Below are 72,089 nucleotides of genomic sequence, written 5' to 3' on the forward strand. Positions count from 1 at the left end.
ACCTCGATCTTGTTTGCTTTACTATTATACTTAGTCAAAAATGCCATATTAAAAACTTTGTCCGGACTTTTATTTTTTATTTTTAGGTTTTAACTTTAAAATGTATTTTCTATCACAACATTCTACCTCACGTTGTGTTTTATAAATCAGGACTCTAGGATCGATCCTACCTAGGAACTTTTTGTTTAAAATTTGGAATTGACTTTTAAAATCCTCTTTGTTTGAACAGTTGCGATATAGTCTCATCTGTTGGATGTTTTTGAGCCAATTTGGATTGTGACAGCTTGAAAAATTCAATTAGGTTGTTGCAATCTGTGGGTTTCAAAAAAAGTTTTATTACAAATTACTTTTTCTTTTATAAAAAATGTCAGATCTAAAAAGTTGATAAAGTCTTGGGTAAATTGGACTCCATAATTATTTGAATTGACATAGGTAATAAACTCGTCAAACATAGATTTTTCACCTTCCCAGTTAACGAGCACGTCGTCTATATACCTTTTCCATAGTACCAGTATATTGGCGTAACTATGGGCAAACCAGGTGCCCATGGCACTCCAACAAATCTGGAGGTAATGAGTTTCTTCAAACCAGAACGTATTTTTGTATAAAATAAATTCTATACATTTTAAAATAAAACCTGTTTTTCTGACAAGTTTTCATCTTTCCTTAGAACTTCACTTATTGCACTTAGCTCTTTTTAGTGATCAATTACCGTATATAGTGCGGTAACATCTATTGTTCACCACTTTTTTTTTTTTTTTTTTAGGGTTCCGTCCTCCTCTAGTTCCTGTCTTTCTCTTCTTGATTGGAAAAGCCTCCTTTTCTTTGGGGGGGGGAGGACATTTCTAATGGTGCATACTTGTTATTGTGGATCCATGGGTTGACTCGTTTTAATTTGTTTTTTCGTTTTTTCGGTGAGCTTGTCCTTGCAGGTCTCTTGCCTAAAAAATGACTAGAATTTATTCTCTGTGGCTTTCTATACTCTACTCTTTTCCGAGGGGTGGTATCCTTATTTTCAATGTTCTTATTTGAGTTTTCTACTTTCTTGTATCTGTCCTCAATGTATCTTCTGTTTTGTAGATTTCTGTTGTGGTATTTTTGTGTACCATCAAGAACATTTCAATCATGAAGTAAATATACAACATGTAATGATGTTTTACTATCAGAATAAACTATATCATTGAGTTTTTGTGACTTTGTGCAAAGTACTGAATGGCTAATTAGTTTGGCCATTCAGTCCTATTCCCTCTCCAAGATACTTGGACTTTTTTTCCCTATCCAAAGTCTTTTCTTCCGTATTCCTTTCACTCTCTGTCTTTCACACAGCTCACTCTCCATTCTCTCTCTTTCACACAGCTCACTCTCTATTTTCTCCCTTTCACACAGCCCACTCTCCATTCTCTCTTTTTCACACAGCCTTCTCTCCATTTCACGCAGCCCACTTTCCATTCTCTCCCTTTCACAAAGCTCACTCTCTATTATCTCTCTTTCACACAGCTCACTCTCCATTCTCTCCCTTTCACACAGCACACTCTCCATTCTCTCCCTTTCACACAGCACACTCTCCATTCTCTCCCTTTCACGCAGCCCACTCTCCATTCTCTCTTTCACACAGCCCACTTTCCATTCTCTCCCTTTCACACAGTTCACTCTCCATTCTCTCTCTTTCACACAGCCCACTCTCCATTCTCTCTCTTTCACACAGCTCACTCTCCATTCTCTCTCTTTCACACAGCTCACTCTCCATTCTCTCCCTTTCATGCAGCCCACTTTCCATTCTCTCCCTTTCACACAGCCCACTCTCCATTCTCTCTCTTTCACACAGCCCACTCTCCATTCTCTCTCTTTCACACAGCTCACTCTCCATTCTCTCTTTTTCACACAGCCTTCTCTCCATTTCACGCAGCCCACTTTCCATTCTCTCCCTTTCACAAAGCTCACTCTCTATTATCTCTCTTTCACACAGCTCACTCTCCATTCTCTCCCTTTCACACAGCACACTCTCCATTCTCTCCCTTTCACGCAGCCCACTCTCCATTCTCTCTCTTTCACGCAGCCCACTTTCCATTCTCTCCCTTTCACACAGTTCACTCTCCATTCTCTCTCTTTCACACAGCCCACTCTCCATTCTCTCTCTTTCACACAGCACACTCTCCATTCTCTCCCTTTCACACAGCACACTCTCCATTCTCTCCCTTTCACGCAGCCCACTCTCCATTCTCTCTCTTTCACGCAGCCCACTTTCCATTCTCTCCCTTTCACACAGTTCACTCTCCATTCTCTCTCTTTCACACAGCCCACTCTCCATTCTCTCTCTTTCACACAGCTCACTCTCCATTCTCTCTCTTTCACACAGCTCACTCTCCATTCTCTCCCTTTCATGCAGCCCACTTTCCATTCTCTCCCTTTCACAAAGCTCACTCTCCATTCTCTCCCTTTCACACAGCCCACTCTCCATTCTCTCTCTTTCACACAGCCCACTCTCCATTCTCTCTCTTTCACACAGCTCACTCTCCATTCTCTCTCTTTCACACAGCTCACTCTCCATTCTCTCTCTTTCACACAGCTCACTCTCCATTCTCTCTCTTTCACACAGCTCACTCTCCATTCTCTCCCTTTCATACAGTTCACTCTCCATTCTCTCTCTTTCACACAGCCCACTCTCCATTCTCTCTCTTTCACACAGCCCACTCTCCATTCTCTCTCTTTCACACAGCCCACTCTCCATTCTCTCTCTTTCACACAGCTCACTCTCCATTCTCTCTCTTTCACACAGCCCACTCTCCATTCTCTCTCTTTCACACAGCCCACTCTCCATTCTCTTTCTTTCACACAGCTCACTCTCCATTCTCTCTCTTTCACACAGCTCACTCTCCATTCTCTCTCTTTCACACAGCTCACTCTCCATTCTCTCCCTTTCACGCAGCCCACTTTCCATTCTCTCCCTTTCACACAGCTCACTCTCCATTCTCTCCCTTTCATGCAGCCCACTTTCCATTGTCTCTCTTTCACACAGCCCACTCTCCATTCTCTCTCTTTCACACAGCTCACTCTCCATTCTCTCCCTTTCACGCAGCCCACTTTCCATTCTCTCCCTTTCACACAGCTCACTCTCCATTCTCTCCCTTTCATGCAGCCCACTCTCCATTCTCTCTCTTTCACACAGCCCACTCTCCATTCTCTCTCTTTCACACAGCTCACTCTCCATTCTCTCCCTTTCATGCAGCCCACTTTCCATTCTCTCTCTTTCACACAGCCCACTCTCCATTCTCTCTCTTTCACACAGCTCACTCTCCATTCTCTCCCTTTCATGCAGCCCACTTTCCATTCTCTCTCTTTCACACAGCTCACTCTCCATTCTCTCTCTTTCACACAGCTCACTCTCCATTCTCTCCCTTTCACACAGCCCACTCTCCATTCTCTCTCTTTCACACAGCCCACTCTCCATTCTCTCTCTTTCACACAGCCCACTCTCCATTCTCTCTCTTTCACACAGCCCACTCTCCATTCTCTCTTTCACACAGCCCACTCTCCATTCTCTCCCTTTCACACAGCCCACTCTCCATTCTCTCTCTTTCACACAGCCCACTCTCCATTCTCTCTCTTTCACACAGCCCACTCTCCATTCTCTCTTTCACAAAGCTCACTCTCCATTCTCTCTCTTTCACACAGCCCACTCTCCATTCTCTCTCTTTCACACAGCTCACTTTCCATTCTCTCCCTTTCACACAGCTCACTTTCCATTCTCTCCCTTTCACACAGCTCACTTTCCATTCTCTCCCTTTCACACAGCTCACTCTCCATTCTCTCTCTTTCACACAGCCCACTCTCCATTCTCTCTCTTTCACACAGCTCACTTTCCATTCTCTCCCTTTCACACAGCTCACTTTCCATTCTCTCCCTTTCACACAGCTCACTCTCCATTCTCTCTCTTTCACACAGCCCACTCTCCATTCTCTCCTTTTCACACAGCCCACTCTCCATTCTCTCCCTTTCACACAGCTCACTCTCCATTCTCTCCCTTTCATGCAGCCCACTTTCCAAGACCTTTCCAGGGCTGCACCTCTTCTGTGGAACTCCCTTCCCTTCTCCGTAAGAATTTCACCCATTCTCCACTCATTCGAAAAATAATTGTAAACTCACTTCTTCAAGAAAGCATATCAATTAAACTGTTAGCAGGTTTTCATCCCCCACCCTCCATGACTCCTCTCCTGCAACTGTCAAAAATTACCTAATAAGCCCTCAATTAATACTTTTCTAACCTACTTCGTACCCCTACTTTTACCTTTTGTGTCACTATACCTCACTCCCTCTAGATTGTAAGCTCATAGAGAAGGGCCCTCCACCCCTCTGTTCCTGTACGTCCAGTTGTCTGGTTACAATTACATGTCCGTTAGTCCACCCATTGTACAGCGCTACAGAATCTGATGGCACTATATAAATAATAAAATAATAATATAGCACCCACCATGGCTCCCAAGATTCACTTTATGCTATCTTCTCAGATTGGATGTCAACAACCTTCAACTTGGGGAGGATTTTGGGAAGGGGGGGGGGGCGTTATCTTGCAGTATACACTTATCAGGTTTGACAACACATTATTGATGAGTTCATCCAGTTTTAGCTCAGCAATGTCTTATGATTTTGGTGACATTAACAGAAGTAAATAGTCCACTAATTACAGATCGTGATCACTTTGAGAATTGTCTTATGCTTCCAAATGAAAATGTTTTTGATCTGGTACCGACACCAGGTTAAAGCAACTCTGTCACATCAAACTTAACATTTCTCCAGTTGTTTCCTCTTTTCTACCTCTTTTAGAATCTGTTCTTCTTTAATTCTTGTCTGATCATTTTTTCATTAAAAACATAAGACAAAGCATTTTGTATTATGCATTTTTCCTACACTTGACAAATCTTGACAAAAGGTGGAGCTTAAGAAAGTCAAGTGTAATATTTCCACAATACTATCCTTTTTGTCACAGAGATCCTCTTTAGTCTTACAAGCTCCTTTCTCTTCATTCCCCAGAGATGGACATGCCCAGCGCAATTGCTTTTGCTTGTGGCTTAGTGGGCATGTTTCAGTAGACGGGGACATGTATGTACGTAGTGGGGAATCGCGATGCAGCCTAGAACAAAAACTAACCCCATTCAACCCCCCCAGTAACGACAGACCACTTAGTATGGATGAACAGGCCACAGCATTTATTATCACAAACTAAATTACTGCATAACACATCCATAACTTTATTTATTAAATCTCCTCTTTTTCTGTAACCAAAAACGTTAGACATAAATAAGCATAAATTAACATATATACATATATAACTCCACACATAGTGTTATACAGTGACCCAACCGTCCTTGCCAATAAACCTACAGTGGTTCCTAATCACCACTTCCTCTCACCTCCCCCCTCGTCATAAAAATCATATCTTTCCAATGCCCGCCATCAGCCGACCTTATCCACGCTCGATGGGCACGAGACCTCAGGCAACCTAAAGTTTAACCTTTGAAGCAGGGGAGGTTGAGACCTTAAAAAACGTGTTCATCTCATTCCATATGCTTAAACGTAACCCCTCAAACTCAATTGGCAAGGACATACCCCCGGCTAGCTGTGACTAAATATACTAATAGGGCGGGTGGGAGGGAAGCTGTTTGCTGGCCCGAATCCCAAGTGGCACTGAGGTAAGACCTCCCCCACACTAACTTACACAGAACATAATCCCACCCACAGACTCTTTCCCTACCAATCCCATGCATCTATCCCCACACTCCTACATGTGCCCTTGTCTGCGCTATCTCCCCAGGGCCTGACAAGGGCCATGCATCACTGCCAGTAACAGGGACAGACAAGGGCCATGACATGCCTCACTGCCAGTATCATACATTTTCCAAACTTTTTACTGTGCTCTTCTGATAGAAAATGCATTTATAGTGGAGCCTGATTTGCCACTTAACTAGAAATTGTAAATCAATGAATATTAGTACATAACAGTGTTGTGCACCTTAAATATGTGATTTTTGTGTTTACATATATATCATTTTAAAGGTCTTGTTGAAGACCTTTTAGAATTGACATTTTATATACCGGGTGTGTCCATTTTACGATGTCATCATCTTTGCTTGGGTGTATTGTTTTGTTTTCTTTGCTGCATTAGTGAGGAAGTGGTATTTCTTATGTTTGTTTACCAATAAACATCCATGTACTGTGCTTTATACTTCTATACAAATGTAAAACCCTCATCCTACTATACTTCTGTAAGTGCTTGGATTTCAGTGAGCTGTATAGTGTATGTATATCCCCCGGGCATTATGCCTTCAATATTGAATATACCTGGCCAGCATACCCTCCATATTCAGATTACCTTCTCTTGTTTTGACTACAGATAGCAGCAGGGGCGGGCTGGGAAGGGGGGCAGGGAGGCAATTGCCCCCCAGGCCGCCCTAAACCCAGGGCCACCCGCATCCAGCAAAAAAAGGAAAAATCCGAATCCCCTGCCTCTGGCCGAGGGCTTTTTCAACTTACCTCACTCTTCCTGCAGCCAGTGGAGTCGTCCGGCCTCTCCTGATGATGTCAGTAGGAGGGGGCGTGACTTTCACTGCTCTTCTCACAGGACCGCTGGGGAGTCTGTAGAAGAGCAGAGGAAGCCACGCCCCCTCCTCCTGACATCAGGAGAGGCTGACTCCACTGACTGCTGCTCCTGCTGGCTGCTGCCCACCCCTCCCTGGCCTAAGGTAAGACTCAGGGAGGGGGAAATACACTTTAGTTCTTTTTTTTTATTCCCCTCCTCAGCCCCTATCCCCCTCCTCAGCCCTATTCCCTTAGTCAGCCCCTGTCCCCCCTCCGTCAGCCCCTGCCCCCCCCTCCGTCAGCCCCTGTCCCCCCCCTCCGTCCCCTCCATGAGCCCCTGTCCCCCTCCTCAGCCCCTGTCACTTTCCTTTTTTTCAGCCCTTTCCCTTTCTTCAGCCCACTGTCACCCTCCTCAGCCCCTGTCCCTTTCCTCAGCTCCTGTCCCTTTCCTCAGCCCCTGTCCCACCCTTTCCCTGCTCCTTTCCCCCCTCTCAGCTCCTGCCCCCTTCTTCAGCCCCATAACATCCCTATTACAGCTCCTCTCCCCCAACTGCAACCCATATCACCCACACCACAGCCCCTTTCCCAAATTGTAGCCATCAACCTACTTTAGCCCCTGTCCCGTCCCCCCCTACATTTCCTAAACCCCAATTACAGCTTGTAACACCCACCTACAGCCCTGTCCCTTTACTCAGCCCCTGTCTACTGGTTTTAAAAGTGTAAAGTTTGGGTGTATGTGTGTGTATGAGTATGTCTGTGTGGGTCAGTATGTCTGTGTGTGTGTGTGTGTGTGTGTCAGTATGTCTGTGTGTGTGGGTCAGTATGTCTGTCTGTCTGAGTCAGTATGCCTGTAACAATGTGTCTTTCTGTGTGTGTCTGTGTGCCTGTCAGTGAGTGTGTGTTTTTTAGTCTGTGCCAAATCAGCAAGTGTGTGTGCCTGTCATTGAGTGTCTCTTTAGGTGACTGCTCCCCTCCTCCCCCTCTCCCAATCACATGGGAAAGGTGTTTTACTCTCCTCTTGGTGCAATGGGCCACTTGACTGGATTAGCTTAAGGCTGCCAGCCCTCCCCTGGATAGCAGTACACAGCATTGATGGTTCTGGACTCTGTGACTTGAAGTCTCCTCTCTTTCTAGACAGGTATAGTCTCTATTTTGGGCCCGAAACCCTCTGTCAGTCTTTTCTCTCCTCCTGTCCCAATTTTCTAGGTAGGAGCTCCATATTGTTGGTGTGTCTGAGTGTATAACAGAGCCCCACAGCAATAATACTCCCAGTAATGTGTCTGAATGTATAACAGAGCCCCACAGCAATAATACTCCCAGTAATGTGTCTTTAAACTTTATATTCCCTGCATGTTCTACCCTCAGTACACTAAATGTGCTTTAGAAATTAGACTGTGTAAATAGGATATTCTTGTTGTTCTAAAATAAATTTTAGTGCCATCAAATATTGTCCATACCCCACACCCCACTCACACCACAAAAAATAAAGTGTCCTTCTTTGTCCATTTGAAATGTTGGTAGGTATAATATTGGTACAGATAACCCAAGCACAATGCCCCTCAATCTCCTTTATTTCAGGAATAATTTGGATTACACATAGCTATACATAGGATGGATATTCGCTGGACACCGTACTACCTTAATTTACCCTATTTCAGGACTGATTTGGATTTCAAATAGCTGCACAGAGTACTGATACCATCTGGACATTGTGCCCATCATTATCCCTTATTCTGATTTGGATTATACATATCTGTACATAGTATGGACAATTTCACCAACACTTGGGCACAGAGCCCCTCTATACCCACGTCCACAGACAGTTTTGAGCTACTGTTAGTTCTATGGTGTATGAACACAGTCTGCACATCATATCCCACATTTTCCAAATTCTTGATTAGTTTAAAGGACCACTATAGGCACCCAGACCACTTCAGCTTAATGAAGTGGTCTGGGTGCCAGGTCCAGCTAGGTTTAACCCTTTTTTCTGTAAACATAGCAGTTTCAGAGAAACTGCTATGTTTGCAATAGGGTTAATCCAGCCTCTAGTGGCTGTCTCATTGACAGCCGCTAGAGGCGCTTCCGCGCTTCTCACTGTGATTTTCACAGTGAGAAGACGCCAGCGTCCATAGGAAGGCATTGAGAATGCTTTCCTATGGACAGGCTGAATGCGCGCGCGGCTCTTGCTGCGCATGCGCATTCAGCTGATGACGGAAGAAGAGGGAGGAGAGTCTCCAGCGCCGAGGAAGCCCGGCGCTGGAAAAGAGGTAAGCGATTAACCCCTTCCTCCCCCTTCAGCGCCACGGGAGTAGGACCCTGAGGGTGGGGGCACCCTCAGGGCACTATAGTGCCAGGAAAACAAGTTTGTTTTCCTTGCACTATAGTGGTCCTTTAAGATTTAGACTGTCTTTAATTTCTACTACAAATAGCTGTATATTCTCATTGTGAAAAAAAAAAGTGTTGTATAGATTGTACAGCGCAATAGAATAGGTTGGTGATTCATGGATCCTGCGTGGATTCAGAGACACTCAGCCAGTCACTTGGCACAAAGCACGATCTAGTGGGAGGTGGGGAGAAGAGATTTACAATTTGTGAAACATGGATACAATTATAATAACCCCACAGCATAGGGTTAATTTTATATGTATGTCATAAAACAGGTGATTATATCGTGTTTTACTACAGTTGCTTATGAAAAAAAAACATGCATTCCTAATTAAAGGGTTAGTATAAGCTTATCCAGTAGCAATGTGCTACGTTTACATACAGGACACAAATAACAGGTGACCACACGCAATACTAGGAAAATTTAGCAGTTTCCACCGTTGTCACACCCAGTGATTTACATAGAGCACAACAACGTGTCCACCACTCTGTACGTCAATAAGGACAAGCAAAGAGAAGTTGTTACTATGATAACAAAGCTCTCACCACCTGGTGAACGGTATAAGACACTGCACGCAAATGTAACAGGAAGCAGGGCTGTGTATGAGAACAGAATTCTGCTCATTCTTGTTGGTGGATAGAATAGAAAGTGGCAAAGGGGCATTGCAGTTAGCTAGCACTTGTTTCCCCAGACAGCAAACAGGCAGTAGGAATGTGTCAGTGCAGATATGACATAAAGCTCCACTTAGTACATTTAACAAAGGTAATATGGCTTCACGATCATACATCCTCTGTTCGTACTCCCACTCTGATGCTCGCCTTCAAGACTTCTCGAGGGCTGCACCGTTCCTATGGAATGCCCTTCCTCTCTCCGTTAGACTTTCACCCAGTCTCCACTCCTTCAAATAATCTTTGAAAACTCACTTCTTCAAGAAAGCATATCAATTAAACTCTGAACAGCTTTCCTCTCCCCGCACCCTGATTCCTCCTCTGCAACGGTCAGCCCACCCCACTAAGCCCTCAGTGAATACTATTCTAGCAACCTACCTTTCTATACCCCACTACCTCTAGCATGTAAGGTCATTGAGCAGAGCCCTTAATCCCCTCTGTTCCTGTGCGTCCAACTCGGCAGGTTACAAATATGTGTCTGTTAGACCACCCATTGTACTGCGCTGCTGAATTTGCTGGTGCTTTATACATAATCATAATAATGCATAGCGCGTATTTACCTAGTTAGTAGGTAGATTAGAAACAAGAGTTGTACGAAGAGACATTTGTAGCACATCTTGAACCAGTGAATGGAACCAACACGCAACTTATACATTAAAAGGGGTGTAATTGGGTATATGAAAAGTACTTGGGAACAAATATAGATGGATCACTAGGTCTCAGTATGCAAATTCAGTCTGCCGTTGCTAGTAAGGTGCTTTCATGTATATAAAGGGTATTGATTCACTTGATAAAAATATTTTTATAAATCAATGATAAGATCACATCTTGAATATACTGTGCAATTTTGGGCAGAAGGATATCACAAAACTAGAAAAAAATTAGAGCCAGCTACATAATTAATAAGGGGGATGGAAAACATCAGTCATGAAGAAAGGCTAGAAAAATGACATTTTCTTTAGAGGGGATATGATAGCACTATAAAAAATATATAAAGGGTCAGTACAAATTGCCATGTGCTAACCTGTTCATTAGCTGGAATATGCAATAGGCAAGAGGTCACCCATTGAGACTGGAAGAAAGGCGGAGGAAAGATTCCTTTACAGTATAAACAATAAAGATGTGAAATTCTCTGCCCATCTTATCAGATTCCGTAGATTTTTTATTTATTTTTTGTAAAAAGGCTGGATGTGTTTTTGGAAAACACAGAATATTCAATGATGAATTAATATTTATAGAAGCAAAGAGAAATCTGATTGCCATTATGGAGTCACAAAGGATTTGTTTTCCATTTTTGAGGCATAATTGGCCACTGCTTCAAATCATTTTGGTGTTTTGTTTAGCCTTCCTTTGGATCAACAGAATAAGAAGTTGTGATTTACATGTTAAATTCAATAGACTTATTTATTTTTTATTTTTTTTAAAAACCTAGATTACTATGTAACTTACCATGTAACTATGAAAAGATACAGCCGTGTTTCCCCTCTGGAAGGAGCTGTGAAGAGGTCGCTAGATAGGAGGGTTAGCACATCGTTAGTCAGTGGGTACATTGAGAATTGATGAGTATTTACAAGTGAGAGTGATATATCAAATGTTGATAGAACCATTTGGTAGAATGGAAGAAAATGTGTATTTTAATAAGTCTATAAAGTTTGTTTTATACACCTCAAATATATTGTTTTATACTCTTCTGAAATATTGATGTGCACACCTCGTAAATATGTATATGCCACCAAGCTATGAAAAGTATGACGTTAACATGGTATTTCTCAGTAGCAAATATAGGAAGTACAAAGCCAAACCAGCCTTTGTACCAGGACGGAGTAGGCGTACACCTAGCATGCGAGATTAATGCCATAACATTCTGGAATGTTTCATTATGATGCGGTTCTATTGGAGGAAGTCTATTCTTCACTGCTTTTGTGTACACACAAGGGGACATGGATTTAGGAACAAACAAAATCAGGAGGAACAGAAAATCTGAACACCTCTTCCCTTACTAGGATATGATATTACATACATATATATATATAACATGAGATCCAGCGCACTCACTCATCCACTAAACAGCAACTTCAAAGCTAACAGATTTTATTAGTTTTTGTTTTTTTTATTTATTAAAAATACCTTTATCTAGGCAAAATAATTGGAATTTAGTTACAGTATATGATCATACATTGCATGAGCCTGCCACAACATCAATGTACCCCATCTTTGGCAGGTCCTACTCTAACAGCCTAATGCCTGCTCTTATGAGATTAACCCACTTACTTAGGGAAAAAAAATTCCACCTGGGGCTCTCTGCAGTACAAGGCTAAACAGGGCTCTGGGATGAGGCACCTGTGAAAACCAAGGAGTTGGCCTGACTCCCAAATATATATATGAAACCAGGGGGCTGCACTCGTTTCATATATATATTTGGGAGTCAGGCCAACTCCTTGGTTTTGCACCTCTCCCTGTCACAGGTGTCTCATGCCACCGGGTACGAGCGGCCATGTTTTGCAGCCGCGGCCCACGCGGCAAACCGCCGGAGCCGACGTTCAAGGAGTCCATCGGGTGGCCCATGATTTTAGGGTCACCCGATGGAAATGGATTTCCAGGGGGCCCGGTCAGCGCTGGGCGCTTTAACAGCCCGACCGGGCCACCTGTGATGACATCAGACAGAGCTGGGAGGAAGTGACTGCCCGTCACTCCTCCCAGCTATCAGAGTGCCGCGCAGTAGGAAGGAGGGAGTCAGAGATCTTTGCCTTGGGCGGCAGAAATCCTTGCACCGGCCCTGTCTAGAACACCACTGATGAGGGTGGCTATCGCGCAAGGAAACAGTCACCAGTGAGAGCTCAGCTACTCTACTGGTGCTGCGGGGGGAGCATATTTAAGCTCTATGTGCGTGTGTATTGGAGAATGTAGTTGTGTGTAGCCATGTGTATCTGTATTTATGGGTGGGTACGGATTTGTGTGCATGCATGCGCATCTGGTAGAATGTATCTGACGGCAAATAGGCCAATTATTTCATTTTGATACCCCAGGCATAGAGGATCTTAGAAAGAACCTCCTGATATTTATGGTTAGTCTGTTCTTCCAATAAAGGATCGAGGAGCAGGAGAGCTGATATTGATGGTTACAATTTTCTTCTTCTAAAAAAGGATATTTATTAGTGTGAATTTGGACCATGATCATTTTACATTGTTGGTGTTTCTTTAAATGTAATCCGGTCCCTGCCGCATTTTGCTGTGATACTGGCCAGCCTCTGATATGCTCTGTTTATTTCTGTTTATCTCTGACTTTTTTTTTTTTCAGGGTCTGTGGTTAAAAATAGAAAGTGTTTGTTCTCACACGTCTGGTCTCGGGGTTGGGTCCAACGCCCCAGGCAGACACACAACACTGAAGCGCTTGATTTTAAGGGCTGTGGCAGCAGAATCCGTGACATCACAGTAGCTGGATGTCAGATCCTGGCAACAAGTCCAATTATAAAATCAATTTACTGTAATAGATAAACCCAGTGCTGTCTGAGCATGTCCTGATAATGTGCAGTCAGATCCCAAACATTAGATATAAACCCAGTCTTGTCCGAGCCTGTCCTGATAATATACAGTCAGATCCCCTACATTAGAAATAAACCCAGCGCTGTCCGAGTCTGTCCTGATAATGTGCAGTCAGATCCCAAACATTAGATATAAACCCAGTGCTGTCTGAGCATGTCCCGATAATGTGCAGTCAGATCCCCTACATTAGATATAAACTCAGTGCTGTCTGAGCCTGTCCTGATAATGTGCAGTCAGATTCCCTACATTAGATATAAACCCAGCGCTGTCCGAGCCTGTCCTGATAATGTGCAGTCAGATTCCCTACATTAGATATAAACCCAGCGCTGTCCGAGCCTGTCCTGATAATGTGCAGTCAGATCCCCAACATTAGATATAAACCCAGCGCTGCCTGAGCCTGTCCTGATAATATACAGTCAGATCCCCTACATTAGATATAAACCCAGTGCTGGCTGAGCCTGTCCTGATATTGTACAGTCAGATGCCAAACATTAGATATAAACCCAGCGCTGACTGAGCCTGTCCTGATAATATACAGTCAGGTCCCCTACATTAGATATAAACCCAGTGCTGGCTGAGCCTGTCCTGATATTGTACAGTCAGATCCCAAACATTAGATATAAACCCAGCGCTGCCTGAGCCTGTCCTGATAATATACAGTCAGATCCCCTACATTAGATATAACCCAGCGCTGTCTGAACCTGTCCCGATAATGTACAGTCAGATCCCAAACATTAGATATAAACACAGTGCTGTCTGAACCTGTCCTGATAATGTACAGTCAGATCCCAAACATTAGATATAAACCGAACCCTGTCTCAGCCTGTCCTGATATTGTACAGTTAGATTCCAAACATTAGATATAAACCCAGCGATGTCTGAACCTGGACTGATATTGTACAGTTAAATCCTTGACATTAGATATAAACCCAGCGCTATCTGAGCCTGTCCTGATAATTTACAGTCAGATCCCAAACATTAGATATAAAGCCAGTGCTGTCTGTGCCTGTCCTGATATTGTACAGTTAGATCCCCTTCATTAGATATAAACCCAGTACTGTCTGTGCCTGTCCTAATATTGTACAGTCAGGTCCCCTACATTAGATATAAACCCAGCGCTGTCTGAGCCTGTCCTCATAATGTACAGTCAGATCCCAAACATTAGATATAAACCCAGGTCTGTCTGAGCCTGTCCTGATATTGTACAGTTAGATCCCCTACATTAGATATAAACCCAGCGCTGTCTGAACCTGTCCTGATAATGTACAGTCAGATCCCCTACATTAGATATAAACCTAGTGCTGTCTGAGCATGTCCTGATAATGTGCAGTCAGGTCCCCTACATTAGATATAAACCCAGCGCTGTCTGAGCCTGTCCTCATAATGTACAGTCAGATCCCAAACATTAGATATAAACCCTGGTCTGTCTGAGCCTGTCCTGATATTGTACAGTTAGATCCCCTACATTAGATATAAACCCAGCGCTGTCTGAACCTGTCCTGATAATGTACAGTCAGATCCCCTACATTAGATATAAACCTAGTGCTGTCTGAGCATGTCCTGATAATGTGAAGTCAGGTCCCCTACATTAGATATAAACCCAGCGCTGTCTGAGCCTGTCCTGATAATGTACAGTCATATCCCAAACATTAGATATAAATCCAGGTCTGTCTGAGCCTGTCCTGATATTGTACAGTTAGATACCCTACATTAGATGTAAACCCAGCGCTGTCTGAACCTGTCCTGATAATGTACAGTCAGATCCCCTACATTAGATATAAACCCAGCGCTGTCTGAGCTTGTCCTGATAATGTACAGTTAGATCCCCTACATTAGATATAAACCCAGCGCTGTCTGAGCCTGTCCTGATATTGTACAGTTAGATCCCCTACATTAGATATAAACCCAGCGCTGTCTGAGCATGTCCTGATAATGTGCAGTCAGGTCCCCTACATTAGATATAAACCCAGCGCTGTCTGAGCCTGTCCTGATAATGTACAGTCAGATCCCAAACATTAGATATAAACCCAGGTCTGTCTGAGCCTGTCCTGATATTGTACAGTTAGATCCCCTACATTAGATATAAACCCAGCGCTGTCTGAACCTGTCCTGATAATGTACAGTCAGATCCCCAACATTAGATATAAACCCAGCGCTGTCTGAACCTGTCCTGATAATGTACAGTCAGATCCCCTACATTAGATATAAACCCAGCACCATCTGAGCCTGTCCTGATAATATGCAGTCAGTTCCCATGCATTAGATATAAACAGTGCTGTCTGAGCCTGTCCTGATAATGTGCAGTCTGATCCCCTACATTAGAAATAAAATCAGTGCTGTCTGAGCCTGGCCTGATAATATGCAGTCAGGTCCCATGCATTAGATATAAACAAAGTACTGTCTGAGCCTGTCCTGATAACAAGCAATCAGATCCCAAACATTAGATATAAACCCAGGTCTGTCTGAGCCTATTGTGATAATGTTCAGTATGATTGCCCAACATGTAAGCCAAGCACAGACAGAGCCTGTTTTGATAATGTGCCGTCAGATCCCCTACATTAGATATCAACTCAGCGCTGTCTAAACCTGCCCTGATAATGTTCAGTCAGATTCCGTACATTAGACATAAACCCAACATTCACTGAGCCTGTCCTGATAATGTACAGTCAGATTCAATACATTAGATATAAACCAAGCACTGACGGAGGCTGTCCTGATAATGTAGTCATATTCCCTACATTACATAAACCCAGCTCTGTCTGAGCCTGTCCCGAATAAGTACAGTCAGAACCCCTACATTTGATATAAACCCAGCTCTGTCTAATACTGCCATGATAATGTACAGTCAGATCATTCCATACATTACATGATAACCCAGCACTGCCTGAGCCTGTCCTGATAATGTATAGTCAGATTCCCCAACATTAAACATGAACACAGCAATATCTAAGCATGTCGTGATCAGAGCCAGATTAAGATTGCCCATGGCCCCAGGCAGAATGCCATATTGAGGTCCTCTCCTAGAGGTAGATAGGTGTGTGTGATTAGTGTTTGTGGACGTTTTTAATTTGCCCCCCTCCTGCTTACCTTTTGGCAGGAGAGAGTATAATCCCTATTGGTCAATTGGAGGCATGCTGGTGAGCAGGACCCCTGGTGGTCCAGTTGGGGAGCATTGTGGTCTGCACCAATGTCAGGTGCATATCACTTTAAGAAGTACCTTCCAGCTCTAAGATAATGACTCGGAGTGCTGTTTGCTGTGCTTTGGTCATTAAAAAGCACTGGGGGACCGGGAGGGAGCTCTTAAAGTAATCAACCCCTGATAGATGTGCAGACCACAAAGCTCCCTCAATGAACTGAGGGTGCACAAGGCTGAGCACAGAGAACTTGTGATTTCCCTGCCCGCTCTGACATTGGGCTCTGAACTGCTGCCCAGGCCGTCTAAGGAGTAATCCGGCTCTGGTCCTGACTAGGTGCAGTCAGATCAACTACATTGGATATAAACTCAGCACTGACCAAGCCAATACTAATGTGCAGTCAGAAGTTTCCTAACCATAATAATATTATTAATGATGGTTCTTGCTATATCCGAAGACAAGAATAAACTGGTTTTCGTCAGCGCCTTAACTGAGAGTTGATTTAACAACAAACATTTGTCTGGGACAGTCTGTGTAAGACAGAGCTGAGTGTTCTGCATTGGCTAGATAATATAAAGCATTCTACTCTAGACACCATAATCACTACATCACAATAAAATGGTCATACCTCCCAATGAGAGAGTCCCAATTTCGGGGTCCTGTCCTGCCGTTTTAGTTCCCTGATGTCCCATATCTCTGAAAATGAGAAAAGCACAATGCGAGCACAGTCCCTGGGTAGCACAGTGCGAGCACATTATTAGAAGAACTCGTGCGGTGAAGTAGGCACTAGGACCATGCATATAGCACTTCAGGTCGTGTACCTGCCAATTGTGGGCATCACTAGACACATGGCTTGTGCCACTGATGTCGCCCCCTAAGAGCCCTGCCCACATTTATCCCCAAAATTATTCTTAAAGGGTTCCTCCAAACATTATACCCACTACAGTTTGTTGCAGTGGTTAAGATTTAAGGAGTACTATGGTCCTATTCCTGTTAATGGGTCACACTGGTCACAGAGGGTCCTCTGCTGCTGGCTGTGACAACATCCGGCTTCTGCAGAGCTGCAGAGTGTCAGCTGACTGCTCCCAGCCAATGAATGCAACGCTCAATTCTGTGCATAGAAATATGCACAGAATTGACAATACCAAGTAAGGAGCTCTTGTTCTGGGCTGGCTAATGACACCCCAGTGACGCTGCTGGAGGTGGAGTTAGACCTCTGGCAGCAAATAGGTTAAACTCTGTATGTGCAGCATTTCATAGTGAAAAGCTACACATACAGATTCCGAACACCATGACTACTTCAAATCATTGAAGTGGGCATGTGCTCGGAGTTACCCTTTTTTAACATATTTATTAAAAACTACATGGCATTTCCCATCACCCTCACATTGCAGCCATGGACACATAAAACACTAATACACACATACGGATACATGTACGCATATATACACTGATAAACATACATGCACACAAAAAGGCAACAATGCACAGAGACACACACAAGGACAAGTGAAGACATACAGTCACGATGTGCATCTGACAGGGTGTATCTGCCTGTGTGTATTTCTGATTGAGTGTATCTGTGAGTTTGTGTGTGTCTGACATTGTCTACCTGTGTATGTGCTTGGGAGCATACCTCTCAGTATTTAAAATGGACAAAGAGGGACTTTAATTTTTGGGGTGTGAGAAATTTTAGGTGACTTATAACAATGTATGCACCTTGAATATAATTTAAAGCAAGAACAATGTATCTTATTTATACAGACTGATTTCTAAACACATTTATTGTAGTTAAGACACATTACTGGAAGTATTATTGCTGTGGAACAACGTTATACACTCAGATACACCCATGACCACTCCATAATATGGAGCTCCTAGAAAAGAGGGACAGATGGAGAGAAATGAGGGACATAGGGATTTCAGCCCTAAATAGGGGCACATGGGAGGTATGTGAGAGTGTGTGTCTGTCAACGAATCCTTTTTACACATTTTGTGTAAACCTGTGTCTGTGAGCATGAGTATATCTGTGCCTGTGATTGTATGTTTGGGAGAGTTGCTTGTTTGTTTGTTTTTGTGAGTTCTATTTTTTACGAAGCGGTTTCATGTGTTGTTGGTGACTGTGTGTGTTTGATGATGACTGTCTTCAGTTGGTACCTGTGACAGTGAGTGTGACAGGGCGAGGGGGATGAGTGACAGGGTTGGGGGCAGTGGCAGTGAATTGAGCAGCGAGACTGCAGGGGCATGATCTATACCCCCAAACTACTTAATTAATCTAAAGTTGTTTTGATGACTATATTGTCCCTTTAACCCCTTAAGGACACATGACATGTGTGACATGTCATGATTCCCTTTTATTCCAGAAGTTTGGTCCTTAAGGGGTTAAATAACTCTGTATGTGCATGCATGTATACATGTATACTAAAACGCTGCACCATAACCACTGCAAAACACTGAAGTGGCCATGTTTCTTGGAGTAACCCTTTAACAATTGTTGAAATGTTTCTTGATTGTTATTTGTACCACGTCCACAGAAAGTCCACAATAGTCCCTCTGCCTGTCTCACCCCAGCCTCACCTCTAAATAGTCTCTCAGGCCATTTAAATATTGTGTTATTAAAAGCTATTACATACTGTAGCAAACAGACAGGACACACGTTTTGGTTGAGCAGCAAGATAAACAACGTTAGCCTTACAGCATTGTCCTGTCATGTGAGTGCCTACTGCCATTGTTAACAGGATTACAATGTATTTGCTTTGTAATGGGAAGCAGGAAGGATTAGTTCAGGAGATCAGTGCATATTGGTTTTCAGTACTGTGGCACTAGTTACATAGACTGTGTCTTATTTATTACATGGCAGGACCAAGAAACGACCTGGATATAATGTAAATCAGAAGTACGACCAGCCGAACATACACACTAGGACAGGGATAGGCAACCTTCGGCACTCCAGATGTTGTGGACTACATCAACCATAATGCTCTTACACCCATAATGCTGGCAAAGTATCATGGGAGGTGTAGTCCAACACATCTGGAGTGCCGAAGGTTGCCTATGCCTGCACTAGGAGGTATGCCGGTAGGGTAGTGAGAGTCGGGCAGTACGCAGTGTAATGTCATGCCAAAACAGTGACATTTCAGCCTGGCAAACAATAAAATGACAATATGTGATTGATTCAAAGCTAGCTTCCTTATTTATTTCTCAAACAAACGTGGGACGACAGGACAGAGACCAAATAAATTGGGACTGCCTGACCAAATCTGAGACAGTTGGGATTATGCCAGTGTCCAGTACAACATTTTTCTTATTTACTTCAGGAGGCACTTGTGACACCCATACCATATGCATATGCGGTTTTACATAGATTTTAGATATTACAATGAATATACAATTAATATATGCCACTTTATTACAGTTGTGCTCTGCTATACATTGTCATTTTCAAGCCTTGTGGCATAGCGACCTGGGACATTCAGATTCACAGGAGGAGACTGTGTATAACTCTCTTAATCCTACAATTATGGTAATGAAGACCAGGCAGAGTTCCTGTGTGTGGTGTCTCCGGAGCTTAACAACTCTACAAATGGACTGGTCATTGAGCCCAGTGAGAAGGCCAAGATTCTTCAGGAGAGAGGATCTCGAATGTAAAGTGAAGAATGGATTAACATCTGATTTAGAGTTCCTCTGGGCTGCAACCAAACCACTTATTGTTTGTTGAGCTCATGCATTGTATTACTGACTTTTTCCTGTTACCCTCAGCAGGCCTTAACAGCCCCAGGTTCAAGGGAGGACCGTGTTTGACCATACAATTCAATGCCTGCTACTTATCCTCCATTAGGTGGCCTGTGCTTTGTGTTGTATGGGAGTGTCAAGTAAGTTGTGGTTCAGTGGATAACCCCCCTTGTTTGGGACCTGTTTGGTTTTTTTCTGTGTGTCTTCTATCTATGGCCTGTTCTTAAAGAGTCAATCATAATCTGTTCTCCATTTCCGAGTTCTGGAAGCATATGAAGCTTCAAATTAAATGGGGAATCTTTGGACATTTCCTTTGGATTACCTTCCATTCTGACAGTTGCTAAACATCACTATTTCCTGTCTCAAGTACTGTTTACTGTGCAGTTATGTCTCCTGTCATGATTCCAAGGGAGACCCTTTGCCTGTGGCCTAATTTTCTGGGAATTTACTGCCCTATGTTTTCTCCGAAGGACTTAAAGAGGCGGAAAGTTAATTTACTTCAACCAGGGTCTCGGCTTAATACCACGGTAGCAGAGAGCTACTCACCCCACTGTGGTTACTGTCCAGCTATTTTTGCTGGAGGTAGGGGACATTATTAAGAGCAGTTTTGTGTTGTCTGTGCATGTTTTCCCGTCCCTTAAAAGTGAGTTTGAATTTCCAGAGAGGTTGTTTTCTGTTTTGGGGCTACCTACCTCTGTCAAAATTTGCACTTTTATCACATGCAAACTTTCTAATAACAGTGCTAGGCAGAGATGGGGGTGATTGCTCATCCGAGTACAGTATATAAATTCTCAGCACAAGAACTGTTTATTACCAAAGTTAATGTGTTGTTGTTTTTTGTTTTGTTTTTATTTTTTGCTTGTTTCTATTACTCACATGTTCCTTGATTATTCCAAACACACATGGTTTGCTGTAGGACACACTGGAAAAATTGTACTCCTTTTAATAAAGTATTATTAAAATAACGTTAATGGACATTACAAAAACATTTTGGCATGAAATGGGAATTTAACGGGAACCAACTTCTATTATATTAAACTTGTAAAATAAACGTCACTTTTATTAAAGGTAAAAAAAAACCTCTTAACCATACCACATTCTTTTCAGAGTCTTCCTATAAAACCTTGAGCCAATTCTATCTTAATCCCAGCAGATCATGCCACATTTTTCTCATGACCACAAGCCTTTGTATTCTCAAGCAGCTTGGTACATATCTTCATATTTTGTATACATGCCCTCGCATTCAGTATACCCGAAGAGGAGTGTTTTAAATTTTTTTTTTTTTTTTTTAAATTCTTTATTTTTGTTGTGCATAAGCTTTTTACAGTCGGTCGTGAGGTACCCCAAAGGCATTCCTCCAACGCATCGTATACAGTTTAACATAGAGGTACTTGCAATATCTAGCACAAATTTTATGTTGAAAGGTAGTATAGTATAAACACGGTAGGGAACAAGCTTAGTGAACAGTAAACTGTGTGTCGCTATTGTATTCAGGCATCTGAGTGCATATCTGCTAAGTGTAAAAATTAAGTTAAGCTAATGAAATGCTATGCTGGGATGCACTATGTATATATATGCTAGGTCTAAACGATTTTCTTCAAAAGTTATTGAAGTAAAGAGAAAAGAAAAGAAAAAACAAAAACAAACAAACAAACAAAACAAGACAAACAAAAAACAAAAAGCGATACAGGGTCACTTGGCTAAGTGTTGCTCGGTGCAAATTAGTCTCGCTGTGCTGTCTAGCCATAAGAGTGTACTGCTGCGTGGTATCTAACTAGGTAGTAGGGTAGGGACCACTGGGGGTTAATTTAAGCAAAATTGCATTCTAATGTTGACGATAGTAGGGGGGCTTAGTCTGCATGGTGTAAACCTGTGTGGGCTGCTATAAGGTATCCCATATCAAGTTAAAGTTGTGGAAAGAAAATGAGAGACCTAGGGAAGGGGGGAACTTAGGCAGCAACATTGGGACATGTAATAAGTAGTCTCCTGTTTTAAGATAGGTGAGTAGCTATAACAGTCTCTGCGTGTAAGGGGTAACTAGGCAGAATCAAAGTTCAAGTTCACCAGATTGCCTGCGCCTCGGCTCCTGTCCTGAGCGGTCATCTCCCAGGCTTGTGATCTGCCGGTTAGCCGGGAGCTGCGGTGGGCAGTGCCCCGATCCCAGTCATCCGATTCCCATGTCCGGAAAACGGAATCCCCGGTAGTGGGGGTATATGCAGGTTTGCCAGGTGCAACAATGGTGAGGGGAGGGCCGGTGCCCCTTCAAAGCTCTGTCTCCGGTGATCCTTGTCGGGGTTCTCTGCGTGTCACGTTTGCTGGTGGCCCGCTTTGCGGCATCCCGGCCATTCGTGCGGTAGGCACCCGGGTTTCTCCCGTGACGGGTTGCACACTGTTGGTCCGAGGTTGTCGAGGCAGGCTGTGCAAGTTGGCTAGACTCGTTCTTGTGTGTGGGAGCGCGGGTGCTGGCGCCCAAGGCTTCCCGCCCTTGTGGTTGCCGTTGTGTGTTTGGTCGGATGGCCGCTCTGAATATTTGTTGTGGGAGTCCGTAATGGCGGTGACGGGTCTCTGGACGGATCCACGACGACACCATTCGAGCCGCCTGAAGGTAGGACACTCCCCTGGCACATAAGATTTTGTGGAAGCTCAGGCAGAGTAGGTCCAGAGCTTCCAGTTGGTGAGCATGTAGGCAGTCGCCAGTGTTCCCTCTCTTATGCCCTTGCTGGTCAGCCATCTTGGGTGTGCCCCGGCAGGCTGGTGCCTCTGCTGGCTGTGTGGCTGTGGTCCTTCGCTATCTGCTTCGGTCCGCTTTGTTAGTGGGTACCGGGATAACCCCCACCGGTCCAGAGGGGGGGGGGGAGATCAGGAGCGCTTCTAGGGGGATCTGGATTCGAGGAGAGCGGCCGCCTCTCCCCGGCACCAACTCCTGTAGGCCGCAGGCAGTTTTCCGGGTTCTGGGCTCCGACAGCCTCCTGAAGGGTATCTGTCGATTCTGTGGTGCACCCCCAATGTCGGTAGCACACACTGGGGTGTCTTTGGGCTGAGTAGCCTTCGGTATTGCCGCTTATTCTATCCGCCTGACAGGAGCTCAGTCCCCGCACATCTGTTCAGCTTGGCGGTCAGACTCCGCCCCCGTGTTTTAACATTTTAAGCAAGGGTGTAGGGACCGGAAGGATGTGGTTGCCCAAGAAAATCTGGTGTAGCTTTTAAGAACATATGTTTTACTGTTTAAGAAAGATGCGAAAAATGAAACATATGTTAAAAGAGTTGGTTATCACATTCTATTATAGCCCATAGAAAACTGCATAAAACAGTATGCTCCCTAAGTAGGGATGGGGTTACTGTGGGCTGTCCCCCACATCCCCTTTTCGATTTTCTTTAGTCCCTATGTTGATAATTTTAGGCTGCTAGTATATGTGTATCCAGATTTTGGAAAGGTCCAATATTATGCCATATCCCAAACACAATCTGGCAAATGAATACAATTAAAAAACATTGTACCTGTTTCCTTAAAACCTAGGACATTTAACCCCTGTAACCAGGCTATTGTAGTTCCCCACTGCCAGAAACATGTTCATTTCATTTAAAGGACCACTATAGTGTCAGGAAAACAAACTTGTTTTCGTGACACTATATAGTCCTTAGGTCCCCTCCCCCACCCTCAGGGCCCCCCTCCCGTTATGCTGAAGGGATTAAAACCCCTTCAACTACTTACCTTAATCCAGCGCAGGGCTCCCTCGGCGATGGTGATCTCTCCTCCCCCACCGACGTCAGCACTCAAGTGGAGCGGAATGCGCATGCGCCGCATTTCTTTATGCTTTCCTATGGACGTTCTGCACACTGCATGCGAATTTCGCATCCAGCGTCGCAGAAGTGCCTCTAGCGGCTGTCAGGAAAACCGCCACTAGAGGATGGAATAACCCTGCTATGTAAACATTGAAGGGTTAAAACCTGGGGGACCTGGCACCCAGATTGAACTGTAGTGGTCTGGGTGACTGTAGTGTCCCTTTAATTTTACATTTTTTTACCTCTCCTGTTTTATTCTTTTCTGTCTTGGAAATAGTTTATGTTTCTCTTTATTCCTGACAGTATTTCCTCATCCATTGTGTTGTCAAAGACTATTGTCTTGTGAGATCTATATTTAATCTGTTTCATTCGCTTGTGGTATTTATTATATTCTTGAAAATTCAATAAATTATCGTTTGAAAAATAAATGTATTAATTATAGAGCACTAGCCATTTGTTTATTGATATGTTCTCCTACTCCGCACCTGTTGGAGCACTCCATGGCTCAGTTTTATATCCACGTCTCGTTTTTGTTTACACTATTTGTTACAAATCCTTTGGATTCCTAAAGTCACTCAAATACACCTTCCCCCTCCTGATCTCTCTGCTTCCTATTGGATTTTGCCAATAATTGCCTTTCTTCTGTCTAACTGGTTGACTTCACATGTCCCAAAACTCAGTTGAGCGTTTCTTCTGCCCACTTCCAGATATCCAATCAGCCTCTAAATCTTACTGACTGCATTCTGAAAATGTGGCTTTTTTTGTCCACCCCCTTTCTCACACACAATGCAAAGAAAGTCCTTGTTCGTGCACTTATAATCTTGTGTCTCAATTACTGCAAGCCAATCTGCATCATTCACACAGGTGCCTGGATTACTGTAATGAATACTCTTGTTAGGATTACCTACCTTAACTGCTAAACTCTGTCCATTCCCTGTCTCTGTCTAGCTACTCCTCTGACAAACCTGGCTTCCTATAGACTCCTATAATTACTCCATGTCTACAGAATATATCAAACAATAAAACTTCTCCATGCTTGTAACTAATTCCATAAAAATTGAGACCTGCGTGTCTCACGTGTTGCGTAGATGTCCACGGAACCTGCGAGTTCCACAGTTTCACATTTAACTGATACAGACCCGCGGGTCTTGTACTACGTTGTGTATTCGATATGAAAAAATATGAGAAAAAAAAAGAAAGAAAATGACAAGAGGATCTCACAACAACAGATATTCACAACAACAACAAAACAATAAAACTTATCTAATTTGCATGTAGATCCCATTGTTCCTCTAACTGAAAACAATGTATGCCTGCTCTCTGTTCAGACTCCAGAGTAGGGTTAAACATTATGGACCATAGGTGGCTGCCTATGACCCAGGGTTTAGACAGGTCCTTCCTATACATGTGGTCCTGTGTGATCATAGTCCTTCTTTGCTCCGACCTCCACTTCTCACTTGCAGGATATTACCCGTACTTATTATAGTTATTGTTTGTCATAATTAATATGTATAGTTTCGTGACTCTCTGCCTCCATTATCTTCCAATCATGTCCTCCCTCTCCTATTTACAAAGCTCACTGCTAAATAATATCAAACTCTCTCCCTCCCCCTCTTTAAAAGTTTCAGGAAGACTCATCTTCTTAAGAAGTTCAAAAATAACTCAACTAATCCTGACATTCCATGTTTCCATTATCTACACTACACACTTATTTTGGTATTAGTCCTCTACTCAGCCTGCTTATGACTTGGGTCTCACCTTCTCCTTTCCTTGTAAATTATAAACTTGTGGACGGCTTTTCAAAACATACTGTGTGTCCATCAAAGTACATTTTGTAATTATTATTATACCCTTTACTTAATGTAAGAAGTGCTGAGGTGATTGTTGACATTATATAAAAGTGATGATAATAGCAAAAAAAAATTAAAAATAAGAGAAAAGCAGTCAAGGTTTGGAAATATGAGTTACAAGTATCTAAGTACAGATCAATCATAGATACTGGATAGAAGGAGAGATTAGGTAGAGATCTATATCCGTGCAATGGGTCAAACTATCCTTCATTGGGAATAGGGATTAGGATCAGGAAACATTCCATTGTTTTGAGGCATTAATGGATTCGGGGTCAGTGGATGTGTGTATCTGAGATTATTTATTTCCATGTGGGTGAATTGTGTTTGTGGGTGCAGTTGCGGGCGAAAGCATGTGTATAATTGTAGGTGCAGTGTCAACGTAAAGTGCTGTTCCTGTATGAACGTCCATAAATTACAACTCCACAACCCAAGCTTGGCAAGCAGGTTAAATTTCTAAATGATAACTGAGCTACTGTATGCATCTAGAATTTAAAGAACAATCCAGCCCTTACTCTGTCCCCATAACAACTTTATCTCAATGTAACGTCCCATCCATACCTTGCGGTATTAAATCATGTTCAAAAATCTTAAAACTAAATTGGAGTTCTCGAGTGCCTGCCATGCTCCCTCTAGTGTCTTCTTCTCATCGGTTCTGCTATTGGGGAGTCTCAGCTTACTACTGGCAGGTAAACCAATGCTTCCCTAATAGCAGAGCAGTTGAAAAAAAGATAGTCGGCAGCGTGACAGGCACCCAGAAACTCCACTTTGGTGTCAAATATGGTTTAACGTTGTAAGATAAGTTGGTGCCCAGCAGCTCCAAGAAGGTTGCCTATTAAGTTCTTGAGAAGATAGCTTAGGGATACAGAAATAGAATCTCAGAGCTTAGGGATGCAGAAATAGAATCTCTGGAACTTCAGATATGCACAGTTGATAAAGAATACAGATAACATGTTTTACATTTTGTTTTCAATATCAAGCTTTTAAGGTTGTTATTATTATTATTATTATGTTATTTATATAGCGCCATCAAATTCCGCAAAGCACTTTACAATGGGTGGACGAACAGACATGTTGTTGTAACCAGACAAGTTGGACACACAGGAACAGAGGGGTTGAGGGCCCTGCTCAATGAGCTTACATGCTAGAGGGAGTGGGGTAAAATGACACAAAAAGGTAAGGATAGGCTTCTGAAACACAAAACAAACAAATTAGCGGTCAACCCAAAACACACTAACACCACAAGAGAGACCTATAGGCTGGTGATGGGAGGCAAAACGGATCCGATAGCCCACACAACCGATAAGACAAATTTGAAAGAAATACACTGGACATGGACGCGGGGGGAGGGGTATCCCTGGCATAGAGGACAGGAACAGACAGCCACAACCGAAAACGACAACTCGCCCCTATCCCACGACAAGGGACTACCCTACAATATACGACGTGAGCATAGGGGAAGCATAAATGCACACTCCTGGGCCCCGAGAAACACGTAGTAACAAAAGGTAACCCCATACTGCAGTAGCGCACAATAGGGCCACACAGAAGAGGGACGGGTGACTAGCTATCAAGCATGTGGAGCAGAAAGTCTCATAAAACAAGATACGACACTTACACAAAGCTACAATCATTTCTCAAAACCAGCGGTGCAGGAGAAAGTAGCAAGCCTTGAAGAAAATTATATTGAAAAGCTACACAATGTGTAAATGGCATAGCAATAGCACTTCAACAATGCTAGCTAGACATGTCTAGAAATGTACACATGAGAAGTTATTTGTTTCAATGTTTTACCATACCATTTTGACCAAATGGCTTTGCAACTGACAAACACAAGACCGTGTGCGACTACTTAAATATGAAAATAAAAATAAAGATTGTCAAAAAGGAGGGGTGGGGGAAGAGGAGGGGGGGAGGGAGGAAGGGGGGAAGAAAACTAACAGAGACGCAGGCTTTGATACATTACCGTAACCCAAGCGATCATTGTATGTTTCACCGATGTCTCTACCCTTGTTTAGTACGCATGTCTGTAACCAATCTGCTTACCCTATATGTACACTTTATTACTTGTAACCACTGTACTAAAACCTTTCAATAAAAATGAGATTGTCAAAAAAAAAAAGGTAAGGATAGTATTAGACTAGTGACAGTTGCAGAAGAGGAATCAGTCAGGAGCTATTAACAGTTTAATTGATACGCTTTTATGAAGAACTGGGTTTTTAACGATTTGTTGAAGGAGTGGAGACTGGGTGAGCATCTAACGGAGGAAGGAAGCGAGTTCCACAGAAACGGTGCAGCCCTCGAGAAATCTTGAAGGCGAGCATCAGAGGTGGGAGTACGGACAGAAGATAGACGTAAGTCTTCAGCAGATCGTAAGGGCCTATACGGGACATACTTGTTTATAAGGGAGGATAGATAGGTGGGAGCAGCATTATGTAGCAATTTGAAAGCAAGAACCAGAATTTTAAATTGAGCTCTATATTTAATAGGAAGCCAATGTAGGGACTGACAGAAGGGTGAGGCATGAAAGGTGCGGGCGGACAGGAAGATGAGCATCGCTGCCGCATTCATTATGGACTGTAATGGCGCAAGTTGGGAGCACCTAAGACCACTGAGAAGCGGATTACAGAAGTCAAGGCGAGAAAGGACAGTGCAATGGACCCACACCTTAGTCTTAGGTTACAAAGGCATTTATTCACTAAGGTCTCATTTCCAATGTTGATAGTAAGTTTTACCAACAAGCTGTTACTGGCTAAAACGGGTGCTACTAATGTTAGCGAGTAGCCGCTGTTTCTCCACTACAAAGTCCTACCATTAACAACTTATAATTCTCAACTGACAAGACTTTTACTGGTTCCCAGAATAAAAGGAGACAATAGGCGCTAGTTACCAAATCCTTCCCAAGACGGCTTACAGCATAGTTAGCTCTCTATGGGCTGGCAGGGGAGATGAAATTATCTCCCCTGCCAGCCTTGGTCCACGGCCATCGAGGCCCACCGGGTGTTTTCTGCAGAACCCACCACCGGACACCTGAAATCCCAAACCGCCCTCTAGTGTGCCATAGGGACCAGGTTGACTACCCATGAACAAGATGATCACATATTGTTTCAACAGTTGACAAAAAGCAGAATTTAGGCACGTTTGAAATATTGCAGGAGCCTTCCCTAAGGGCACCACTAAGTATTCAGATGTTTGCATTTGCTGATCAACATATTAACCAATCTTCTTTGTAAATCCTTATCACATTATGCAAACTTTACCGATGATACTTTGAATTTATAGGCCCTCCAAAAGACTCAACAATGATGATAAGCAAGTATTTGTCTCTTCCGTAGCTTTGTTCAACTTGTGGCAATAAAAAAAAAAAAAAACACAACATGATATGCCCGGTAGTCATGGAATTGTGTGTGTGTGTGTATACCTTCAATAAACGAAGTTAAGGCCAGTCCACAGTAGTGATAATGGCATGTTATTATTCTCTTTGACAACTCATCAGCAGTGGGTTAAAAAGAAAATTTAAGCACCATTACCACTATACTTATTGTATTGTTATGGTGCAAGGACTATTGACTACTAGCTGTTACCTTGAGATGATATTGCATGATTTTAATATTAGTCACTGTGATAAGCACAAGGTTTCACCAAAAACATTACTTGGCTGGCAGTTCTGAAATTACTTTTTTATTTCGGTTACCTATTGAACAATTACATGTCAAGTCACATGTTGAGAGTGATGTAATCCAAGAATGACTGCTAAGGGCATCTCCTGCATCCACACCTGTAATTGTGCAAGTCTGCCCTGGAGGTGCAAGCCAAATCATCCAAGTTTATTTTCTTGTATGTTAATGGTGTTCAGGCTACTCAGCGATCTCCCCAGGATCCATGGTTGTTATGCTAGATTTTGGACAGTGGAGATCAATATTCAGTAGAATACATCTGTGCAAACTGTGCCGACTTACTTGTAAGATAATTGATTATATAAACAAGGTCAATCTAGAAGGTTTCAAAGGTCAATCCAGGAATTTCATAAGGACAATCCGGCTGAGATTCATTCAACAAAACAACAGCCAGTATTCAGGATATTAGAAAAGTAGTAAATAATTAACAAGTATGCTAATTTCTCATCAAAGTACAGAAACAACAGAGATATATCTTGATGGCACAGGATATTTTATACGGTGAACTGCCAAAGCCTCAACTTCTCTGGTTTTCTCCGATCACCTGATTCATTGACAGATGCATGAATGAACATAGAACACTAGAGAAGGTGGACCCTCAACAGAGTACATCTACAGAAGAGGCATGAGCTTAACATGAAACTGTGTTCCATGTCTGGAAGCCTACCACTGGGATGCGACTTTCAATTTATAAATATATTGTAAATAAAGTATAGTCCTCTACTCCTCCTATTTTTTAAATAAAAAGTTGTAGAATTGTGTACATTGGGTTGTAGACGTATATCCCAGTCATGGTACCTGTATCTTTGACGCCGATCCCACATCATTATGTGGCGCTAGTTTCTGTCTCTCTTCCATATCCGCATCAATTTTTGGCACTGTCTGCATCATTCTCTATTCAAGTAATAATGGCGCTGAACGCTTTCTTCACGCTCCTACTTACGCAGCCTACAACACTTGGGTCAATACAATGATTCAAGCGTGCCGGCGTCATTTTTACGACATAGATGTTGTACAGTTATTCATCGGAGGAATGATGCCAACCAATTAAATCGTTTTTTTTTTGTTTAGTTTTTTTACCTATTTAAACCTTTCCTCTTGACTTGACCTTTGCCCTCCTCAACGTATAAATCCTGAATTCTGTTTTCCACAGTGTTTCAATGTTGAGGCCTAGAGCATTATCTCAGTGTATATAAGACACAAGTGTTCTCACTAAATACTCTATAAATATACACCTCCAGAAAGCTAACTTGCTTTGTGCATACATACTGAGATATGTACTATATAAATATTGGTATATAGAAAACTTTCTTTATAAATCATTCTTTAAATACTGATCTATATCTCAGCAGAACAAGATGTAAATATTGAGTTCTATGTATCTCGCTCAGCAAAAGAAAACATTTGCCTCCCAAGTCTATATATATATCAAGGTCTATCTTCCCATTTGCATAAATATTGATATTTAGAGATGTAGTGTACATATATAAAACTGTAGAAACCTACCTTCACCGGTTCAAACATTTTGGGGGTGAAGAAATCTGTCAATTATTAAATATCGAAGATGTATGATTTGGTAGAGTTCAGAAATATTGGCCATTGTACTTAGCCATTGCTTGTGATAACGCCTCAATCCCATCCCAGTCAATGTAATGGGCTACTTACATCATGGTCGTCCTAAACTCTGGGATATAAAGTTCTGTGTGTAGGGGTATTGTAACAATCCTACATTTATTAATATTTTGCTGAACATATTTTCCTCCTGTGTATGAATACTGAAGTCTAGAAGTCTTGTTTCCCGAAGTGTTTAAATATTGAGGCCTAGAACATTATCACACCAATGTATACAAGACTTAAGTGTTCTCACTAAATAATATATAAATATATTGCTCCATAAATCGAACTTCCTTCGTGCATAAATGCCAAGGAATATAGGTTTATCTCCCCTACTATATAAACATTAATGTATGCAAGCTTATTTTTCTTTAAATACTGATGTATACCTCCACAGAACAAGATAGACATATCAAATTCTATGTATCTCATTTAATAAATGAAAACTAGAATATAATATATATAAAAATATAATAAAATAAAATATAATATAATAAAAAATATATCAAGGTCTGTCTCCCCTTGTGTATAAATATTGATATTTAGAAACGTAGCGTAGAAAGACAGAACTGTAGAAATATACCTTCACCAAGGTAAAAAACGTTAGGGTGGAGAAATTAGTCGGTTAATAAATATCGAAAGTTTATGAGTCGGTAAAGTACAAAAATATTGGCCATTGTATTTAAGCATTGATTGTGATAATGTCAGACCCGAACCAACCCAAGTCAATATAATGATAGTTTCATCACCGTCATTCTGCTGTATTTTTTATTTTTTTTAAACAAAATGATTAAGCTATTTTAAAAACGTACGATGGTACAGGATATCACTAGGTCACAAAACCATAAAGTGTAAAAGAATATGAAAAAAATGGGCGTATATTTTTTTTTGTTTGCCTTTTTCTGGATCAATAAAAAGCATTTAAGGGTGTAGCTAAAGGTTATAGTTTAAATAAATACTCGGCTGTGTGCATTTGCATCTCTGTTTCTGCCCTACATTGCACAGTGGATATTTAGATATTCTTATTAGAGGGGAAGCTAGTGCCTAGGGGAAAAACACAGAATAGTTTTGGCCCCGATTGCTTCATTGAGCTGGTGCTTAGTGAAGTGTAGAACAATCTTCGCTTAGTGAGCTTTGGGTTGTGCAAACCTATTTCTTGTGTCCTTGGCCAGTGGGGGAGGATCCACCTGCTCTCAGGTGCTGGGCTGTTTTAAGTAAGGTATAAAGCTGCTGGGAGGGGTTCTCTACCTTTCTAAAGCAAAAGAGGTAACGGCACAAGAAGACACAGAGAAGTACTCATCTGCCAACGATAACAGGATATACCACACTGCCCGGAGTAAAAGGATGTACCCCTCAGCAAAGAACATGTGTTTCGTACTACTTATCTGCATGTCCTGTGTCTTAAGTAAGTGAACTATTTTTGTCGTAGTAAGAAACTATAATGCTTTGTGCCATCCTGAAAGCTGGATAAACTACGAAAACTGTTCAGGTTTTTTTTTTTTGAAGATTAAGTAATAAGGTTTTTTGTTGGCTGAGTCTGAGTTAGTGCAAGAAGATTAATGTTTGTGCCAGCTTAGTGTGAGTGAACGCAGTATTAGTTATTTTTTTTTGGTGGCATATGCGTGAACCTTGAAATACCAATGACGTTTCTAAGAGAAGGCTGAATCTATAGTTCTTGGTAGCCGGGTCTCGGTGACTCTGTCTGCTGAGTCTGAGTGCACCGAGGATTTTGTGACATAGTCTGCTGAGTTTGAGTGAACGCAGGAATAATACTGATTTTGTTTACTGAGACTGAGTCTGAGTGAAAGAAAAATAATAGACATACTGTAATGTCTATCCATCTCTTTGTCTCCTGTCTGTCTGTCTTCTGCTTACTCTGTCTGTCTTATTATTCCTGCACTCTATGTCCATGTTATACACAGTCTGTCTACTGCACTCTCTGCCCATCTTATTCCCGGTCTGTCTACTGCACTCTCTGCTCATCTTATTCCCAGTCTTTCTCCTGCACTCTCTGTCCACTTTATTCCCATACTCTGCATACTCTGTCCATCTTACTCCCAGTCTGTCTCCTGCACTCTCTGTCCACTTTATTCCCAGTCTTTCTCCTGCACTCTCTGTCCATTTTATTCCCATACTCTGCATACTCTGTCCATCTTACTCCCAGTCTGTCTCCTGCACTCTCTGTCCACTTTATTCCCAGTCTTTCTCCTGCACTCTCTGTCCACTTTATTCCCAGTCTTTCTCTTGCTCTCTCTGTGTCATTCTCTGTATTTTGCTCTCCTTGTCCTTCACCATTCCATCTTTTTTTTTACTATCTCTCTGGCGATTTTATTTTACCTATTGCACTCCCCATTGTTCTCATTCCTAGTCTGTCTCTTGCTCTCTCCTTCCATCTTATTCCCTGTCTGTCACTTGCTGTTATTTTCATTTGTCTAATTACACCTGTTTTTCTCTCTCTCTCTCTTCCATCTCCCTCCCTGACTATTTCTCGCTGTCTTTCGTTTATTTCATTAAAAGTCTGTCTCATGCTCACTGATTTCATTGTATCTACTGATAGTCTCTTTCTCTCTCCATATATACCATTTCTGTCTGTCTCTTGCTACCTCCATTCTTCTCATTTTCAGTCTGTCTCTTGTTCTTTCTCCATCCATCTAATTCTCAATGTATCCCTTGCCCTCTCTCTGTCCATCTTATTCCCAGGTTGTCTCACACTCTTTCCATCCGTCTCATTCCAGTTTGTCTCCTGCTCTGTCCATCCATTTAATTTCTCTTTTATCTAACTCTCACAATCTACCTAATTTCCTGCTAGTCATTTGCTCTCTCTGTTTATCTAATTTCCTCTCTTGTTTTTATCCACCCATCTTTTATCTTCTCCTTTTAACCCTCCCCTATCCCTTACTACAATTCCCTCTATTATGTTCTCCCTTTGCTTATCTGAAAGTCAAACAAACACACATTCTGACCTGCCTTTTATTGTCCTTTTTTCATTCCTAGAAAACCATAGTGGTTTGGGAAGGGTTATGGCCACTACAGTCCTAATAGGGTTACAAAGACTATACGCTCAAGGGGGATACAGGTTAATAATAACCTTGCGGGAGGGTGATTGGGATAATGACTCACACTGATCTTGGTGGTAATGACTAAGGGAGTAAAACAATTAATAATGGCTCAGAGAGTGATACAGTTAATAATGACTCAGGGAGTGATACGGTTAATAATGACTCAGGGAGTGATACCGTTAATAATCGCTCATGGAGTATAGATTTAGTAATGGCTTGGCGAATGAGACAGGTAATAAAGTAGGTGGGCAGAATTAATAATAGATTGTGGGTTGATACAAGTAATATATCAGAAAGTGATACTGGTAATCATCACTCAGGGAGTGAAACAGTTAATAATTGCTCACCGAGTTATGGAAATAGTTATGGCTTAGTGTGTGAGACAGGTAATAAAGTAAGGGGAGAGGTAGAAATAATAATAGATACTGGGGGTTGATACAGGCAATATATCAGAAAGTGATACTGGTAATCATCGCTCAGGGAGTGAAACTGTTAATAATTGCTCACGGAGTTATGGATATAGTTATGGCTTAGTGAGTGAGACGGGTAATAAAGGATTGAGGGGTGGAGATAATAGATTGGGGGCTGATACAGGTAATATATCAACAAGTGATACAGGTATTGATGGTTAAGGAGTGATACGTGACATGGTAATTCAGGGGGTAATGCAGGTAGTAATGGTGCAGGCAGTGGTTTTGGGGTTGATACAGGTAATGTTGACTTATAGATGATACAGGTAATAATTGTATAGGGAGTTGTTCAGGGGGTGATACAGGTAATAAGGGTATAGGGAGTTGTTCGGGGGTGATCCAGGTAATAATGGTATAGGGAGTTGTTCGGGGGGTGATACAGGTAATAATGGTATAGGGAGTTGTTTGGGGGGTCATCCAGGTAATAATGGTATAGGGAGTTGTTCGGGGGTGATCCAGGTAATAATGGTATAGGGAGTTGTTCGGGGGGTGATACAGGTAATAATGGTACAGGGAGTTATATATGGCTGAGTGGAACAGAATGAAATACAGGTAATAATGGTACAGGGAGTTGTTTCGGGATGTGATACACGTAATAGTGACTCAGGGAGTGATACAGGTAATAGTGGTACAGGGAGTTGTTGGGGGGGGGGGGTGATCCAGGTAATAAGGATAATGATACAGGGAGTTGTTCGGGGGTGATCCAGATAATAATGGAATAGGGAGTTGTTCGGGGGGTGATACAGTTAATTATTGTACAGGGAGTTGTTTGGGGTGGGTGTGATCCAGGACATAATGGTATAGGGAGTTGTTCAGGGTGTGATCCAGGTAATAATGGTATAGGGAGTTGTTCAGGGGGTGATCCAGGACATAATGGTATAGGGAGTTGTTTAGGGGGTGATACAGGTAATAATGGTATAGGGAGTTGTTTGGGGGGTGATCCAGGTCATAATGGTATAGGGAGTTGTTTGGGGGGGGTGATACAGGTAATAATGGTATAGGGAGTTGTTTGGGGGGTGATACAGGTAATAATGGTATAGGGAGTTGTTTGGGGGTGATAGAGGTAATAATGGTATAGGGAGTTGTTCGGGGGTGATACAGTTAATAGTTGTACAGGGAGTTGTTCGGGGGGTGATACAGGTAATAATGGTATAGGGAGTTGTTCGGAGGGTGAAACAGCTAATAATGGTATAGGGAGTTGTTCGGGGGAGATACAGGTAATAATTGTACAGGGAGTTGTGTGGGGTGGGGGTGATCCAGGTAATAATTGTACAGGGAGTTGTTCAGGGGGTGATACAGGTAATGGTGACTCAGGGAGTGATAGAGGTAACATTGGCATTGGGACTTATTCAAGTATTAATGACTCAGGTATAACAAATGAAACCCTGATTCTGGGAGTGATTAAGGTTAAACAGAACTAGGAGTGATACATTTAAACAAACTGCCTAAACCTTTATTATTAAGCCTAGCATGCTTTCTCCTCTATATTTCATGATGATGCCAAATCCGCTCTGGTCCCCTCACTGTTCCTCCTCCTGTGGATTCACTAATTCCCAAACATGTACTGCAGTCAAGATCTGCACCCCCAGGAGGATTCCATTTCAAAACAAACATTCAGTTAGCTGCAGTAAATTTGCATGCCAGATCAGAATACAAACACAGGCTTGGTAGACCTGTGACAGGCCTGCCCGTACTAAGGACTCGAGCATGGGGTATTTGTACTGCAATCTGGGTAATCACCTGGTAAACAATATCTCACAGGCACAGGTTTCGAAGCATCCAAACTAGCAATTATATCATTATACTGACAGAGAACGTGTTATGACTGTATATGGGCTGACTGTATAAATCTGGACAGGGAATGTGACCTTACCATGTAAGGTGGAATAGAGGAAGGTGGTATAAAAGAAAGATAGAGAGATTGGGGGCATAGAATAAAAAGAGAACCGCACACCAGGAGTGGGTGAAAAAATAACTGGTTTCTGGAAAGATAGTGGACAAAGGCCAAATAGAAGAACGTTAGGGGAGAAGAGAACGTTAGGGGAGAAGAAGGGCTTCACTTCTAGGTCTTCTGTCTTGCTCGAAATCTGTCATATTCACAACTCCTGTTTCCCCTAGGTCTGCTGTTCTATCACTTCATCATTTTATATATTGTTTTTCTCTATTTCACCCAGGACATACTTGAAAACGAGAGAAATCTCAATGTATCCATCCTGGTAAAATATTTTATAAATAAATACATTTTCATTCCTCCGATATTTTCCAGGTATATCCTTCTCTTCACCTTCCTCTCTGCTAGTTGTTTGCTCTCCTATGCAATGCTGTGGCCTTGCTCCCAGTCTGCCCCTATCTCGCCTCTACTCTGCTACCACTTGACATTCAGATCTTTGACTACAACCTGCTCTCATTCTTCTTTTCTCACCCCGTCGTACTGCCCCCATGTTTGTCCATCTGTGTCCTTCACGCAGACCTTTTGTCTTCTCCCCGTGCTGTAAGGGGCTTAGCCATGGATTAGTGTCGAGGACAGACAAATGTAAATGGAGCATGGTGGAAAAGAAAGAATGTCAAACTGTGAACATGTTAGAAGAGAGAAGGTCTGAGAAGTGAATAGGAGTAGAGTAAACACCACAAATATTACACTAATATTCAGTCACAAAGGTTCTGCTTCATTGTGCTCACTGTTGTGGTATACAATTTATAGAGATTTTGATCATAAACCATGTTTTTTTTTTATTTTTAGAGGCAAGTGCTCAGTCACCCACAGACTCCACGTTTACCAGCTCACCAAGCAGCAATGTAACCACAAATACCACTGAATCAACAGTAACACATGTAACAAGTACTGCTGCATCTACAACAACCAATTCACAAAATACCACTTTATTTACAGAAGCCAGCTCGGCAAACACTTCTGAATCCACAACACCAACAAAAACCACTGTATTCACAACACCCAGTACACAGAACACCACTGCAACCACATCAACTAATACATCAACCACAGTTCCAAACACCACTGAAACTATATCACTGAATACCATATCAACAGCAACCAACTCCCCAAATGTCACAGGATCCACAACAACCAACTCCCCAAATGTCACAGGATCCACAGCAACCATCTCACCAAATGTCACAGGATCCACAGCAACCATCTCACCAAATGTCACAGAATCCACAGCAACCATCTCACCAAATGTCACAGGATCCACAGCAACCAACTCCCCAAATGTCACAGGATCCACAGCAACCAACTCCCCAAATGTCACAGGATCCACAGCAACCAACTCCCCAAACGTCACAGGATCCACAGCAACCAACTCCCCAAACGTCACAGGATCCACAGCAACCAACTCCCAGAATGTCACAGAATCCACAGCAACCAACTCCCCGAATGTCACAGGATCCACAGCAACCATCTCACCAAATGTCACAGGATCCACAGAAACCAACTCCCCGAATGTCACAGAATCCACAGCAACCAACTCCCCGAATGTCACAGAATCCACAGCAACCAACTCCCCGAATGTCACAGGATCCACAGCAACCATCTCACCAAATGTCACAGGATCCACAGCAACCAACCCCCCGAATGTCACAGGATCCACAGCAACCAACCCCCCAAATGTCACAGGATCCACAGCAACCAACTCCCCGAATGTCACAGGATCCACAGCAACCATCTCACCAAATGTCACAGGATCCACAGCAACCAACTCCCCGAATGTCACAGGATCCACAGCAACCAACAACCCGAATGTCACAGGATCCACAGCAACCAACTCCCCAAATGTCACAGGATCCACAGCAACCAACTCCCCAAATTTCACAGGATCCACAGCACACACCACAGGATCCACAGCAACCAACTCCCCAAATGTCACAGGATCCACAGCAACCATCTCACCAAATGTCACAGGATCCACAGCAACCAACTCCCCGAATGTCACAGGATCCACAGCAACCATCTCACCAAATGTCACAGGATCCACAGCAACCAACTCCCCGAATGTCACAGGATCCACAGCAACCAACTCCCCAAATGTCACAGGATCCACAGCAACCAACTCCCCAAATGTCACAGGATCCACAGCAACCAACTCCCCAAATGTCACAGGATCCACAGCACACACCACAGGATCCACAGCAACCAACTCCCCAAATGTCACAGGATCCACAGCAACCATCTCACCAAATGTCACAGGATCCACAGCAACCAACTCCCCGAATGTCACAGGATCCACAGCAACCAACTCCCCGAATGTCACAGGATCCACAGTACACACCACAGGATCCACAGCAACCAACTTTGCAAACACCACAGGATCTACATCACAGACGAATACCACTGTATCCACAGCAACCACAGCTCCAAGTACCAGTATATCCACAGCAACCAGCCAACCGAATACCAATGCATCCACAGCAAATACAACCCCCATCGCCCCTCCATTATCTACTGCAGCTCCTCCATCAGTGTATGTGCAGATGCGTATTACGAACAAGGACTACACCACATCTCTCAATGATGCCACGTCAGTGGCTTACAATGACCTAGCAACCAAGGTTAAAGAAATGGTAAATAGTTCCCTGATACCTACTTTATTTCATTTTCCGCAGCCTTCTCCATCCAGGTTTTCTCATTATACCATCTAGAATCTGTGAGACACCTGTCGAAGCCCTATGTCTGGTTTTATATCTGAGTATTGCTAACTTTGTTCATGCTCTCTCTATTTCTTCTGAAATTACTGAGATGTCTATTGTTATTGTACCCCTCATGTATGGCTAAATCTTATTCTTCCTTTTCTTTACAGTTTAATATAGTTTACAACTGCTCTGGATGCAGCACTCAAAATTCATATCTAGGAACAGAAATTCTGCAGTTCCGGTGAGTTCCATTATTATTCAAACCCCTAATAAATCTATAAACAAGAGACTTTTACAGTAAAGAATCTGAATGAAATTTTTTAATAGAAACTATAGAACAATAGATCGATTTCTTTAAATCACAATGTTTTTACCATGCACACTTCTCTAAATGCAATTTCATTTTCTTTTCTTTTCTTTTTTGACACTCAGATTTAGAAATTAAGAGCTGATCAGTTTTTATTCTTCTGTTTCACCATTGTGTCAATTCCTCAGTGATAAAATAGGTGATTCAAATATTTATGATACTGAAGGGGATTGATCAAAAGCGTAGGAAAATTAAAGCGACCATTTTATTTGCTGCGATCTTTGTTCTTTTTCACTTCCTCCTTCCCTATTTCCCCCTTTTTTTTCCCACGTCCCCTCAGTTTCCCTTTCCCTTTTCTTTATCCAAAACTTATTTTAAATCTAATAGAGTGTTAAAGTGTAATTCTATTAAAAGTATCTATTACAAAATCAAACTCCATTCACACAACCATTCATACCTGTCCCGGCGTGAGAGTGGGGAGGCGTTAGTTGGAAGGAGTCTCAGGCAAGTCTGTATCCAGAGGCCAGAGTCTCCATATGTCATTATATAACCCCAGGTTATCAAGACTAACATATACAGCCGTCTCCATGAATCTCTGATAGTTCATCTGTGAGGCAATTTCAGTCCACTTAGGGATCGCCTCAGATCTCCATTTTCTCGCCAAACAGACTTTAGTGGCCATTAATATATGCACAATTTGCATTTTTATTTCTTCTTTCGATTTGGGGAAATCCAAATGGAACAAAAAGAGTTGGGGGCGGGAGGGGCAGATCAATATGGGACTGTGTTAAACTTGGAAGTTCATTTTCTAACTTGACCTTCAAGGGTAATAGGGAGATACATTCCCACCATACATGCCATATAGTTCCAGTTTCCCTCTCGCATCTCCAACAAAGATCACTAATGCTGGGTTGAAACTTACGTAACCTGTGTGGTGTCAGATACCATCTGTGTAAAATTTTTAGATAATTTTCAAAGCGGTAACCCATTCACTGGATACAAATTCTGTGCTCAGCTCAATTTCCCATTTCATAGTCCCACAAAGCTTTGTACCCGTTTTGCTCGTCTAAAATAATTCTCTAATCTTAGAAGACAAATTGGAGCCACTATCTAGGTCATAGAGTATATCCAGCTTTTTTTAAAAATTTAAAGTAAGTAAGGCATTCTTTGCTGGAAATTCCATACATGTACATAGAGTGAATGGTCTAAAAATCACTCCGTCAAATAAGTCTCCAAAATATACAATGCCAGCATTTACCCAACTCCTTATATTTATATTATCAAGATATAAGGACAAAGCTTCTATAGGAGCATCCAAGGAGATAAATTCTTTACTATTATGATTCCATCTTAATAGATGGGTACCGTGATAAATTTCCCCCAGTCTTTATTCACCAAGACTTTATTTTCCACATTAGGTCGTTTAATAGCCAAGTTATCTGCCAAAAGCAAGAGAAAAGGGTTCTGGTTGGATAAAACGTAGCTTTTATAACCTAACCATAAACAATTTTCTAGGACCTTAAATTTAGATTTAATCAAATGGGATAGCATTATGGAGTCATAAATCAAGTATACACCGGGAAGGGATGTGATGTCCCCCATCTTTTAATTTGCAAGACAAATTTGAGGAGGAAATTCTGGGTCTAGGCCTCCCCCCATACAAACTTAATAAATAATTCCTGGAATTTGTGTATCGTACGTTTGGGTACTCTCATAGGAAGAGTTCTTAATAGATATTCCAGTTTTGGCCCTAAATAAGATCATACAGCGTTTATTCTCCCCAGCCAAGATATATATACATTCCCCCATTTGTTTATGGTAAGTTTTAAGTCCTGATATAAGTGGTTATAATTATTGTTTACTATCATAAACCAAAACTTAATTTTATCCCCAAATAAAGAATTTCATTCTTAAACCAATTAAATGGGTACGAATCTCCCAATCTATATAGTTGGTCAATCGGTACACTAGAATGAATTACTTGTGCCTTTTTTTAAATTTAATTTACTCTACCAAAATCGTGAATGCATTTCAAAACTGCCAACAGAGATGTTTCTGGATTAGAAAAAGTCATAACTACATCATCTGCATATAACATGATCTTTGAAGTCTGGTCGCAATAGCGAATTCCCAAGATTTCCTCCTCCTGTCTTATATAAGCTGCCAAGAGTTCTATTGAAAGTGCAAACAACATTGGGGTCAATGGGCACCCTTGCCTCATCCCATTAGCTACCCCAAACCATTCTGAGTTGAACCCATTTCCCGAGACCGTGGCAGGTGGAGCAATGTAAAGACTCATAATCCTATCCAGTATAGCCCTTGTGACTCCGAACACCTCCAAGACATCCGACAGATAGTGCCAGCTAACTCTGTCAAAGGGATTTTTGGCGTCCAGAGCCACGAAGGCCACCAGGAAGAAAATAGATTTGCAGATATGGATCAGATGTAACAGTTTGCGAACGTTATCGCCTCCCTCACGGTCCTTAACAAAGCCTGTTTGATCATTAGTGACGGAATTATGATCTTTGTCAGGTTTAAGAATCGGGGTTATACAGGCTTGTAGCATCTCCAATGGGAACAGGCAACCCTTATCTATTTCTCCAAATACTTTTAGTAAGATTGCAGCTATGGTAGGTTCCATTATCTTATAGAAACGGGCTGTGTAATCATCCGGCCCTGGGGAATGTCCCACCTTAAGGTCTTTAATTGATTTAGAGATCTCATCCAGGGTCAGTGGAGAACTAAATTTCTTCAAGTTTTCCTCGCACAATCTTGGTAATTTTAATTTTTTGAGGAACTCGCAGATTGCTTCTGAGGTTGCCCGTTCCGATTGGAGATTATACAAGAGTCCTGCAGTATGAGGCAAAAGCTTTACCTATATCTAAAGGAGAGATATTAACTTTGTCTCCCTTGATTATCTTCCTAATTATTTGGCTTCTTTTTTCAAACTTAAGTTTGTCTGAAAAATGCTTGCTAACTCTAATACCCCCATGGTACCAACGTTGGTTCAATTTTATTATGGCTTTGTTTTTTTTTATTTCTAATTTATTTCTTATTACCAATTGGGTCTCCCTGGTTTAATTTTCTTAACAAGGGTATTGGCCTCCATAGGCATAATAATACCCAATGTTCCCCATTAAGGATGAATAAGTATGTAGAGGTTTAGAAAAAGAGATTGTTTTACCTGAAGCTGAAGGAAGCAAGGTGAATTGTTAGTGTAGGACTCCCCTAAGAGGTTCGCCTTGACGTGGCAGGTGGGTTTACATCTAATGGCCATTGGAGTGGTACTAAAAACCTTCAGTTATTTAAACATGCATAGGGATTTGGGATAGTGCACAAGTAACTCTTGTTACATAATGTCCCATAAATAGGGCATGCCTCCACATTCCGTACCATATTGATACACGCATGTATTGCAGTAAATAGAATCTATCATCTTTGGAAAATAACTGGATACAATAAATGAGTTCCAGTAGTTTCACAACTTTTTATGGTTTTAATGTGAAATAGTATATATAGAAGGCATATGCCTGAAATTGTGGGAGGGATTTAAAGCCCTATATAAGCCTAACAAACCCCTGCTTACCTGTCTTCGTCGATCCGGAAGTTCCCCTCCCACCACACCCTCTTATCAGTTCACTACAACCAGGCGGGCCCTCTTTTTTGCAGGCCTAGCCTCTCGTCGGTTTCGGCACACCTCAACCGACTATTATTTGTTAAAACTAAACCTATTGGGAATGTACGCCCCTTTTCATAATCCCGTACACAAATATATATATAATATTAACACCTGCCAAAATGAACCCAATTTGTATAATGACTATTGTACTTGGCACAAATTAGGCATCTACCTAATTTAAACCCCTTAGGTTTAAATAGTCCCATTGGAAATTAGATAAACATGGTAAGTATATGAATAACGGCAATATTACTACAGCCAAATCTTTAAGATGTCCCAATAAATACATCCGTGTTTTGATATTGCTCTTGTGTATAGTTATGTGTAGAAGGAGAGAAAGTGACACAGACCATAAGATAAGGTTGAGTCATATTACTCTATAGATGTGGGTCTAGCCTGGATAGTATTTTAAATAAATAAAAAAAAAACTCCAACTTCTCTCTATCAATCCTCTGGTGGTGTTAATGACGCCCCCTCTTATCGCAAGACAAGGTCGATGGAGTTTATGTTCTACTATTGTGGTCGGGGTTTCCTTCTCTCTATACCACTAGACTAGAGGAACCTGCTCAACAAAGTCTGTCCGCCGGTTACTTAGACAAGATGGCATAGGAATCAATGGCATAACACTTGAGCTACTTCTCTCTACATTTTTGTCGATTTTCGTAATATCAGCCCACATTCTGTGTATAACTGTGTAAACTTTATTAATGCTTTACGGTCCTACTTGCAGATCGGGATCTGTGATTGCAGACACGAAAGTCCAGTTCTCCAGTCAGGGGAGTGTCAACAGTGCCCAGACAATTCTAAATGATAAATTAGCAACAGCTGGCAACACTATTAATGGGCTCACAGTTACTGATGTTACTGGTAAGTGGAACAGATCTGTATGAGTGTACACTGCATGCATTTTAACACACTGTTTACTTTGCTAACAAGTAGGCAGAGAAATCAGTATGTGATGTGTTTACCTTGCCCACGTCAGTACAGGGATCAGTGTACTCCTTCAAAAAAAAAAGATATATACCTGAATCGGGATTAGTGTAAACTGCGCTCTTCAAATTAAAGGGACATTGCAAGCTAAATGGCTGCTCAATTCCTGTTTTTTGTCAAACCACTTTCAACCAGCACTAGTAGCCTTCCCATCTGCCCCTGAGAGATTCCACTGCACAAAAGAGCTGTTGATTTTTAAGCGCCACGCTTCTGTCAACGAGAACGTGAAGCTTCTCACCCAATTGGTTCTAGGGGAGTACCCCATATTTTGTAAATACCCGTAGAAAACATTTTGAATAATACCCAGAAGGATTGCATGGAGAATCTACTTACGCCATAATCAGTGCAGAGAGCTGCAGTAATAATGGTGTTTAAAGTGTCCCTTTAAAATAATATTTTCATAATCAACATCGTCCATTAGTGTAATTGGGTTGTTTTAAGACCTCACTGGCTCTCGCTGAAGAAGGTGTCGTTTTCAATTACATCAACGTGGTTAGATGCAGCTTAGATGGACCGAGGCTGATTACATAGTAACATAGCTGAAAAGAGACATGCCTCCATCAAGTTCAGCATTTTTCACGTCTTTATTTTCCATTGATCCAACAGAAGACAAAAAAAAGCCAGTTTGAAGAACTTCCAATTTTGCAGCAAACTAGGAAAAAAAAATCCTTCTTGACCCCAGAATGGCAGATATGTCAGATTTCTCCTTGGATCAAGAAGTTATTACCTAACTAATTAAAATATATCCCTGAATATTATGTTTTTGTCTGGAGCTAGTATCTTTGACTAAACTGGGATATGGACAATCTCTTTGACCCAAAATTGCCCGGATTCACATTAATAATGAAATTAAAATGTTGGCTTTAAAATGTTGACATTCATTATGACGATGCTATACTGTTGCAATGCTGAAAAGGTTTAATAGTGCTATAGTAACGCAACTCTCTTAGTAATGTACCATCAGTACAATGTACAGAAACCTTGAAAACACACCTTTTCCACTGCAATGATTTACATTTATACAAATTCGGGAGCGGTGCAGTGGTTTCTGAGCAGAGCATGGCTAGGTACATATCCCTTTACAAAGTGCTATAACAACAAAGTAGTTAAAGTTTCAAGAAAGGGCTTGAATTTGTCAAGCTTATCCTTTAACCACACAAACCTTCTGCCTTTTTATCCAACAGAATAATAGATTCCTGGAAAATAACACATTTTATTATTTTTTTTATTCCAGTTAGTAGTTCGCCGATACAGTCTACCACAACAAGTACCGGTGTGCCCGGGTGGGGAATTGCCTTGCTTGTCCTGGCGTCTGTCATTCTTCTTCTTGCCATTATTTTCATCATTGTCATGGTAAGTGGTTAAAGATCTCTTATTTTCCCTATGCACTATTCTTTCCGTGTGTCTTAAACGTTCTTGTTTTTACTTAGATAACCACAATGTGCCGTCGAAAGAGCAGCGGTTACATGGATGTATTTTCGTCACGTGGCTCATACCACTCCATGAACGACTACAATACCTATCAAACTCACGGACGCTACGAAGCTCCCAACAAGCTAGGACAAAGTAATGAGGTAAGCGATCGTGGGGAATGAAAGCCTCTGTCGCTTGAGATAGCCTAGTAGTCAGTGCACCAGCTGCAATATTTCCTGTACCTCTTCAAATCTCTTTGTCTTGTCGTAGGTTTAATTCCTAACTGGCTTTCAGCCCATGAAGGTCAATAATATAACTACCACTTAGTTGGCCAACAACACCTCTACCGGACATTCTTTAAAACTAGTGAAAGCAAAATACATTCTTCCTGGTAACATGCTGTGTATGTCTGATTCTTACCAGCATATCTACCCACTGTGTTTGCCAGAATCTGCCCAGCATAGTATGCCATATTACGCTTGGCAAAGGCGCCTTCTAATTTCGGTTCCAGTTCCTGTTGATATGCTCACCATTAACTACAATCAGTAACCTGACTCACTATAATAACCTGATCTCACTATAATCACTCACAAAATTCCAAGTTCCTTTAAACTTGAAAAAGAGAGTGTTGCAGTTATAGCAAACACATTCACACATCTTAACTCAGATAGCATTTGTACCACATTCACAAACATCTTCTTATTGTCATCTCTTTCCTCACCTAAACAGTGTTCTTCTGTGATACTTGGCAGGGTTTGTGTTCTAGCAGTAACATAGAACTTGTAACTTGTAAGAAAAAAATTTTTTGGACCATCTGCAGGGAAATGACAGATTCAAGGTGACCCTGTTCTGGGAAACAAATTCACATTTTTAATTAGAACTCTGATTGCTATACTGTCAAACACAATTCACTCTGTATTGTGAGCATGAGCGGAATGCTGTGTATCAGCAGGTGTGTTCGTTACCTGGGTGTAGACTGCATTAATTAAAGGAATTAGGGATTTGTCTTACCAGAGGCAAGTCATTCTGCTCCCTTCAATATTTCCGGCTATGAATTGTGTATTGCTAATAGCTGCTTCCCATTTATCTTGTGTTCTATGTTTTCAACGTTGTCAAAGAGATAGCAGAATACAAAGCATGGTCTTAAACTGTAAGAAGTGTGGGGGGGGGGGGGGGGGAAGGGTGATAAGATGGTAAAACATAGCCCCTGTTTACACATTGCACAATTCGACATAAGTGGATATTTCTGGACCTGAACTAGCACACATTCTTTTACTGGCTAGAGTTAAACATTAACATCGTAAAAAGCCACCAGGCATAAGTAGTGCCTTCTGAAATGTGGACATCCTAGCAAAGACAAACACACAATCCCTCCCCCCCTTTCCAATTTCCTGCCCTGCCGGTCACAGGGAGTTTACAACAAATGAACAAATGCAAACAGGTAAATTATCCCCCGTCATAAAGGATGAGTGTGCCCCTGGTGAGTTTCGACATTTTAATAGAACATTTTTGCCAGTTGACTGGGCAGTATGGCCTCACCTCTCCATCACGTCACCACATATGTTATATGTTTCTGGATTTTTCAAAAATAACCTTTCGTCTTTCTCTGCAGGCTTCAGGTAATGGAACCAAAGGCAGGTTCTCCTACACGAACCAAGGCCTACAAACCAACGAGTTTTAAAAAGAGGAAACGGGACAAGAAGAGCACCCTTAACAGATTGAATTTTAATGTGAAAGACACTAGGCTTCATTTATCACACAAAACATATATTCCCCCTTTAAACTGTGGATACAGACTACTTTCAAACTGAAATGAACACAACGTTATTTGCAGACCGAGGTATCTTCCGGACTTTAAACATCTACCATCTTCTCAGACGTATCTCAGTTTCGCAGAATCTTTGGGGGGTTTACTTCAGCAATTTGTGACTGTGACTTTGCACCTCAACAAAATAAAAGGAAAAAGATATCCTTTGAGAAAAAGGAAAACTCAAAGAAACTCTGTAGGACAAGAATAACCAGCCGAAACGCCATGCAGACACTATACTACAGGTTTAAGCCTGCCAAGAATACACTACCCTTTCGGAAAACAGAATACTCATAACACCATATTTAATAACAGTATTTTGTGGAATCCAGAAAACTATTATAATAGCATTGACTGAAAAGCATTTGATCTGGACTAAATCCATACATTGACAGATTTTTATTTTGTCGATGTTTCATTAGCTTGATAAGACTTGGTCTGAACTTGCTCAGGGCACTGTGACAGACAGCTGGGTACTGCCGGTCACACGCCGTAGGGCAGTCACAGGGATGGGTAGGAGAAATTCAATGAAACCCTCCCTTTACAGACCTGTATGGACTTGCTCTTATCAAGACGTCTCTGGAGGTTTATGCCTGATTTCACTGCTTTCGGTTATCAAATCACAGTGTGACAAACTGTATTCATCTTTCTTTAACTTTCTTGCAGCTTGTAATGTTTATATAATGTACCCCAACTGTAATAAGTAAAACGTCAAGGGAGAGCAATGTTTGACACAGGGTGTGGGGGGAGAGCATAGCTTATTACACCGATACATTGCTAGATGATCCTAAAAATTGAATGTAAAATAGCACTGGCCCTCGGAGCTTGTGAACTAAACTGTATTCGAAAAAGAAACAGGTTATCTTTGAATCCTCTTATCCTGTCTCGGAATACACAGGGAACCTGGCCAGTGAACAAAAATCTCATGTAAATGGAAGTCAGGCTCCGGAGCATCCCACACAATGAAGGTGGGAGTATGAAGGATCCTGACGTGATATTGCCAAATGTCAAATAGCTGTCAAGTGCCAAATTCCTTTTTTATTATTAACGCTGCCCCTCCCTTGCCCTTCGTTTGTACACTCCAGACTGGGTTGGTCTCTGTGCACAAAACATTTGTTATATAAACAAGGATTTCAATCAATGTTCCTCATACAGTGTAATGTTTAATTTATTTATTTCCGTGTAAGGCATTCAGCAAAGGCCTATCAGATGATCATTTGCCCTTCACTTTGGATTAATGCTGCATATATATATATGTAATTAACCAAATAACCAAATAATAACAGACAATGGCACAGAAGCATTTGGATAAGACAGGGCTGGGCCCTTGAGATGTGAAATGTACTCCGTTAACACAGAGGAAAACTGTAGGCCTAAAATGGCTGGCCATGATATACAGGTTCAGACCTTATTTCCCTCAGCATGGTCTGGCATTAATTATACAGCACTGGTGGCAAAATGCAGCCTACCAGCTGCTGAAAAAACAACTCTACCCATAATGCTTTGCCAGCAAAGCTTGATGGGCAATGTAGTTCTACAAGAGCTGAGTGGGACTATTTTTTTGGACATCCATGTTACAGACTCTGTTATGGCATGTGTAAGCAAAGACATTGAAGGAAATGGTCTGCTGAGATAAGCTCAGTCTTTTTAACAAGAGTCCTGTCTCTAAACTGGAAGGACAGGTCTGATGAAGAGCTATGTCTTATAGCATTAATCCTACCTACAGGGCAAACTTTGCATATTTAATTCCCGTATTATGTATGAGTAAATATTTATATATATATATATATTGCTGAATTTCCTTTACATTGTACTCTAAGAATTAGTTTAATATAAAATAAAGATAATCTGAGAATTTGTTTTGTCTTTATTGTGTTAAGACACAACCTGAGTGATTATGGGAGGTGCTCTTTAATTATAATTACACCAATTTACCCTAATGTAGCAGGACAAGTGGTGTTTGGAAAATGAGGGTTTAGCATTGTAAATTATAGTGTAAGGAAATGAGGACATTTCGATCAGTGATCACACGCCCCATAGCTCATATTGCCAGTGAGGGTGGCAGGTAAAAGAATGATTAGTACTGATGACTGTACAATACAACGAGGAAATCATTTTTCACAAAGTCACCTTTAATATGATTCTGTGTCATTTAAAAACAGTTTATTTGCATGTTTTATGTTTTTTGATGTAGGTACATTAAAGATGTGTAGTTATAATGCGTGCCATAACTGTTGCTGGCAACATTACAAATACTCTATTGTCACACACACTTATAAAAAACGTCACATTAAAATTGCACGTAACGGCCTAGTACCCATACATATACCCCTATTTGTGCCAGTAAGATAGGGTTTCCTTACTGGCAAATCACTAATAAATAGGAGGAAAATATGCGTGATTTTAGTATAAATCATTTCCTCTGAAATAATAATAACAATAATGTATACTTTAGTATAGCCTATTTTAATGTGAACCAATCTTTGTTGTGTTTTCCAATAATGAATGGTACATGTGTTTCAGCTGGATTTTAAAAACATTGTTGGTAGCGGCTTGTGATGGTTCATGTGATGGTTCATGATCTGCTAGATATAATAGTAGTCTAAAACATTTAATAATAATATAATTATCTTACATACAGCGCTGGCCCATGTCCTAAGTTTTTGTTGATTTTAGAATTGTATCAGTGACAAAAAAAGGTCCTAATATATAGCATATCATATATATGTAAAGTATACTATATGACATAACGTCTCATACAAATAGACAAACATAAGCAAAACAGGTAAAAAAAAAAAATATATATAAAAAATTGGACAGCATCAAACCAAAAGAAAAACTGCTCAGGAGAATGCAAAAACGTACATAGACATACAGTAAGTGTACTGTCGAACATCGTAGTCAAGTGTCAGGGTGAGTTTTATGGCTGTAATCGTCCATGGTGTTCTATGAAAGCTCGTCTTAACAAGAAACTGTGTGTGTGTAAGGGATCAATGTATTAGTATAGTTTGTCGATGGGAAAAATAATTCAGATTTTTATCTTCCTTGTGAGATAATTTGTAAAGAAATTGTAATTTCACGTTTGTATTGGGTGTGTGTAGGCTGCCTTCGTGTGATTATATTTACAGTTAGCCATTGAGATAGAGTTTGAACATATTAATCTTCAGGCACTTACCTGCCTAAATAAATTGATGAATAGCTTGAGTGAGCAGCTTAAAGTCCCTGGGGGGAAGGTTTAACAGAAAGAATTGGAGTGGCTATAGTAAACATGGGAAGCAAATCATTTTATTAAGGATTACATGTCTCACAACAGAAAGGAGAGGTATATACAGATGTGGAGGAACACCACTGTTGCGGGCCTCCTGGCAAGTCGACTTGTTGCCCTTGCTCAGCCACGTCTTGTCCCTGGAATGGAATCAGTTATAATACAGAGCGACCCATTTCCCACCCACTAACCGGACAACACACAGTCCTGGGGGACAACTTTGTTGGACACACTCGGCTTTATACTTTTCCCCAGGCAAGGGGTGGATCACACATAAAGACAATGTCCCCTCCCAGAGTCCTCCCCCTCCCAGGAGTTGTATAACGGATCCAGAACCCCTGTCCCTTTGTCCCCTGTTCCCGCCACTCAGGGTCCCCTCCCAGGGGTCTCCTGATGGAAACGGAACTCCAGTCCCCTACTCAATGTTGGAACAATTACATATTAAGCTTACATCAAACCAACCAACGATGCATAATATCCACTTTAGAACATACTCTTGGGTACATGCAGCTGGTCCTACTAAGTGGGTTCCCAAACCCATAACAGTGCATCCACTCTCCATATCATCTTCTCTGCATATGGAAACTTTACAGGATTATGAGACCATATGGCGCACCACCACCAACCGCTGCACCCCTTGTTTGCTGTTTATACTGCCAATTTAATTATTGGACTACGTCAGTCAAACAGGTTGTTTATTTTTATTAAAAACTGAAATATACCCTATAAAAGATGATCGCTTATACAACTGATTGCACTAAGCTACATTGGATTGGTGACAATTCTCCTTGTAATTGCTTTTTATTGTGCACTATGGTAATCTACTTAATAAAATGTTTTGAAAAAAAGAGAATCTGAACAGGCTGTTGCCACCTGATTGTGGATCTTACTCTCCTCTGTCTGGAGACATAAGGAGTTATTGAAGGATTCGGTAACCTCTTGTAACGATGAATTGGATTTTGATTTCCACACCTTGTGCCTCAGTCAGATATAGTTTTCCACATTGGTCACCTAAACCAGGGGTGCCTAAAAGGTAGATCTCTAGATGTAGAACTACAACTCCCATGATGCTTTGCATGCCTTTTGAATGCCTTTAAAATGACAAAGCATCATGGGACCTTTTGGGCACCCCCTGATTGAAACCCTCCTAGATGTATTTCAAGAAGGAGGGATGATCGACATTTCAAATCCCTGTTGATGACGTTCAGGATTTCAGGATTAGAATGGGTATAGTGCAGAGACAGGATGATCTCAGCAGTGACGTGTCTAAATAGCGTGTCTAAAAAAAACCAACAAGCAGGGAAACTAAACAGAAATAACTATAAAGAAAAGGCAACACGTGGAATGTAAGCTAAAGCAGATTAAGTAGTAATGATAAAACTGGAAAGCAAACAAATAATATAAAACCAAGATAACATAAACCACAATACAATGAAAGGGGTTATGGGCACAATAATAAAGCATAACACAGAACAGTCTCTACAGCCACAGGGGATCACAGACAGGCCTATGGATACAGGGGATCACAGACAGGCCTATGGATACAGGGGATCACAGACAGGCCTATGGATACAGGGGATCAGAGACAGGCCTTTGGATACAGGGGATCAGAGACAGGCCTATGGATACAGGGGATCAGAGACAGGCCTATGGATACAGGGGATCACAGACAGGCCTATGGATACAGGGGATCACAGACAGGCCTATGGATACAGGGGATCACAGACAGGCCTATGGATACAGGGGATCAGAGACAGGCCTATGGATACAGGGGATCAGAGACAGGCCTTTGGATACAGGGGATCAGAGACAGGCCTATGGATACAGGGGATCAGAGACAGGCCTATGGATACAGGGAATCAGAGACAGGCCTATGGATACAGGGAATCAGAGGCAGGCCTATGGATACAGAGGATCACAGACAGGCCTATGGATACAGGGGATCAGAGACAGGCCTATGGATACAGGGGATCACAGACAGGCCTATGGATACAGGGGATCACAGACAGGCCTATGGATACAGGGGATCACAGACAGGCCTATGGATACAGGGGATCAGAGACAGGCCTATGGATACAGGGGATCAGAGACAGGCCTATGGATACAGGGGATCAGAGACAGGCCTATGGATACAGGGGATCAGAGACAGGCCTTTGGATACAGGGGATCAGAGACAGGCCTTTGGATACAGGGGATCAGAGACAGGCCCATGGATACAGGGGATCAGAGACAGGCCTTTGGATACAGGGGATCAGAGGCAGGCCTTTGGATACAGGGGATCAGAGACAGGCCTATGGATACAGGGGATCAGAGACAGGCCTTTGGATACAGAGGATCAGAGACAGGCCTTTGGATACAGGGGATCAGAGACAGGCCCATGGATACAGGGGATCAGAGACAGGCCTTTGGATACAGGGGATCAGAGACAGGCCTTTGGATACAGGGGATCAGAGACAGGCCTATGGATACAGGGGATCAGAGACAGGCCTTTGGATACAGGGGATCAGAGACAGGCCCATGGATACAGGGGATCAGAGACAGGCCTTTGGATACAGGGGATCAGGGACAGGCCTACGGATACAGGGGATCACAGACAGGCCTATGGATACAGGGGATCAGAGACAGGCCTACGGATACAGGGGATCACAGACAGGCCTATGGATACAGGGGATCAGAGACAGGCCTATGGGTACAGGGGATCAGAGACCGGCCTATGGGTACAGGGGATCAGAGACAGGCCTATGGATACAGGGGATCAGTGACCGGCCTATGGATACAGGGGATCAGGGACAGACTAATAAATACACAGGATTAATGGACAGGCCTATGGATACGCAGGATCAGACACAGGCCTATGGCTATGCACGATTATGGATAGGTCTATGGATACACAGATTCAGGGACAATTATTTGGAAATGCCAGATTAAGAACAGGTCTCTGAATACACAGACTTAGTGACAGGCCACAGAACTTCTAAAAGGAGCACTGATGAGCTCGTCCTCATGGTCTATGTCATGTATGACATTGAACCATGATAAAACACATAGCTCTTCAATTTATATCAACGTTATAAAGCACACTGGCCATGATATAAATATTATTATAAAAAACAAAAAACACATGATTACGTAAAAAACATGCCTAAATCAGCCCTTGTACCATGTTAGGGCCAGGAGCCTGGTGCATGCCTTACTCTGCCAGGGATATAAAGAATGTGGTATTATGAAGCACATTTAAATAAAACTGTTTTATTGGAATACTAAATAAAGGACCACAGAAATAATAGCCTATGTTTTGTTCTGTCCCAGGATAAAGGCAGGCTGCTGTTTGCCACCTGTAAGTTCTCACAGCTGCTAATGAAAGGGAACCGCCGAGCGCAGAAAGCCGTCTGCAATGTGTAATTAGGGTGAAAGGTTGAGTCCTGCTGGAGTTGGAGCTAGGACAGCAAGCCATCTCTGAATACTGCCACTCTAGCCATCCTTAGCCAATTGCTGGGTGACCAAAGATGGTTCAGAGATCACACAAAAACCAGCAGGGGTTTTCACTAAAGTGACAATTGTCTGGGATTTTATAGTGAATGAAGTTGAACAGTGAATTTTAAATATCAAGTCAAAACAGCTAAACTGCAAACACAATTGACTTGGAGAATGTTCCTAATTCGCCTTTTTCAGCCTAACTTTTGAAATTCACTTTGACGTAAGAAGCAATTCTCACTGTAGAACGCCTCCAAACAGTTCTGCTTTTGGTGGGACAGAACTAGGGTCCTTTCTCGCCATGCCACTTTCTCGCCATGCTACTTTAGTTCCCTGGTGGTTCCCGCGGTTAGGGTATTTGGGGACACCAGGTAAGAATCCCCGCGCAGCATAGCAAACACACATCATTAGTTACGCTTGCTCTGTGCAGGGCGAGCTTCAGCAGCACTACATGCGTGGTCCTGAAGATGGGGGCCGGCCACACAGCTTGTAGGTGGCGGGTATGCCCTTTTTCCATGCAGGCCCATTCCCTTGCGGGTGCCGCTAATGACACAGGTTCCGTCCACCTGTGGCCTTTCCCTTTCCTCATTATCCCAACGCGATTGTTGGAAGGTATCTTAAGTAACTCTGTAGGTCTATTAGTGCTATTGCATGAAGATGTATAATGAGCTGAGGTGGGAGAGATGAATGTACAGCTACTCTGTGTACAGAGAACGCAGGTTTTAAAAAATTAAAGTACCGGGATTATCATGTTTAAACAACAAAAACCTCAAGTAGTTTGACGTACAAGTTTGTTATTTTTGCTATTGTCTATAACAAACTTGGACATTGGAATAAGAAGTCCCCAGGTTATCTCCAGTCTTGCTAATGATTCACCCTTGTCTCTCTGCAATTGGGGAGGGGGGGGGCATAGCTAGAACATGCATTTCTTAGTAGAAATGCTCCTGTAAAAATATATTCAAAATATAGACACAGTGGTCTTACATTATTATGAAGTATGTTGTTATATCATCACTGTTACGACACTTCACATTTAAGTTGCTATGTTAGCAGCTACGTTTGTAAAGTACAGATTAAGGGAACAACACACACAAAGATAAAGTTTCAAATTATTCAAGTCTGCATGAATCAATTATCTTGGCAAACTAATATGGAATTTGTTGTGTTAAAGGACCACTATAGGAACCCAGACCACTTCAGTTCAATTAAGTGGTCTGGGTGTCAGGTCCCTCTAGTTTTAACCCTGCAGCTGAAAACATAGCAGTTTTAGACAAACTGACAGCCGCTATAGGCGCTTCCGTGATTCTCACTGTGAAAATCACAGTGAGAAGACGATGGATGTCCATAGGAAAGCATTGAGTAATGCTTTCATGTGGGCTGTTTGAATGCGCGTGCGGATTCGGATCTGACGTCGGCAGGGGGTGGAGAGATCCCCAGCACAAAGGGAGCCCGGTGCTGGAGAAAGGTAAGTGGCTGAAGGTGTTTTAACCCCTTCAGCCCAGCTGGAGGGGGGCCCTGGTGGTGGTGGGGACCTAATGACCCTAGTTTGTTTTCCTGGCACTGTAGTGCTCCTTTAACCCCTTAAGGACACATGACATGTGTGACATGTCATGATTCCCTTTTATTCCAGAAGTTTGGTCCTTAAGGGGTTAAGTACCCCAATATTGGTGAGACCTACACCAATTTACATTTTTTTAAAAAGTTTTTATTGACTGCTTAAACGGCTACTGGAGACTTTCCTCAATTTATGCTTTCCTGCGGTCACCACCAAAGGGGCACCTGGAGTGGAAGGGTGGGGTGCTAAGCCCAAAAGGAATCCCCATATTTCTTTGCTAAGATAGGCGATGTTCTGTAGCCTTGTAAGATTAAAAAAATGTGTGCTGTTCCCTTAATCTGTATTTTATAATTATTTTGGTTTTATATATTTATTTGTTACAGTAGTACCACTACCAAGAAATGTATGTTCTGGGGTTTCATCCCAATTGCCTTTTTTTCTGTGTACATTTGTAGTCCAGACAGATTCCTTTTGGGTTGAGCAACCCCGCTCCTTCTTCTGCTCCAGGTGTGTTTGGAAGTGACCACAGTAAAACAAATCTGAGGAGAGTCTCTGGGAGTCGTTTAAACAGTAACTATTGCATATTCTTCTCAGATGTTAAAATTAGTGCTGGACCCACCAATACTAGAGAACTGTAAATCAGTGGTAGACTTTAAACTGTATGGCCATATGATGTAACTAAATCCCCTATTTGCTAAGATAGGTTTTTTTAAGAAGCCACGTAAGAATTAAAACAGTTTTTAGTGTGTGTGCGTTCCCTTTATCTGTGCTTTACATATCTAGTCACTAATAACCACTTAAATGTTGCGTGTCAGAACGGCTATGCTATAAATAACATACTGTATAATGCAGACACAAAGTCACTTAAAGCGTAATGGTCCATTAGTTCACTGGAATATACACCACAACCATAAATTTTGGAAACTTACTGCAACTTGTGTTAAACGTTTGTTATCATTTAATCATGATCAAAGGAGCATGGCAAAATGTTTATATTTCAGGCTTTTTAAAAGAAAAAGAAAACTAATCTTACAAAAAATATTGCTTATGTGGTATAATATCATGCATTATTATAAATTGGATTAGCATTATATTTAGAATTAAATTAAGAGATAGTCATTAAAATTCTGGTGCATTACACTTACAGATAGGGTGAACGTACCATTTTGGCTTTGGCTTTATAACATATAGAATTAGCAAAACATGTAGGGTTGTGTTAGAACAGGGGTAGGTAACCGCAGCACTCTAAATATTGTAGACTACTGATATAGATTATTTTAAAAATAAATAAATGTTTAAATGTCTATCTGTTCCTGTCCAAATCTGAGATGATTAAATTGCGTATACGCAGAAGTAAATTCACACTGACACACGGAGTTCAGGTTAAAAGCACTTCGAGAAAATTTAATGGCATCTGGTTAAAAAGCGGGCTCGCAGACCCTTATAAGAGCGAAATTGCATCATCATTGAATATCAGATAACAACAAATAAACATAATTAATTGGATTAGGTGTTAAGTGGTTATGTCAATGTCCACCCATCAATATTATTAATTGGCTCAAGTACTAAGTGGCTGGCTAGGTGTCCTCCCACCGGGAGGTGGCGTCATTCTGGACACGGGTGTGGACAGATGGCTCAAGCGCCATCTTACCCAGCACGAGGTTTACTCGGTGGGAAGGGGGGCTTAGGCGTCATTTTGGGTAGTTAGTGATGTCAGACTCTGGGTCAGGTTCAGGGTCTTTTTTATGAAAGAACATTTCATACGAGCGGTTTCTCATGGCCTAGCTATAGTATACTTTGTTTCATATTACAGGAACTTGATAATTCCGGTGTTAGTCATGTCCTTCTAGAAAATACATTCTCTATTCAATATTCTAAATGCTGTTAGAAAAATCTGTCATGTAATGTAGTTAAAATGGAGTTAGTACAAAAATTCAATACAGGATCAATAAAGGTTTTTAATAATTCTACATCAGTCCCCCCTATGAAATGTTAGATTCTAAAAAAGATAAACTTTATTTGTTAATACCAGAAGACGTGTTAGCCCAAAGGCACAGAAACCCAGTGACCGCTAGCTAGGTGTTATTGCAAAGTGCAATTCTGTCCCTTCCTGTCCCTAACAGGCTGCAGCACATCCGTCAATACGGTCAGGAAATCTCTTCACTCCGTTGGTGGCCCGCGGTGGCTAGTCCACCACTTCTCCGCACAGCAGTCAGTTCCATAGAGACGGACGCTGTCCCTAAGCTGGTTCCCTACCTAGAACTCTGGCACTTTATCAATAAAAGGGATAGTTTGCAGCGGTATACAGGGTGAGTTGAGATCTTGGAAATCTTGGTCATCAACTGTCAGATGTGCAAAAGTTGGTGCCGCTTGGTCTACAGTCTTCTGTAGGAATTTTCTCAGACAGGGGAGGACACAACAAACGAGAAGAGCAAAAATAAAAAGAGAAATTAGTATTGCCATACCAATATGCATTAAAGCTTTTTGCCATCCTGTCATCCAACCAAACCATCTTTCCCAGGGATCTTTTATCCCAGAATTCCTTTTTAACTCTTCAGAGAGCTTATTTAATTTCTCTATGGCCAAGGTGACTTTACCATTAGGACCTGTGTTTTCTGGGATGTAAGTACAACAGGTCATGGTGTCGGGCAGTATTTTACATACGCCCCCCTTTTTCAGCTAGAATCATGTCTAAGGCCATTCTATTCTGGAAGGACATTTGAGATGTAGCCTGCAGCTGTTCGGCTAAACCCTGGAGGGCATCTCTGGTGTAGTTAACAAAGCGTTGTTGGTTGTAATAAATGTAATTTATCCAATTTAAATTCTTGTTTGCAGTAACTATGGTAAAAAGTGATTCAAACCCTGCAGCAACTTCATCTCTTGCTTTAAATTCAGTGGGCACCCCCCTAGGCACCCCAATGGCGTCAATGTAGATGTGGGGGTCAAAACTGCCCTTTACTGGGGCTTCACGCTTAACCTTGGCTGGTGTGTGTATGGACTCATGTATGTCAGGGTGTGTGTCAGAGATAATATGTATAGGCATGATGGCTTTAGCCAGAGTACACTCCCCCCACCATTCCTTGTCCATCCTGGATCTTAGCTGTAAATCCCCACACAACCAGTAAATATCCCCCAATGACCTAGTATGGAATTGTAACAGGTACATAGGGACAGTTCTGTAGGTGGCACAATACCCTTTGGAGAAGTTACCCAAGAACTTACCAATTCCATCATAATTGGCATAACAGGTGTAGTTTCCCTTGTAAACTGTAACACCATCTGGGGGTTTGACATCCTTGGTTAGGAGAGGGTATTCTACTGTCCATGCTTTGCAGAGGGACCTATTAAAGTTGTAGTGGTAGGCAAAAAGACTCAAAACACATTCTTCTATGTCTACTGGCAAAGTCAAAGGTACGGTGCCGAGGTGAGGCCGGGCACCACCACACACATAGCATGCGGTTCTATTATGTTTGTTGGCATTATATTTCATCCATTCTAACCATAAATTAACATCAATAAAACCTGTTTCAGCGGCCATAGTATCTTCAAAGGTGGGGTTAGCAATGACCATCATGTCTTTAAAGGACTGGATGTGTGGTTTTAATGGATTTGAGACCATGTGGGTGGCCCCTTGCCACTCTGAAGAGTGGCACATATCTTTTAGGTAGAAGTGCCCTAATTTGTTATAGGAACCTTTCTTCCAATACATTCCCATTACATACTGGTCTGCATCCGTTGGACTGGGATGCTCAATATTTAGGATTAATTTCATGGGTATACCTCCTCCAGGTTTCCTTAGAGTCATTCTTTGGAGAAGGGATCTACCGTGATCATCTACCTTAGATAAGGCACTTTTGGGTTTGTAACCCCAGGCAGGCCCAGCATTCCACCCTGCAACCCCCCAATGGTTACAGTTATGCCCCCATTGTTTGTCAACTACACAAACATAGGGGTCCTTTACATGAGGGATATCTCTGTAGATATTTTGAATTTGTGACGTAGGGAATGGGCAGTCTACAATGTCACAGTAATCAAAAGTGTATGTAGCCACACGGGTACATGAAGAATTGTACCAGAAGGTATACCCACTGGCATCTTTGGTAATCGCTACTTGTTGGGCCTTGATTAGGCTAATTAAGGAGATGATGTACCAGAGGTACATGGTTGTGCGGTATCTGCTTCCTCTGGGGCAGGAGTCTTCTTGCAATGGGAAGCGTGGATCCAATGTGGCCTGCCGGCCAACTTGACGGAGGTTGAAGTGATCAGGAGAACTTGGAATGGTCCGTCAAATCTTGGTTCCAGGGTATGTTTCCGCACAAATCTGACCAGAACCCAATCTCCGGGAAGCAGGTTGTGGGTACCCGTATCAAATTCGGGATCTGGAATTGAAGAGAAAACTTGGGCATGTATTTTGTTCAAGGCACTTGCAAGTTCAGTTACATAATCTAGTAAAACATCAGTTTGAAGCTGTAACTGTTGAGGGTAATAACAACCTAGTCTGGGTGCAGTCCCAAATAGAATCTCATATGGGGATAGTGAGTGCTTCCCTCTAGGTGTGTGCCTAACGCTGAATAAAGCTATTGACAAGCTTTCTGGCCAGCGCATCTTTGTTTCTTGTGACATTTTTAACATTCTGGCTTTTAGAGTGCCATTCATGCGTTCCACTTTGCCACTGCTTTGTGGGTGGTAAGGGGTGTGAAAGGCTAGGGTCACTCCCAGAGCAGTCCAAATTTCTTTAGTCACTGTTGCTGTAAAGGCTGGGCCCTGGTCACTTTCAATGACTTCTGGAAGTCCAAATCTACATACAATATCTGCAAGTAGCCGTTTTGCTGTTGTCTTGGCAGTGATATTGGCTACTGGGTAGGCTTCGGGCCAGCCTGAAAACATGTCCACTATTACTAGCGCATATTCATGAGGCCCACTCTTGGGCATTTGTATGTGGTCAATCTGAATTCTCTGGAATGGGTAGATAGGCTTAGCCAGGTGTTTCAAAGGCACTTTGATTGGTTTTCCTGGGTTGCATTTTGCGCAAATGACACAGGCCCTACAGAAGCTGTTGATCAATGTTGTGATTCCAGGTGCTTCGTAATACTTTTGTATGAGGGCGGCCATTAAGTCTTTTGACAGATGTGCAGGTCCATGTGCCCATTGGACAACTGCTGGATATAAATTCTTAGGAAGGCAGAATCTAAAGTTGTTGTAGTATACTCCATCCTTTAGGACTGCTCCTTTCTTCTTCCATTTCTGTATTTCTTCGGGGGCAGTTGTAGCTTGCTGTTCACGTAAGATTCTTAAGTCAGTAGGAAGAGTCTGCAAGGTAAAAATAGGAATTTCTTCGCGTCCGGACACTTCTTCATCCACTTCCTGCAATTTTCTTGCCGCTTGCTTAGCAGCCTGGTCAGCTAAGTGGTTGCCCTTTGCTTCATCTGTATCCAATTTCCCATGTGCCTTTACTTTCAAAATGGCCACTTCTTCAGGGAGTAGGAGGGCATCCATTAGTTCCTTGATTGCAGAGCTGTGTTTGACTGGTGTACCGGCAGTGGTAAGAAATCCTCTTGTTTTCCAGATTAGTCCGAAGTCATGTGCCACACCCAGAGCGTATCTTGAATCTGTGTAGATGTTGGCACGTTTTCCTTCGGAGATCTTGCATGCTGAAGTCAGGGCTTGTAATTCAGCTTCTTGTGCAGACATTGTTGGTGGTAAAGATAATGACTTGATGACTTCATCTGTTGTGGTTACGGCATATCCTGTGTGGTATTTTCCTTCTTCATCAGCATACCTTGAACCGTCCACAAACAGAGTGAGGTCAGGATCTGCTAATGGATCTTCATGTACAGTTGGTAGATGTATTGTCTCCATTTTCATCTGTTCAAAACAGTCATGAGGTGTCTCTGGGTCATAATCATTCACTATGACCAGATCTTGAAATTCATTTTCCAGGAAGTGGCGTGGCCATGCTTCAAGATGGTCAGTTGCTGGGTATTTGACAATGCCATTTTCCTGTAGCTGTGATTCATTCATGGTGGCCCATAATTTTGCCATGGGCCCAAGATCATTCCATGATCTTGTTTTCAACTTGGTGACAGGGACATGTGGAATGGCAGTGTCCCAATGACGGTACAAGTATTTGAGTTCTGAAGGCAGTTGAATCAAGACCATGCTGTTGCCTTCAGAATCACAGTAGAAGTCTTGTGCAGTGAGTTTCACCTCCACCTGATGATAGAGCTCATCTTCATAGCAAGGTTCAGGAGTGATGTTTGGTTTGTACCACATGGTACAGAAGGCATATCCTGCTCCCTCGCAGAGAGGTGTTTGTCCATCATGAAAGGATAAATCAGGATGCATTCTCTTGATAGTACCAGTAAGACGATAGATGTAGGTTTCATCCATGATAAACCCATAGTGGATACCTCCCTCAGGAAGTGGGAGAAGAGTGGACGGATTGAGAACTTGACATCTTTGTATGGTGATGTTGTCAGGTAATAGGAGGTGACATTGAAGGCGTAGGTGTCTTGCAGGAGACACATGCTTGAGTTGTACTTGGTTGATGATGGCAGAGATATCATGAGGGGCCAAGACAACTAGAGGGTGGCCAAGGACCAGGTCCGCAGTTCTTTCAATTAGTTCTCTGGCTGCAAAAACGGCCCGAAGGTAAGAGGGGGTCCCTCTGGCCACAATATCCAGTTGGCAGGAGAAAAATCCAATAGGCCTCTGACGGCCTCTTAAGTCATTTGTTTGAGTAAGGACTCCTGTAGCGTGGCCTTGTCTTTCAGAGACAAACAACTTGAAGGGTTTGGTATAGTCTGGTAGGCCTAGAGCAGGAGCAGATGCAATGGCACGTTTTAGTGTACAGAAGTTGTCTTGTGCTTCATTGGTCAGGCAGAATGGGTCTGACTTGAGTGCATCATAGAGTGGTTGCATGAGCAGAGAGGCTTCTGGGATCCATGCTCGGCAGTAGGAAATGAGGCCTAAGAAGGCATGTAGAGATTTTGAAGTCCTTGGAGGTGGAATATCCAGAACTGCTCTAACTCGGTCACGAGTGAGATGTCTGGTACCTTGAGATATGCAATGTCCAAGGAAGATTACAGTAGGTTGGCAGAATTGGAGTTTGAGAAGTGAAGCTTTGCATCCTTGGTCTGCTAAGTAGCAAAGGAGACTAATTGAACATTCTTCCGTTGTGGGTATGTCATCTCCACAGAGCAGCAAATCATCCACATACTGGAGCAGGACAACTTTTGGATGGTCTGATTGCCATGGATCAAGGATAGAGCACATGGCCTTTGCAAATTGACTTGGAGAGTTTTGTGCCCCTTGGGGCATGACAGTCCATGTATACTGTTGCTTTTCATGTGTGAAGGCGAACAGGTATTGACAAATTGGATCCAGGGGTACACTGAAGAAGGCATTGGCCAGATCAATGACTGTGAAGTATTTTGCAGAAGGTGGGACCCCAGAGAGCAGAGTGTGTGGGTTTGGAACAATAGGGGTGTCCAGGACAGTTGCTTCATTCACTGCACGGAGATCCTGGACCATTCTGTATTTCTCTGGTTCACCTTTTGGAGTCTTCTTCTTCACAGGAAACAATGGGGTGTTACATTTTGATTCACATTTCACGAGAGCACCTTTCTCCAAGAGTGCTTTGATTTGAATTGAAATAGCTGCAGCTTGAGCTGGTTTTAAAGGGTATTGTGGTTTCCTTGGTAGCTTTGCTCCTGGAATGAGCTTTACCACCACAGTTTTGCAGGTACTTGTGTCTTTAGTGAATCAGGGAAATTGGACCTCAGTTCCTTTGCTTCCCCATGGGGTTCTTCTAAATGGAGCATCAAAGGCAGGGAGCACAAGGCTGAGGTGTCTGACACAGATAGAGGGGTAGATAACTCTACTTGTCCATCTGGAGTGAAGATGATAGATGCCTGCAGGCGTGAGAGGACATCAGCGCCTAACAGGTTAATGGGGCATGTGGAGGATACCACAAAATGAGCAAGCAAGCTAGGGTAGTTGCCAACTTGTAGTGGAGTTGTTAAAGGACTGTGTCTTGGTAGGCCATCCACTCCTACACAAGAGACATCAATATTTGACAGAAATGATGGGTCTGGCAGATCTTGTTCTCGTAGAACACTTCGGGCTGCACCTGTGTCAACAAGAAATGTAGTAGGTTGTCCTTCAATGGGTAGAGTCACAGTAGCAAGTAGCCCCCCTCATCCCCTGAAGACACTGCCATGACAGGGGTTGATGACACAGGCTTGCCAATTTCCTAATCATCAGGTTCCTCAATTATTGGTACTGTCTTAGGGGTCTTGGGTACATGTGGAGCCTTTGTCATTTTCTTGGGCTCTGGGCATTCACCTCTGAAATGTCCTTTAGCACCACAATTGAAACAATGTCCATCCTCGGGTTTGGTGCCTTTTGGAACAGGTCCGGGGCGGGACACCATGAGAGGAGCTGAATTGGGCCTTCTAGGAGTCTGGGCAGATTCTAGACCTCTAGCAACTAAGAGTAAGGTATCCAGAGGGACTACCTTATATTCAGGGCGTGCAGCAATGATTCCCTTGCGTATGGAGTCTTTGACACCTTGGACAAATGAACCAGACAGCATTTGAGAATGGATCTTGTCTGTGAGATCAAATCCCAAATCTGTAAACAGTTGAAACAGTCTTGCATGAAACTTTTCCACTGATTCTCCTTTTTCCTGTACAATATCAGTAAGGCCAGCAGCCTGATCTGCAAGTTTGTCCTTAGCCCATTCCTTTAGCTGGTTGCAGAATGCTACTCCGGAGGGGTAATCAATGTCACTTACAAGCAAATCTGTGCTGAGGTGGCGGGCAATGCTGGGCCAGTATGCATCTCCGGCTTTGATAGCACAAATGCTCAGTAAATCACGCCATGCAGCGGAATAAGTCTTTTGAATTTGAACTATCCCTCGGTAAAAGGGCATAGGTTGCTTTTCTGGATCAGGGAGTGATTTCATCAGAGCACTAGCCTGAGTAGGATTAAAAGAAACATATTTAGGAGGGGCCTGATCCCCCCGGCCCGTATGTCCGAAAGGATCATCGAGGGAACAGCGAGGCGGAGGCCCTGTGGCATCCGGTGAGCCCCGGTATCCCTGAGAGCCGGTCTCCTCATACTCATCTTCGTCTGTAACCAGGACCCCTCTGGATAGTGGGGCGACTTGAGGTGTCAGAACCGGGGGAAATGCGGGAATTCCGGATGCTGGGGTGGCCAGTGGATTATGAGCTTGGGATAAGTAATCACCGGGAAGTACCGGCATTAGGGGTGCTGGATGACTGGGGGCCGCCATATTGGAGGCGTGAAAGGAAGCTGCGTTAGGGTTAAGGGAGGTAGTTGCGGCCATGTTGGATGTGGGCACATCCGGGGTAGACTGTGCTGGATTGGGCGTGACCGGGGTCTGGGGAGTGGCTTGGGAAAGGAAGTAGGTTTGGTTTGGATAGGGCAGGGCCATGTGGTAAGGGAAGGGGTATGGCCAGGCCATCTGGGCAGGGGCTGAGGTGGAACCTGGGGAGGGCGGGTTAGTTGGGCAGGGATTAGGGAAGGAGGTGGGACATCCGGGGTACGGAGATGAAGCTGAAGGGGTGGGAACTTGGGCTGCGGGAGGAATAGGCAGGAGAGAGGACGGAGAGAGATTAGCAGAGGCGGGTGTAGTAGGAGGAGTCGGAGTGGGTGTAGTGGGATTGACAGTAGCGGGTGAGGAGGGGTTAAGGAACTGGGTGGATGCAAGTGGGAGGGTAGGATTACGAACGGAGAGAGAGCGTAGGGAAGGACTGACGGATGAAATGGTTGGATTAGACAGAGAAGGTAGTGTAAGGATGGATGAGGATGATGGGAATGAGAGGGATGATGGGGGGGAAATAAAGATCCATCAGAATTCAGGACCGGACAGACAGGGGAAATGACGGGATGGGTGATGGGAGGATTGGGAGTGGGGAACATGGTCAGCTGGCTGTCACTCATTGCTGACTGAACCTTGGGGATGGACATCCCCTGGGCGCCATATTGGGGCGCTAGCTGAGGGAATGCCCCAGCAACATAATTATTATGATATACATACAATTTTACACCTTTGTGATCTATTTCTTCCTCAACCCAACCTTCCTGCTGAATAGCTCTTGCTACTCTATACCAGGCTTCTGCAGTACATAGTAAATCATTATCTGTAAGCTTGCCTTTCTTCTCTGTCAGTAATCTACGCCAGTTTTCTGGCTGCAATCTACCACATGAAGGCACAGCAATTTTACACACTTTAGCAATCTTTTCAACTCCCTTTACCATCTCTTCACCCTCTCTATCTTCAACTAGATCACACGCTAGCCAGCCCTTACCGGGCTTTCCCAATCCCTGTCCCATTCCCCCTATAAAAGGCGTCCCAGATATAGAGGAAGGAAAATGAAACAGAGTGTCTACAATGCTCGACTGCCACTTGGAAGGGTGGGTCCCCCCAAGTGCGTCTTCCCAAAACGTAGACTAGTCACTAATTCCGCCTACCCGAGGTAGCCACGGATTGGAGCGAGGTGAGAAGTGTGTGACCAATCACTTCTCTCACAAGAGAAATAGGAGTGGAAAGTGTAAATAACACAGGAAGTAGAGTAAAAAGTAAAAGTAAAGTGAAAGTAGAGACAGACACAGGAGTTTGAATGACTCCCAATTAAGACAACAATACAATTGAAATACAGTGCATGCATCACAGTTCAAATAAATTCAACAGTAATCCCTTTCCTTTACTCATGTGACCGGAGCCACCTCCCTCAACCTCGTAGTGTCCCCGCTCGGAGAACGACTTTCGTAAGTCTCACTACCAGCGGCCACAGGAAACAGCAACCATCTCCGACCCGAATCCTGTAAAGCCTCCCTTGTTACAGCGGTCCACTAAGTGTGGCCACCACTATCCCACCACTCCCGTAGCGCCCCTACGAACCCACCCGTAAGTCTCACTACCACGTGGTGCTGGAGACAGCAATGCCTGCTTGAATCCACTCGCCACAAATAAAATTGGAATGCCACCAGCCTCAGCGCTCGAAGCTGGAGGGTACCACCTCTCTGCAAGCAGAGTTATGTGCACAATGAGGCTAGCTAGGCCATCAAAGTGACACCATGGGGAATCCCCAGGAAGCAATGAGTCTACACCCCTCCACAGATTCCCCCCTCCTCTTTTTCCTTACTGCTGCAGCTACCCAGCACCTAAAAGAGGTAAACAGGCAAAGAAGACCCCCAGGAAAACTTCCACAGGTCCACCCCCCTTTTTCCCCACAGCCACAGCCACGTGGCTCCTAAAAGGAGTAAACAGGCAACAGAGGATCCCCAGGCAAACACCCACAGGTCCACCCCCCTTTATCCCAAAAGGGGTAAACAGATAAACACTCTACCCGGGCACTTAAGCTAAAAACAGACCAATACAAACACACCCAGGCAACAGATAGACTAAATGCAGGTAAACAAGTGGGTAACAACAATAAGGCACCGGGGCAAGATATTACCTGTCTTTGATGTCCTCCTGGTAGCAGTCACAGACAATCAAAGGGGCTGGAACATACCAGCTAGGCTCTGCAGTAGTCTCTACCGTGTATTCAGAGGTGATCAGTCTCCTTTCCTTCCCCCAGGATTCCTCCGTCCAACAGCGTCTTCCTTAGGACGGCTTACCGGCCAGAGGCCATAGCCCGATGCCCCACGTTGGGCGCCAAATTGATATAGATTATTTTAAAAATAAACAAATATGTTTAAATGTCTATCTGTTCCTGTCCAAATCTGAGATGATTAAATTGCGTATACGCAGAAGTAAATTCACACAGACACACGGAGTTCAGGTTAAAAGCACTTCGAGAAAATTTAATGGCATCTGGTTAAAAAGCGGGCTCGCAGACCCTTATAAGAGCGAAATTGCATCATCATTGAATATCAGATAACAACAAATAAACATCATTAATTGGATTAGGTGTTAAGTGGTTATGTCAATGCCCACCCATCAATATTATTAATTGGCTCAAGTACTAAGTGGCTGGCTAGGTGTCTTCCCACCGGGAGGTGGCGTCATTCTGGACACGGGTGTGGACAGATGGCTCAAGCGCCATCTTACCCAGCACGAGGTTTACTCGGTGGGAAGGGGGGCTTAGGCGTCATTTTGGGTAGTCAGTGATGTCAGACTCTGGGTCAGGTTCACGGTCTTTTTTATGAAAGAACATTTCATACGAGCGGTTTCTCATGGCCTAGCTATAGTATACTTTGTTTCATATTACAGGAACTTGATAATTCCGGTGTTAGTCATGTCCTTCTAGAAAATACATTCTCTATTCAATATTCTAAATGCTGTTAGAAAAATCTGTCATGTAATGTAGTTAAAATGGAGTTAGTACAAAAATTCAATACAGGGTCAATAAAGGTTTTTAATAATTCTACATCACTACATCTCCCGAGATGCTTTGCCCACATCATGACTTTAAGAGCATTATGGGAAATGTGGTCCACAGCATCTGGAGTGCCGATTGTTGCCTACACCTGGGCTAGGCTTTAACCCTAACCTTCCTAAAATATCCTCTAAATCAACTTCTGCATAGAAGTTAAAAGGAATCCTAAAGCTGTGTATGCTGTCCTAATGTGTTTTATACCCCACCTCCTATAGATTGTAAGCTCATTTGAGCAGGGCCCTCTCCAACCTATCGTTCCTGTAAGTTTTCTTGTAATTGTCCTATTTATAGTTATACCCCCCCTCTCATAATATTGTAAAGCGCTACGGAATCTGTTGGCGCTATATAAATGGCAATAATAATAATAATAATAAGCTGCTTTGCTATAGGGAGCAGTCCAGGAAATACCTCTCCTCTTTTTTGATCCCCAATCAGAATGGCAAGTTTTGTACCAGGATCCCAATTCTGTGTCACTAGAAGACCTGGAATTGTAGATTTGATGCGCACTTTTTAAACATATGTATTTGAAAGGAATTTAGTTAAAGCACGTATAGCTCAAACAACCACTATTTAAAGTGCACCTGTCATGATCAGCATGGCTTGGTGTCATTTTATAGAGAATAAAATATCATATATAGTCTGTGCTCGCCAAATGTATGCATTTCTTAATCACTGCAAACATGTCGGTCATGAGCGCACCTGCACACACCCAGGTAACAATGTGGGATCCCACAAATTCTAGTGAGCTTCTATATAGGATTGTGAAATACTCCAGGTGTCATTTGGGAAAGCAATGAAAGCACAGCTTACGTGAGCGAAAAGCTCATTTTATTATTATTATTATTAGTAGTAGTATTTACATAGCGCCAGCTATTTCCACAGCACTTTACAATATTAGGAAAGTGGGAATTTTACAATAAATGAGACAGTGACACAGGAAAAATAGGTAGATGAGGATCTACTCAAACGAGCTTACAGTCTAGAGGAGGTGGGGTAGAAATACACAACAGGGCAGCAAGGGTGACAGCCACCAAACAAGGTGGAAAAGTAGCAGCGCTGGAGGTGAGAGTGGAGTTTGGCTCTTTTAGGAGAGCGAGAGACAGATATGGATAAGTATAGATAAGTTACTCTGAGAGGCCATAAGCTTTTCGGAACAGATGTGTTTTGAGGGACTTCTTAAACAAATAAAAACTAGGGGTGAGTCTGATGGGGGTAGGCAGGCTGTTCCAAAAGAAGGGAGCCGTCCGCGAGAAGTCCTGCAAGCGCGAGTTGGCAGTAAGAGTGCGAGCAGCGGACAGGAGAAGGTCACAGGCAGAGCGGAGAAGGGGCAAATCTATGAATAAGGAATAAGGAAGAAATGAAAGAGGGGCTAGAGTTGGTTAGAGCTTTATAGTAAGGCCTCGCGGCAGCATTCATTGCCAATTGTAGCGGGGCAGTTCGGCTTTTGGGGAGACCAATTAGGAGAGAATTACAGTAGTCCACATGAGAGATTACCAGAGCATCAACAAGCTCCTTGGGAGCATCTTGCGTGAGAAAGGGGCGGATGCGGGCCATATTCTTAAGGTGGAATTGACAGGTTTTAGCATTAAGCATATTAATCAAAATCAGAGCTGAAGATCTGTCTCAGGAGAGAGAAGAAAAAAAATATTTCCCTGCTCCCTCTCAATCCTTCTCATTATCTTTACTGATATAATGTCACATCTCCTCATCACGCTCCTTGACTACAGAGCTCGCAAGTGCAAAGGCGCCCTGAAGCTGTTTCTGCTCCAGCAGCAAACCGAGACAGTCGACTCCCACCAGATTCCTCACCTCTGAAACAGGTGATCTTCAAAGGGAGGTTAGGGATAATAATTATTATAAATGTGTAAATGTATTATGCTTGTGTGTGAGTGGTATCACAGGGTAAACTAGTTGTCCAATCGATTTGAAGTTAACAAGTTCACTTTAAAACTCACTGTGCCGTATTTGCTGAAGAGTCAATTTCTCGTATTATTAGTATTTATTTTTTTAAACATAGTCTATCCACAGGGTTAGTGCCTCTGGAGGTTTCCTTATATGTCTACTGTCATTCTTTATTTTCAATTTGTGCAGAGGTTTTTTTAAATGTCTCAATGAGCTCTCCCGTCAGAGCAGACAGTCAGTAATTTTCCTATAAAGAAAGAATGCACCTTAACAAAATATGTCTTGCTTCGGGGAAGAAAAAGATGATTCAGGACCTTATCTACACATGCACGTATTTATTTGTGCAGTATCTTTACGTAGCTAAAATGAAAATAATAAAAATAAAAACACAAAAAAAAATGACCTTTTGGAACACTGAACAAATTTGTTCCTATGAAAAAGCCCATTCTTTAATCCCATAGTCAGTATTATAATTATTTAAGAATTATATATTACAGGGTACAAATCAATCACATGATCGAGAGACTAGACACCAGGTACAAATGCGAATTACAAGTAAAATAACTGCAGTATCAGAACTGTTTGTAGTCTAGAAGAAAAAGTTAAAATTTTAATTTAATTTCCTGTTTGCTATAGTTTGAACACAAAAAGGTTTATCCACACCATATTGAGATGAACGGAAAATGAAATTTAAACATTTCCGATGAAATAGCCAAGTTGTGAGTTGAAAACTTTTTTTGCTAAATTTTACAATTTGATTTTCAGTTCAATATAATTCAGAGTTTGGTCAACAAACCCCATTGTTTTGTCCTGGAGCACTATGACGCACTCATTTACATCAAACTAAAGATAAAATTTGCACCGCCTGCCGTCATGATCTGCTAATCCATGCCTACCATATAAGTAGTAAAAACATTTGGCAATGGTTTGACACCTTACCAGGGGGTGCACCAGACATTAGTCACCTCCTACACAACTGCTGTAAGCACTCTGCATTGAGCTAAGTGTGACATTACAGGGCTTAGCTCATTGGCTGAAAATGATCAGCTGACGCTCTCAGCGTGGTACGGCGTAGCTCAAGTGCATCCTGCTGCCATGTTTTCCTAAGTTAAATGACGCACATGGACCCAGCCATTCACCGGATCCAATATAAAATGTGATTCATCAAACCAAGCAACCTTCTTCCATTGTTCCATGGTACAGTTCTGACGCTCATGTCCCCATTGAAAACACTTTCAGAAGCGGACAGGGGTCATTATAGCACGCTGACCGGACTACAGCTACACAGCAAACTGCGATGCACTGTGTATTCTGACACCTTTCAATGGCCAGGTTTAGGTTTCTCAGCAACTTGAGCTACAGCAGCTCATCTGTGTGATTGGACCAGATGGGCTAGCCTTCGCTCTCCACGTGTATCAATGAGCCTCGGATGCCCTAACCCTGATGCTGGTTCACCAGTTATCCATCCTTGCACCACTTTTGGTAGGTACTAACCACTGCATACCGGAAACACCCCACAAGACTTGCCATTTTGGAGATGCTCTGACCGAGTCATCTAGCCATCACTATTTGGACCTTGTCGAAGTCACTCAGATCTTTTCACTTGGCTATTTTTCCTGCTTTGAAGACATGAAATCCATGAACTGACTGTTCACTTGCTTCCTAATATATCTCACCCCTTGGCAGGTGCCATTGTAGTTATATAATCAATGTTATTCACTTCACCTGTCAGTGGTTTTATTGTTGTGGCTGATCAGTGTATATCTCTTACATTGATCTGGTATTCTTGGTTATGCAATATGAAAAAAAACTTATCATGGTGAAATTGTAGATTATGCTAGTAGCTTTAGCGTGTCTATAATTTTTGAGGCAAGTATTTTCCTAAGTCATCCTTGGGAGGACTTATGCATACGGTTTGCTTTTATGTGTTCTGTTCCCATGGTATTATTGATTTTTCCTGACCTTGCACGGCACACTGTTTGTCAAGTGGTATGGCTATAGTCATTGCAATTTGTATTTCGTATAATATTTTGTGTTGTTTTAGTTTTCGTGCTACCATATTAGGTTTATCATTGTTGTGATTTTATGACTTGTTTTCATCGCTTCATGTTCCAGTTACCACGTCATTTCTGTTTTCTTTCAGTGGGATGTT

General features: G+C 42.5%; 1 protein-coding gene across 2 annotated transcripts; it reads left to right on the forward strand.

Moving 5' to 3' along the window:
* The first annotated feature begins 31,976 nt into the window (after positions 1 to 31,976).
* Positions 31,977 to 49,183, forward strand: MUC1 (mucin 1, cell surface associated). Of its 2 annotated transcripts, XM_063439606.1 has the most exons (8): positions 31,977 to 32,361; positions 37,226 to 38,705; positions 38,826 to 39,063; positions 39,300 to 39,373; positions 43,849 to 43,985; positions 45,343 to 45,461; positions 45,539 to 45,682; positions 47,134 to 49,183. In XM_063439606.1, exons 1-8 carry the CDS (start codon positions 32,301 to 32,303, stop codon positions 47,200 to 47,202), a joined length of 2,322 nt encoding a protein of 773 aa, XP_063295676.1. In that variant the 5' UTR covers positions 31,977 to 32,300; the 3' UTR covers positions 47,203 to 49,183. The 2 variants fall into 2 exon arrangements, with proteins under 2 accessions (XP_063295676.1, XP_063295675.1); XM_063439605.1 differs by having other exon boundaries at positions 37,226 to 39,063.
* Positions 49,184 to 72,089: the final 22,906 nt, after the last annotated feature.

This window comes from Pelobates fuscus, chromosome 13, assembly GCF_036172605.1.
Source record: "Pelobates fuscus isolate aPelFus1 chromosome 13, aPelFus1.pri, whole genome shotgun sequence".
NCBI classification, from domain to species: Eukaryota; Metazoa; Chordata; class Amphibia; order Anura; family Pelobatidae; genus Pelobates; species Pelobates fuscus.

Bases quoted from the DNA above. Each gene is read 5' to 3' on its own strand.
- MUC1 (XM_063439605.1), top strand. From the start codon at position 32,301: ATGTACCCCTCAGCAAAGAACATGTGTTTCGTACTACTTATCTGCATG. The intron at 45,462-45,538 runs GTAAGTGGTTAA...GTTTTTACTTAG, and splicing joins TTATTTTCATCATTGTCATG to ATAACCACAATGTGCCGTCG. The intron at 45,683-47,133 runs GTAAGCGATCGT...CTTTCTCTGCAG, and splicing joins AGCTAGGACAAAGTAATGAG to GCTTCAGGTAATGGAACCAA.